The sequence below is a fragment of the Patagioenas fasciata genome, chromosome 3 (assembly GCF_037038585.1).
Source record: "Patagioenas fasciata isolate bPatFas1 chromosome 3, bPatFas1.hap1, whole genome shotgun sequence".
Lineage (NCBI taxonomy): Eukaryota > Metazoa > Chordata > Aves > Columbiformes > Columbidae > Patagioenas > Patagioenas fasciata.
The window spans coordinates 20081610-20152077 of record NC_092522.1 but is presented as its reverse complement, the minus strand read 5'-3'; the positions used below and the strand labels follow the sequence as shown (position 1 = coordinate 20152077).

General features: G+C 43.8%; 1 protein-coding gene across 1 annotated transcript; it reads left to right on the top strand.

The window, feature by feature from the left end:
- The first annotated feature begins 41688 nt into the window (after positions 1–41688).
- LOC136099673 (TOG array regulator of axonemal microtubules protein 2-like) lies at positions 41689–68676 on the top strand. The gene is made up of 17 exons (XM_071807264.1): positions 41689–41728; positions 42160–42395; positions 43918–44078; positions 45344–45390; positions 47236–47426; positions 48376–48514; positions 49451–49606; positions 51711–51852; positions 53470–53575; positions 55351–55586; positions 56760–56918; positions 57977–58094; positions 59024–59307; positions 60662–61031; positions 62223–62439; positions 65927–66013; positions 68264–68676. The coding sequence occupies exons 1-17, from the start codon at positions 41689–41691 to the stop codon at positions 68509–68511; spliced, it is 2937 nt and encodes a 978-aa protein (XP_071663365.1). The 3' UTR covers positions 68512–68676.
- Positions 68677–70468: the final 1792 nt, after the last annotated feature.

The window sequence follows — 70468 nt, the reverse complement described above, 5'->3', positions numbered from 1 at the left end:
CCTAACCAGATGCAAGACTCTACACTTTCCCTTGTTATATTTCATTAAATTTTTCCCCGCCCAACTCTCCAGCCTGTCCAGGTCTCTCTGGATGGCAGCACAGCCTTCTGGCATGTCAGCCACTCCTCCCAGCTTCGTCTCATCAGCAAACTTGCTGACAGTGCACTGTATTCCCTCGTCCAAATCACTGATGAACATATTGAATAATATAGGCCCCAGTACTGAACCTTGAGGCACTCCACTAGATACAGGTCTCCAACTAGACTCCACCCCATTGACCACAACTCTCTGGCTTCTTCCCTTCAGCCAGTTCGCAGTCCATCTCACTACCCGATCATCCAGACCGCACTCCCTGCATTTAGCTATAAGAATGCTGTGGGAGACTGTGTCAAATGCTTTACTGAAGTCAAGGTAGATCACATCCACCGCTCTGCCATCATCCATCCATCTTGTTATGTCCTCATAAAAGGCGATGAGGTTGATTAAGCATGACTTCCCCTTGGTGAAGCCATGCTGACTGCCCCTAGTGACTCTCTTATCCCTTATATTCCTTGAAATGGCACCAAGGATAAGTCGTTCCATCACTTTCCCAGGGATGGAGGTGAGGCTGACCGGCCTATAGTTACCTGGGTCCTCCTTCTTGCCCTTTTTGAAGACAGGAGTGACATTTGCTTTCCTTCAGTCCTCAGGCACCTCTCCCGTTTCCCAAGACTTGGGAAAGATGATGGAGAGTGGTCCAGCAATGCCCTCAGCCAGCTCCCTCAGCACCCGCGGGTGTGTCCCATCTGGACCCATGGATTTATGGATGTCCAGATTACTTAATTGGTCCCTAACCCAGCCCTCATCAACTGAGGCAAACTCCTCCATTGTCTCGTCTTTCTCTGGGGCCTTAGTGATACGGGGCTCCTCAGGACAGCCTCCGGCAAAGTAGACAGAGACAAAGAAGGCATTCAGTAACTCTGCCTTCTCTATATCTTCTGTCACTAGGGCACCCACCTCGTTCATCAGTGGGCCTACATTGCCTCTGGTGTTAGTTTCATCTGCCACATATCGGAATAAGCTCTTCCTGTTGTCCTTGATCCCTTTCGCAAGGTTTAATTCTAAGGAGGCCTTAGCTTTCCTAGTTGCCTCCCTACACACTCTGACAACAGCCTTATATTCTTATATTCCCAAGTGGCCAGCCCCTCCTTCATGATCTGTAAACTCTCCTCTTCCACTTGAGCTTACCCAGCAGTTCCCTGTTTAACCACACAGATCTCCTGGCTCCCTTCCTTGACTTCCTACGTGTCAGGATGCTCTGATCTTGTGCCCAGTAAAAAGAGTCCCTGAACACTAACCAGCTATCTTGGGCCCCTTTACCTTCAAGCAGCCTTGCCCATGGGATTTCCCCTAGCAATTGCTTGAAAAGGCCAAAGTTTGCCCTGCTGAAGTCCAGGGTTGCAATTCTGCTTGCTATCCTGTTCCTGCCACATTAGATCCTGAACTCCACCATCTCATGGTCGCTGCAGCCAAGGCGGCCCTCAACCTTTACTGCTTCAACAAGACCCTCCTTGTTAGTGAAGATGAGGCCCAGCAATGCACCTCTCCTAGTTGGCTCCTCCACTATTTGCATCAGAAAGTTATTGTCAAGGCACTGGAGGAACCTCCTAGACTGTGGCTGGCTGGCTGAGCAGTCCTTCCAGCAAACATCAGGGAAGTTAAAATCCTCCACCACAACCAGGGCCTGTGACTGTGAGGCTGCTTTCAGCTGCCTGTAGGAGGCCTCATCAACTTCCTCACCCAGATCTCGTGGCCTATAACAGATGCCCACAACAGTATCAGCCCTGCCAGCCTGCCCCTTAATTCTCACCCATAGACTCTCAACTCAGCCCTCATCCATGCCTGGACAATACTCAATACATTGTAGTTGCTCTCTCACATAAATAGCAACTCCACCACCATGCCTGGCTGGCCTGTCTTTCCTGAAGAGGACACAGCCATCCATGACCACATTCCAGTTGTGTGCTGTCCCACCATGTCTCTGTAATTGCCACTAGGTCATAATCTCCTGCCTGAACACAGGTTTCTAACTCCTCCTGCTTATTCCCCATGCTGCCTGCATTGGTGTACAGGCATTTCAGAGAGCGAGCTGAGCACTCCAATTTCTCCTCACAGGTATGGGAGGCCTCCCAGCCTTCATGAACTCTAGAGTGATGCCCTACTGATGCAAGCCCAGCTACAACCCCATACCCCTTCAAGTCTAGTTTTAAGCTCTCCAAATGAGCCCTGCTAATTCCTGCCCCAGGATCCTTTTGCCCCTGGGAGATAAACCTTTCTCACGTATCACTCTCTGGACTGGTGTCTTGTAAAAACAGTCGTTATCGAAGTACCCAAAGGCCTGCCTGTAGCACCAGTCCTGTAGTCGATTGTTTAGGGACTGGATTTTTCTATTCCATCCCATATCTTCATCCAAAATTGCAAGGAGAGAAGAGAAAATCACTTGAGCCCCAGACTCTTTTACTATCCATCCCAAGGCCTTGAAATCTTTTTTCATTCCTGTCAGACTGTGGGATGCAGTTTCCTTCCCACCTGTCTGGAAGATCAGCAGTGGGTAGTAGTCCGTTGGGTGCACCAGGTTGGGGAACGTCCTGGTGATGTCCCTGATCTGAGCTCCAGGTAGACTGCACACTTCCCTATGATGAGGGTCAACTCTGCAAACTGGGCCCTCTGTCCCTCTCAGAAGCAAATTGCCTACTACAATTACCTTTCTTTCTTTCTTATTTGAGGCAGTCTTGAGGCGTGGGGTCAACTGCCTCTTTCTGTGTGACCTTGTAGGTGGGCCTTGCACCACATTCTCACCTACCTCCTCTTCAAGATCCAGGGCCTCAAACCTATTACAGAGGGGCACCTGGGGAAGCAAAGCAGGTGGGAGGGGGTTGCCCACAGCCCCAAACTGGAACTAGCTTCCAGCCCTCGTCATCGTTTCTGTCCCCTACCTCTGCTCGACAGCGGCAGGGCAGGGGTTGTCTCAGGTCTTCTCCCTCTGCCCGAAAGGGCAAGGAGTTCATCACCTTTTGGGGGGTATCCCCCTGGAGCCTCTCTGAGTAGCACACCTACGCATGTGGACTGTAGCGTGACAGCTTCATGCACCCCGGGTTGCAGCCACAACATGCGTTGACTCCTGCTTGGTGCCACCTGCACACCCTGGCAGGCCCGGGTGGCAAAGTCCTGTCCCCTCAGCTGGGCTGGCCAGCCAGACCCAGTCCCATGCCAAGTGGCCACAGGGTGTTTGGCCATGCGGAGGCAGATGTCACCAGTCTGGGAGCCTGGGCTGTACCTGCTCAGCTTGTACTGAGGTCGGTATGAAAGAAGAAGATTAGGAAAGGCACAGGAGTGTAAGGATGAAAATCAGCCTTGGCACTAACTTTTCCAGTGCATCTCCACATTTTTGCACTAATTACTTTCATCGTACATGCAAGCTGATTGACCCAGGACTGGTTAGCTGTGATATAGATGACAGGAGTCTGAACTTTCCTGTGCCCCCTGACATTCCATACTGCAGTAAAAGACGTGTAAGACACAGGGGCTCAGGAACTACAACCTGAGATTGCCAGGGTAGCAGTTTAGCGTCAACGGAAAGAGTCCTGGAATGTGAAGTTCACTTTTTGGCGTGATTACACTGACTTCATTTCACCGAGCACACTGGCATTTCAAAAAATATTATCTCTCAAAGGTGTTCACTGGATTAGGAAAAGAGCAAATTATTGTTAATTATGTCATCCTGAAAACATAATCAGACTTAAATTTCTGTATCTTCTATTTAATCAAAGTGTACAAACAGCAATAGAAGTGTCCTTCTCATTAAACTGAGAAGCCTCTCCGCATTTCAGAGCCACTAGTATTTAAGTATACATTGAAACGTTTAATGATATGAAACTGTAACATGTAATAGGCAAAAGAAAACTTAAAATTCTTAATGCAGTATGTTTCCTAGTTGCATATCACCTGAACATAAGATGTGTCAATCTACTGATCTCACTAGTTCTGTGATCTGCCTCCAGCACACAGTTGCTACACAATGCTTGGGAAAGAGATAAAACCCAGCAGTGCTGTAACACATTAAACAATTGTTACAGCATCATAAAGTGAAAAGAGGTCAGTCTTTTCTGACCCCTGCAAGATATTAAATTTGCTGCATTTATTCTCTTCCAAGGTACTGGACAAACTCAGACTCAATGATCTCACAGAAAGAAAGAAAATCCCTTTTGAATATTGGTTTGCTAAGGATAATAAAGTTGAAATACAAACCACCTAATCTGCAATGTGTAGCTTCAGACCTGACCCAACTTTTCTGAAAGTTCACAGGAATTTTTACTCCAAACAGCATCGATTTGAGGCCCATCATGAGCGTATAACATTTAGGAAAACACAGTTGGGGATACAAAACAGAGCTTTAACTGAAATGAAGAGACAAAATTCAGAGATCAGGGTTCCATTTGCAGACAAGAGAATCATAAAAATGTTGGTTGGAAGTCATCTAGTCCAACAGATACTAAGATGATGTGCACCGTGCCCTTTCCGCAGACAGGAATGGGGTTGATGAGTTCCCCAGGTCCTCACTTTCTTGCCTTTCCAAAAATCTGGCATAACACTTGTTATTTTCAGTCGTGAATTTTCTGGCCTCCTTTCCAATTACCATAAGTTGTCATAGACATCATAGACAGCCCCACAAGCACATCAGCCTGCTTTTTCAGGACGCTTGGGTCCATACAGATCTATGGGTTTGAATACATGCACCTCCTGTAAGGTAGTCCCTGACTTGTTGCTTCTCTGATGTTGGCCTCACTTCTCATTTCCAAGCTGTAATCACATGCACATAGGTCTCAGACCAGGCTTTGTACTCGGGTTAAAAAAAAATCCATCACTTTCACCTTTTCCTTTTACCAGTGGACAAATACTTCCACTGAACTTGCTTGTACTACTAGAGTACCTTCTTGTTGGCTTTCACGTTTGCTACTCTTTCATCTCCAGCTGGGCTTTGATATGATTTTGGATTAATTACTTAGGTCAATGTTTTCAAAAATGACCATTATTTTGGCTTCATAATTTCACTTGAAGGCAAGAACTGACACAAGATTAGGGTATCACTCAACTTAGGGGATCTATGTAAGGAATCTAAGCCCTCAAAACAGTCAACAGACAGTGAGGTTGGAAGTCGGGGAAATGGTGTGAAAATGCCCAATGGCATTGCTAGCTGGCCAATCAAAAATTCAGACAGACTTAGCAGATATAAATGTGTGGTTTATAGCACCTCCTGACTATTATTTCTGTGAAAGGAAATAACACCTATCTAGGGTCTCACTAGGGTGTCATTTCAAAACTACATGTGACCACTCAAATATTTCCAAAAGACTTTGCAGCCAAATGTTTATAATTTGGGTGCTACAACACCGCATATTCTTCAACAAGGTCCTAATGTTCTTCAAGGCTGAGGAAATTAAGATCAAAAGCCTTGCTCAGGATCATGGAGCAGGTCAACAGCCAAGCCAGACACAGAACTTCGTTCTCTTCCCAGCTCAGTCAATGACACTGGACTGCATTGCAGTGTACAATTGTATGCAAAACAGAGAGTACAACATATTATTGCAGAAGGACAAATTGCTAAGAAAGCAAACAGAGAAATTCTTGCACACTAAGGACACAGTGTAAACTGAGACCACATACTCTGTATCTCTTCATAGAGACACAGTCAGAAAAAAGAAGGCAATTAGGACCCTGGAGCAATGTAAATCTGTGATATACCATGTACACATGTAATATTACAAACAATATCAGGACTAAGGAGGCGTCAGATCCTAGTCAGTCAGACAGAGGATGCTAACAAGCATCAAGAGGTACTTGAATTTTATTCAGTGCATTAAATGGATCTCAGGAGGGGTCTATGAGTCAGATTCTCTTTCAGGGGAATCTCACATGAGAATCTGAAAGCTGTCAGCACCAGCACCACAACAAAAATTGTATGGTACAGAGAGAGTAACACATGTATGGAGAGCTCAAACAGAGTGATGTCAATCAAGCAGCAACTGAGGAGAGAGGTGACAGCAGTGCATACAGAAATGCTCTAGTGAGTCATGTCAGGAGAAAGGGAGCAGATTAAGCTGTTAACTCATTGCACAGACATTCACTCACTCCTCATAGAACCAACACACAGCTGTAACAGTTGTCACAACTCAAAGCCTCCTCCCAGAGTAATGACAATTATTCATACTTCCAAACATTACATCTGGGAGACAACTAATACTAACAAACAAGCTGTCTTTTGTAATACATGGCATTAAAACTACCTAGTCAGAGAAGGACTACATCTTTATAACAGTACCTAATATTAAAAATAATAAAAAGGATTTGTTAAGAAGACACTCTGTTGGGAATTATCTGGCTAAAGGTGTTTTCGTCTCAAATTGAAAATGTATAAGAACAAAATTTTTGATAGAAATATACCAATCTGAATTGTACTTCCATCTCTAAGCGGAATTTCTGTTAGCAGAAAGAGGGATCAATACTCACCTCACTGCAAACACCATTCAAATGGGCAAATCCCAGTTATAAGCCAGACAGAACCGTATCTCAAGGCTGATACTCACTGGGAAGCAAGTAGTCTGGGCTGTGGGTCTACGGTGTGTGCAAGGAAATATGCCAGGCTGCTCTGCAGGACAGGAGAGAAAGGCCTGACAAGGAAACACACACCTAGCACTTGAAAAGATGTTGTCTTCATTACAACATAAAACAATTAAAGGTAAAAAATTAATTAATGACAAACAAAAACTTTCCTAAGATATTCTTTTATGAACCTAATTCTTTCAAAGCCTAAAGCAGTTTTTAGCTATAGAAAATACTGGGCTAAGAAAGCAGGATAAAATCTATGATGTAGAAAAGCAGATAATCCAGCATCAACTTAATGCGAAGTTTTTCAAAAAGCCTGTTCCACTCCTGGAAACACAATATTAGACTGAGAAAGATCTGATCTAGTCTGTGTTCCCAATAACTCACAAAGCCAAATCTCAGCTTCCACATTTGGTCCAATTCCCATGCTTGGCCCACTCTCCAAGTCCACATGGGAAAAGAGGGCAAGCCACATTGCCCATCAACACAATCCTACCACCTGTGTGCTTGGATCCATCACAGGATACTGGCAGCCTGCAGAACATAATGCAGAAGGCTAAATGCCCTCCAAAATTGCTATATGCATTTCTGTTTGAATGCCATGTGTGAGATCTCTATACTACACACCAGAAATTAGAAACGAAACAGTAGAAAGGAAGGATACCTAATTTAGCAGGTTGCAAGTGGACACATCTCCACTGATTCAGTCAGGAACAATGAATGAATGAATGAATTTCCAAAGACCACTTGAGATTTGAAGAAACTGTGTGTAACACAAGGACATGAAAGTTTTCAATACCAGCACTCTGTGCTGTGAAGATTCAACTTCCGTTGAAGAATCATGCTGAACTTGAAAGCTGATAATGATGAGTGAAAAAGAGCTAAAGAATAAAAAGAGAGCTCCACAGACTTCAAAACGTCATTCTTTATAACTGTATGCCTGCACCACTGGTATTACTTGTCTTCCCAGAGAAGGGCTTTCCTGCCACTTGTCCTACTTGAGGAAACCTGGATTGATTTGGCACTTATATCAACAGCTTCTGAGAGAGATGAATGTCAATAGTTGTTATAATGAGTAGAGATTCAGGTTAATCTTACAGTCTTTACAGCAGCAGAGACTCTGCATAGAATGTTTAGGATTGGTCTCATAATTTTAATTACTGAGTTGTATTTGTTATTTTGACGAGGGAAACAAAGAGTCCCTGTGCAAGGAGAAAGAGGAGTACAAAAGGGAACAACAGGGACACAGGGTTAGCTAGTGGTCCCAAGTCTGACCTAACCCTCCCTATGCTATAAAATTATCACCTGAAGTCTACCATCTTTTCAGGCAAGGCAACAGCAAAGGCTATGAGCTGTGCTAGGAAGAGAACACGCCAGCAGGTCAAGACAGTGTATTCAGCTACTAGGAAAATATTCTATCCATGTCACCATACTGACTAGTGCTGGCAATCTGTATTTACACTTGGCAAGAGTCCAGCACTACCACTTGTTTGTTGAAGGGATTACACTTGCTATATCAAGATAAATGGATAATAATAATACTAAAATATGAAATTGTCACAAGATTATCTTCCAGCCTCCTCCAGTCTGTCTGAAGGCACAAAACCGCTCCAGCCTCTGTGGTGGTGGTGGTGCAGAGTGCTATACTCTCTCTAAGAATCAAACATTTTGGAATCTCTATAAATTTCACGCTTTGTACAATATTCAGAATTAGGGCAGGTTCTCTTCATGCAAATGAATATCTCTGTTCCTATTTCCCAATGAACTCTGGAAGATATTTTAAGACATCATACCTGCTCTGGGCAACAGTTTACCCTGATCAGTGAAGTGAGCCCACCTATTGTTCTGTTTTATCAGACTAAAGCTATAAAATCTCTCATTACAAAATTTCCTTTTAGCACGTAAAGAGCTGAAGGTTGGGATCCTGATTACAGCTGTTTGATGACAAAGCAGCACTCACAGAGAACAAAAAAAAAAAAAAGAGAAATATAAATAATGTGATGAAAAAAAGTTCTTCAAGGGTCAGAGCAAGCGTTCAGCAGGACAACGGCTCAGAAACGAAGAAGTCTGACAGTGCCACACACAACTGCGACACAGGACTGCTGGGCTCTGAATACAGAGCTGTGAACAGTCCCTTAGCTTTGCTGTTCTCCTAACCAGCTATCTCTAAGTCAGCAGAAAAGATGTCATAAAAATCCTTATTATTTGATAAAGTCCTTCAGATTTTTACCTGAAAGTTATTGCTGAAGTGCAAAGCATTAAATTACATATGGCTAATTCATGTCATATATTAGAGTACCTTATTTATTGCTCTGGCACAGGGGTGTCAAATTCATTTTCACTGGGGGCCACATCACCATCACAGTTGCCTTCAAAGGGCTGAATGTAATTTGGATTAGGATTCAGCCTGTGGGCCTTGTGTTTGCCACTCAGTTACGTGCATTTTTCTCCTTTATCACTGACACTGTCTCATAACACAAAAGACATACTGGTTTTTGTCCTTGAAACACAAACATGTATTTGCATCCCATCTATCATTAAATTTCCTTCCTTCTGCATAAATCTTTCTCTTACTGGACATTTTGGGATTCAAATTGTACCACCAAAGATGGTACGGGGAATCACAGGATCACAGAATGTTAGGGATTGGAAGGGACCTTGAAAGATCATCCAGTCCAATCCCCCCACCAGAGCAGGAACATCCAGATGAGGTTACACAGGAAGGTGTCCAGGCAGGTCTTGAATGTCTCCAGAGAAGGAGACTCCACAACCCCCCTGGGCAGCCTGTTCCAGTGTTCTGAGATCCTCACTGAGAAGAAGTTTCTTCTCAAATTGAAGTGGAACTTTGTATGTTCTAGTTTGCACCCATTGTCCCTTGTCCTATCATGGGTTGTCTCTGAGAAGAGCCTGGCTCCATCCTCCTGACACTCACCCTTTACGCATTTATCAACATTAATGAGGTCACCCCTCAGTCTCCTCCAAGCTAAAGAGACCCAGCTCCCTCAGCCTTTCCTCATAAGGGAGATGCTCCACTCCCTTCAGCATCTTTGTTGCCCCGTGCTGGACTCTCTCCAGCAGTTCCCTATGCTTCCTGAACTGAGGGGCCCAGAACTGGACACAATATTCCAAATGTGGTCTCACCAGGGCAAAGTAGAGGGGGAGAAGAACCTCTCTCCAGACTTATCTGCCACACAGTAGATACAAAACCAGATAGATGTAAAAATACTTCATAGATGCAGTAATCGATTCCACCTATTTCAAAGCACATTAGGAAAGCAAAACACATCTAAAACAGAGCTGCACTCCTGGCTGATGATTTCAGACTCGACTGAAAGACTACTAAACTCTATGGACAGATTCATAATCAAGAGGGCTTGAAATGGACACATGAAAGACCTGATGTTAATTCACTGAAGACACACAGCATAAGATACCTGTTTTCCTATACATTAGAAACCTCATGTTCCACTTAAGTGATGCCATGCACACTTGAGGACACTCTTCCCATTGCCAGTTGCCTGAAATGTTTTACACACATTGCTGAATTCAGCCTTACAGCATCCACACTTGACAGGTTATAATATACAGAAGAAAGCAACAAGTGTGTTTTCAGCACCTATTTGATCTTTTAAAATCAGTTTGCTTTTATTCAGATTGTACCTGTTTCCTGCGAATATCACTATAAACACATTTACTACTACAAATGGTCATGGATGAGAAATTGTGAAAGAAACAGCAAAGTATTCATAAAAAAGCCCTCTTTGATCTCTCTGTTTTGGAGAAAAATGAATACCACAGGAAGAAAACTAATTTCCAAATACTAGAAATATTGAAATAAATAAAGGAGGAAACCCAAAAACCTTTCCTAGGTTAAGCTGTTTCATTTCTAATCAGCTGGACACTGATAAGCACCTGTGTATTATGCTGTACTTACTATATAGACTGGCAGCTGCGTTACCTCTACAAAAGTAAATAACTTCATTTCATCACAGTATGTCTTTAGTGCAGTGCTAATTAAGATGTCTCCCTTCACACCTGAGCTCCAAGATTAACCTACTTTGGATGGGAAACCTCATGGCAAATCAACACTTGAGTTACTGTCGCTCTCACCCTCGTTTCTCCAGAACTTTTGGGGCTCGTACCTTCTTGACAACACATGGGACTGCAAGTAAATTGAGTGGCTCAGATCCTCTGCCAGACAAATGTGAAGAGGAAAAATATTCACTGTAATGTTGAATATAGAGACAGGATACTGGGGGTGCCACTATGGCTTGCTATCTCAATGTAAAAAAAAGGAAAATTAACTACTTTCATTTAATTTGAGAGTGTTTCAGTGGTTTGCTAGAATCATTTCTGGCTAGCAATACAGTACTTAGCAAACCTCTTTCGAGAAGAGCATTTTGAGAATACACTACTAAAGCAACACTATAATATCAGTAAGATGTTAATGATCTTGTTAACATAAGTTTAATGCAAATATGAATGAAGGAATGGTGTTGCTGATATGGATCAGACATCCTACTGTCTTGATGCAACATCATTAAGACACAAACACGAGCAGTAGGTAAGACAGAAAAGGCAAGCTTTGTGCAGCACTTCTTTGGAGCCTCCTCCAAGGCAACTATGTCCAGCATCCCATCCTGCCAGACCACAAGGAAGGTGAGCAGGGTGAGACAGTGGAGTGTTGCCAGAATGCAGCAATTATAACAGCAGAATGAAACCCATGTGAACCCCATCTCTTGATTTCTGCTAATGTCAGCCTAGGTCTTCTGTAAGTTCAGAGTGATTTGCCAGTCAAAGTGTTGAGATGTTACTTTGACCCCATCTAATCTTAGGTCAGCCTGAGAGTCTGCCAAACTGAAGAACCTTAAGATAAAACACTCTTTCTTCCTCCTGCCTTTTATATAAGCTAATGCAGAAACTGGAAATAGGACCCAGTTCTCCCTTCACTCAGTTTTCTGATCCTTAATGGAGCAAACATAGAACTAGGAACTTTGGCAGCAAGCAACCTTTGGAACAACTGTTGTCTCTAAGACTTTTCAATTTATACACCCCGAAACTAACACACTACAAAAAATAATTTCTCTCTCACTTTCACACATATTTGAAGCCAAATTCCAAAGTGCAAGTACATAACAATAATTTCATTCAGAAATCAGAAGCTGGAAACTGAGGTGTGTGGTCAGAGCCAGCTAAACTCAGCTCAGAGAAGAGCTGGAGGGTGTTTCTTGGGAGCATAAAGGGAACAAAGTGGTGGACCACTTGGCTCTCCAGTCAGGGGAGGACAGTAGGTAAAGATGAAGAGACGACACTTCTTCCTCTAGGAAGGAGACTAGAGAAAGAAGGAGAAAAGTCATCATTTCAACAACACAAAAATAGCTTTCTGCTATCAGCATGTTCATACAGAAACTCTCAATGCTAATTGAAACTTCTTCTCCAAATGGTTGTGAAGACAACTGTGATCACCTGTGTAAGGTCATGAAATTAGTGTAAGAAAGGAATTAAAATAACCAGCTTTTCACACACAGATCCCTCCTGGATGGAGAGAGGGGAGTGGATGAAACGAAGCATTTAATTAATTCAAAATTTTTAGGCATGGTGGGAAAAATGCAGTTTGCACTTAGAGCACAGATACTGTTATTTGGTATTATTCAACTTCTACGACATGAGGTCTGTAGATCCAGTGTGGGAGACCACCTCTTACCAGATATATCCAGCAAGTCTCATTGGCACACAGGGATACCCTCTTCCATTTAAGCACAGTGTAAGTAAAGAGATTAATATATTCAGCCACTATTAGTGTAACCCAAACTACATGCCTAAGTCTGTCAAGTATCCTATAACAAACTGGCTCATCATTCTGTGAAAGTATTAACTTAAATTTATAGGATAGAACTAATATATCCAGATCCATAAAATCTTAATTATGCTTACAGAAGAAATACTAACTGTATCTTTCATTGCTTTCCCTGTAACAGACAAAATTCTCCTTTGAAACAATAGTTGAATATGCAATAATAATTTGTAATGTGAAATATTGTTAATGTGTTTCCTCTGAGGGTCCCTTTTCTAGGACATAGCAGAAGATACTTTTATTGCTCAAGTTTTCATTACAGAAGTGGCATAGTACATATATCTTTGGTCTCCCATATACCTTACCACAGAGTGTGACAAGCTACTGACGAGGCTTTTTTCCTGATTCCCTCCCCCTACCCCCCCTTTTTTTCACTATCATAACTGCACTGATATTTAGATAGATTTACTTTGGAGCAAATAAATTGGAAGCTGTTTCCATTTCTCATTCTCATTCTGATTAATGAGCTGGAGGAACACTCTCTCCCTTCCTTCTCCTTCTGTCAATGAAAACATAAAGAGCTTATACCTCTTCTACAACATTAAAAAATAACTCTAGAATTGCATTGCCTAGCAAATGGATGGGACTCACATAATACTGATGGCTTTTGCAAAAGGGAATAAGGATCGGCAAAGCCACCCTCCAGCAGTCATTCCAGGATGAAGGTTGTAGGATGATACAGTACAGATTATTGAAACAGAGTCAAAACCAAACAAATAAAACCAGGAATATCACATACAGAAAGAAGCAAATATCAAACATAGCTCAGTAAGTACTGGGAGTAGCCCAGAAGCAAGACTAAAGTGGCTTTTGGCCTACACAAGCTGTGGAAAAAAAAAAAAATTATGGTGTTTGATGTCTCCAGTTTTCAGGAACACAAGGCTTTCCAATCAACAGGATAACTAAAACCACTGGCCTCACTGCCAACTTTTCTTCCTGACAAAGACAACCTGTGGATTTTCAATCTGCATAACTATTCTCAACAGAACAGGGAACTGCATAAAAAGACAGTCAATAAAGGCTATGTCTTTGTCCCCAAGAACATCTTGAACTTTCCAAGAGGATGTTTAAAATACTTTTCTGAGCTAAAATGGCATCAAAATCCATTCTACACTTAAATGTTAGGAAAAAAACCACAAACTCCAACCACTGTCACTAGAGCTGCCACAGACCAGGAACAGAAAACAAGATACTTCCTGATGCAGTAACCTGCAAAAGTTATTTCCAGGGCTTCCTGTGCCAGTACTGAACAGCTCCATTACAATGAATGTTGTCTGTAACACAAACTCTATGATCAGCCAGTAGATAATAACTGAGCACGACCACGGGATAAATTATTACAGAAGGCTACAAGCAAAAGTCATTAAGAAACAGTCAATACTGGGAAAAAGCAGTCACATCAGTCCTAGAAACAAAACAAGTTGGTAAAAGGCAACAAATACCAGATTTGAAATTTAGCAATTTGACAAACCATTTATTTTTCACTCAATAATTAATAAATTTTTCCTATACCAGAGTGATTTTTATCCACAAAGTAACTTAAGTCTGAGAAAACACGGGACCCTTCGGCTTTGCTATTACACTTCATTAAGTTCAAAACACCTAAACACTGTGTAAAGCAGCAGCACAGTTGCATTTTTAAAGCAAAATAGGAATGTTCATTCATCAGCATGTTTTGCTTTGCTTTACATAGCTGACTTGCGTTATTTCTCTCAGAGTCAGTTCATCATTCAGTTGCACTCCCTTATGATGCCATAGTACTGGATGGCACAGTCATACACTGACACTCAAATGGTGTCGATATTCCTTGTATAAAGAGTTTTCCCATCAGCACTCATGATGATGGTTCTCATATCATGCAACTTCCATGGCATGCCACGTTGTGGCTGGAGGAGACACGCTTTCCCATTAGAGGGATAAAGAACGAACCCTGTGAAAAAGGACATAAAAACTTGGTTGTGCGTGAACTAAGGGAGAATCTGCAAGAAGGGCCAGAAGGAGAATATAGGTAATTACAGGCCAGTCAGTCTGATCCCTGTGCCAGGCAAGGTCACGGAGCAGATCCTCCTGAGTGTCATCATGTAGCACATACGAGACAAACAAGTGACCAAGCCCAATCAACAGGGGTTTATGAAAGGCAAGTCCTGCTTGACCAACCTGATCTTCTTCTCTGACAAGGCGACCCACATAGTGGATGACGGAAAGGCTGTGCATGGTGTGTACTTAGACTTCAGTTAAAGCCTTTTACACTGTATCCCACAGTGTTCTCCTGGAGAAGCTGGCAGCTCATGACCTGGATGGCTGCACTCTCCGATGGATCAGGAACTGGCTGGATGGCCGTGCCCAAAGAGTTGTGGTGAACAGAGCCAAATCCAGCTGGTGGCCGGTCACGAGTGGTGTTCCCCAGGGCTCAGGGTGGGACGGGGTAGGACAGGGTGGGCCTTACTGGAGGGAGATTTTTGGTTTGTTATATTTAGTTGGGTTTTTTTCTGTAAATATATATATTTATGTTTTTTCCGACCTGAGCTCTCTGTCTTTTTCTTGTATTTGCTGGATTGTGGTTGCCGCTTGCTCTGGGTTCCCAGGACTGGAGGCAGCTGGGGGTGCTGGCACGGCCACCTGGGGGGCAGGGGGTCCCTGTGCACAGATCGGGTCCCACTTGCAGAGGTCAGGGCACTGGGCACCAGTGGGGTTCATGGGCTGCTGGAGAGTCATGTCCCCAACAGTAAAGCCACCACCAGCAACAACTGAGCTCTGATGTGACCAAGCCCTGCATTGATGCTACCAAAGTACATAGAGAAGGACCCATGGGCAACGTGTCTGTTGGAGGTCACACAGTGGTCACGAAATGATTGAGTTTTGTATTCTTGGAGAAGTTAAAAGAGCGGTCAGCAGAACTGCTACTTTGGACTTGTGAAGGGCAGACTTTGACCCTTTCAGAAGCCTGGCTGGCAGAGTCCCTTGAGAGGCAGACCCGAAGGACAAAGGATTCCAGGAAGGATGGTCCCTCCTCAAGAACGTCATCTTTGAGGCGCAGGAGCAGGCTGTCCCCATGTGCCGAAAGGCGAGCTTGTGAGTAAAACGACCCGCCTGGCCGAATACAGAGCTGCGGCTGGAAGTCGGGAATAAAAGGAGAATTTATAACCTCTGGAAGGAGAGGCAGGCCGCTCACGAGGAATACTAGAATGCTGCAAAGTTATGCAGGGAGAAAATCAGAAGGGTCGAAGCCCAACTAGAGCTGAGCCTGGCCACCGCTCCGAAAGGCAACACAAAATGTTTCTAGAAATATATCAGCAACAAAAGGAGGGCTAAGGAGAATTTCCATCCCCTGATGCATGTTGGGGGAAACATAGTGACAGAAGATGAGGGAAAGGCTGAGGTACTTAAATGCCTTCTTTGCCTCAGTCTTTAACAGTCAGAAGAGTTGTGCTTCAGGTACCCAGCCCCCTGAGCTGGAAGAAAGGGATGGGGAGCAGAATGAAGCTCCAATCATTCAAGGGGAAATGGTTAGCAACCTGACACACCACTTAAACACCCACAAGTCTATGGTGTCAGATGGGATACATCCAAGGGTGCTGAGGGAGCTGATCAAGGTGATCACCACGCCACTTTCCATTATCTCTCAGCAATCCCTGTGTGATGCCCAACTACAAGAAGGGCTGGAAGGAGGATCCGGGGAATTACGGGCCAGTCAGTCTGACCCCTGTGCCAGGCAAGGTCACGGAGCAGATCCTCCTGAGTGCCATCACACGGCACATACAAGGCAAACAAGCCATCAGGCCCAGCCAACACGGGTTTATGAAAGGCAGGTCTTGCTTGACCAACCTGATCACCTTCTATGACAAGGTGACCCGCCTCGTAGACCAGGGAAAGCCTGTGGATGGTGGGTACTTAGACTTTGACACCGTATCCCACAGCATTCTCCTGGAGAAGCTGGCAGCTCATGGCCTGGGTGGGTGCACTCTCCAATGGATGAAGAACTGGCTGGATGGCCGGGCCCAAAGAGTTGCAGTGAACAGAGCCAAATCCAGTTGGTGGCCAGTCACGAGTGGTGTTCCCCAGGGCTCAGTATTGGGGACAGTTCTGTTTAATCTCTTTATCAGTGATCCGGATGAGGGGATTGAGTGTACCCTCAATAAGTTTGCAGATGACACCAAATTGGGTGGGAGTGTTGGTCTGCTGCAGGGTAGGAAGGCCATACAGAGGGATCTGGACTGGCTGGATCGTTGGGCTGAGGCCACTTGTATGAGGTACAACAAGGCCAAGTGCTGGGTCCTGCCCTTGGATCACAACAACCCCAGGCAGCGCTACAGGCTCGGGGAAGAGTGGCTGGAAAGCTGCCTGATCAATAAGGATCGGGGGTGTTGATTGACAGCAGCTGAACATGAGCCAGCAGTGTGCCCAGGTGGCCAAAAAGGCCTACAGCATCCTGGCTTGTATCAGGAATAGTGCAGTCAGCAGGAGTAGAGAAGTTATTGTCCCCCTGTTCTCAGCACTGCTGTGGCCCCACCTTTAACCCTGTGTTCAGTTTTGGGCCCCTCACTACAGGAAAGACATTGAGGTGCTGCAGAACATTCAGAGAAGGGCAACAAAGCTGGTGAGGGGTCTGGAGCACAAGTGTGATGAGGAGCGGCTGAGGGAACTGGGGCTGTTCAGCCTGGAGAAAAGGAGGCTGAGGGGAGACCTTATCGCTGTCTGCAACTGCCTGAAAGGAGGTTGTAGCATGGAGGGGGTTGGGCTCTTCTCCCAGGTAACAAGCGATAGGATGAGAAGAAATGGCCTCAAGTTGTCCCAAGGGAGGTTTAGATTGGATATTAGGAAAAATTTCTCTACAGAAAGGGTTGTGAAGCACTGGAACAGGCTGCCCTGGAAAGTGGTTGAGTCACCATCCTGGGTGTGTTTAAAAGATTAGTAGATGAGGTTCTTAGGGACGTGGTTTAGTGCCAGACTTAGGTTATGGTTGGAATCAAGGATCTTAAGGGTGTCTTCACATCAAAATGATTCTATAAAGAAAACATCCACTGTAATCCTGGACAGATAGCTAAGAACTATTCAAGGTCAGTTCACAAAACCAATATTTCATCTAGGTCACTCTAAGGGAAAATACTTTTCCCATGATAAGTTCTGATTTCATGGAATATTCAATTTCTGGATAAAAGAAATTGTGTGATTGTTCTGAATTACTTCTGGCTTTTCAACTGGACACAACATGATTCACTCCCATTTTGTCCCCTCTGATACATCTCCGAGTCTCCATTATATATTAGGTGTTCTCATCTTTGCAAATGGCAGTTTCCTTCCTATGTGGAGTCCACCTTCAAAAGAAAGAGAGTGCTCGTTTTACTGATTTGCAACATCTCACCCAGAACATAGGTAAAGCAGAACATGTTCTGTGTTCTGGAGCTAGAATGTAGCCTTTCCATTGTGGTTAAGCCTGTGGCTCTCTCAGAAACGTAAACCTAATAAGACAAAAAGTCCCACCAACCACACAACACCAAAAGGCATACTATTCAAGTTGACTGCAGAGTCAAATAACTACAAAAAAAAAGCCATCGAGATTTTGCAATTCTAATTTCTCTGCTCTTGAAGCTTTTTACTTTCAGGTAATTAAAATGAGGCATCAAATGCACAGGAAATTGGGATTGGGTACTGACTAATTTGAGAAAGAAATGTTCACAATTCAGTTAGATGGACACGATTCAGACATCCGTGTCTTAGGAGTAGGTAGTATGAACACAATAAGGGGAGCTGGGAGGGAAATGGGGAAGAGAACATGGAAGGAGTACATGCATTGCCTGTTACCTGCAGGGTAGAAATGCATCTGCCATGTGCTGCTCATGATGAGGACTAAGGAGCAGATGCAGAGGTAGGATTTTCCTAGTCTACAAACAATCCATTGCGCTTTTTTTCTCTTAACTTTGCCTCTACAAGTGTTTCTGCATTGCAATAAATGCAGAATCTAGATTTTTGTGTGTATGCTGAAATTTAGTGGATTAATACCTGCTCCTCAAACAGTGCCAGAGGTGAGGGAAACATCAGATTTATTTCTCCCCATTAAAACCTGCACTCTTCTACTAAAAATAATGCTGTAAATGCAATGCCACTCAGCCACACTCTGTTGAATATCAGCCTCACTAATGTTCTGCTAGAACATCTCTTTAACATTTGATTGTGCCCATCTGCGTAGTACCACCTACTTCAGCAGGGTCTTAATGTTCTTGAGAGTCCTTCAGATCACTTGATGAAAGTGCTTGCTTCATTTGCATGGCCCTTTCTGTGAAATTCACCTCCATGAGGCCAGTTTTCAAGCCTCTCACAACCTGATGTTCATGTCCTCTTGGCAGACATTTTTCCCCAGAAGTGGCAGCTGAATAGCCCAAGAGAAGGTGGGCAGCACTCACCCTGGGCTGCAGTGGGCAGCACCAGAACTGGGCACACAGAATAAGCTGCTCTGTGCCTCCCCCAGCCTTCAGACCAGAAAGGTGAAGAGAGATATGCTCAAGTCAAAGGCAAGCACGACAGGTGCAAGAGACAGGGAGTGAAGATGAAAGGAGAAATAGAAAGAGACCTGTTGAGGTGCTGGAAAGCCTGTTTAGAAGAAAAGTCTGGAAGACAAAACTAGAAGGGAAGAGTATGTTGAGACAGAGGGAGCAGGGAACAAGTGAGCCCTTGGAATAACCAAGAAGAGATAAAAGAGCTGATGGAAAGACAGAAATTCTGTTGTCCAGGACAATACCACTCTCCCTGTTTTCAAATTATTATGGAAAGAAGTCAGTAAAATTAGATAGTATTTTTTTTCCTTTTGTAATAGAGTACTGGTGGCAAGAAATAAGTGAAAAGAAAGCAAGACATTCTTGAATAAAACATTCAAAAATTGATGGTGGTCTGATTGTTGATAACCATAGAAGTTGATGGTATCTCCCCTTGTTTGAGAGGAGCTGTTTTACTAGACACTGTCAGCTGCAACTGCCTTGATACTGGCAATCAAAATCCCCTATCTAAAATAGAAGTAGTAAGAGCAGAGTCAATTCCCTTTCAAATAGTCCAGATATGTGCCCCAGCCTTCACCTGGAGAAATTGCTGAAAGGAATGAAAGCAGCCCACATTTCCAGACAACTAACTGGCTTTAAAAAACAAAAAAAAAAAAAAGGAAATCAGCTTGTGTCAGATGTTATCTAGAGACCTCTTAGAAATGAGCCTCTGAATAGCTCATCTGGCATGAAATAATAACAAATTGCAATCATCATGGGTTTGATATGGGTCTGAATTGTCAAAAGCATTAGCCCGCACTTCCCACATCATGGCCTCCTGAAAGCCAGGCATTTAGAAAGGAAAGGAGCGAGGATGCAAAAACCAGTTACTAGAATTGAGAACACCGTCTCCATTCAAACTAAGACAATATCCAGATGGATGACCTCAGGTTTTTATTTTCTGGTGTGGTAGTACATTTAACTGGACACTTCTAGGATGTTTAGCATCCTAAAAATAATCAGATCATACATTGCACTTAATGTACTGATAGCAAGATTCTAACTAAAGTCATCTTAACATCTCTGAGCAAGCACATTGCACAGGGTAAGTTTCTTCTACATTTTGTATTTTTCTACTGCTGAAGAAAATCAGATTGACTTCTTTATTAAAAAGTATTTCAATGTAAATATTTTGATAAAATCTTCCCGAGTGTCATTTTATCCTGTTATAAAGGCATCATAATAACTGGCCAGTGATCTGAATATGAGAAACAGCTGAGTTTGTCTCGTTTACTCTACTGCTTGTATTCCTTGCTAGATGAAGTGGAGTCATAAACACTTCATTGTCTCGTGAAAGATTTAGACTTGCGCCGATCTTCTGCAGTCCTGTCCTTAGGTAAAGTTCATCAAGGATGGCAGACAGTGCTGCTGATTCAAGTCCCAGATTAGAATAGCTTTGTTTTGTCAAAAGGAACTTGATTATGCATCTTTATGGACTCAATCCATCAGCATGAACACCAAGCCAGGGATGATCAGGAAAAGCTCCAGCTACATTCAGTAAACAAACTTTGCTGCTGCTATTTCCAACAGAAAATCATATTTAGTCAGCCTGATAGAAGAGGCAACAAATATCATAAGGTTACGGACTGACGTATAAAGAGCTGGCAACTGTACTCAGTGACTCAGAGAACTCAGTGTCCATAAAGAAAAACAGATGAACACAATCCTTGCAAAAGAGGTAGGGAAAAGGCAAGTATTTCCAAATGCGATGGGGAGGACTGTTCATTCCTGTATACAAGATACCAAAATGCTACTGTGCAAGCCATGAATGTTCATGGCTTCGCAACACTGATTCATTTTAAGAACAAGCATTATCCAGCAGTGTGTGGAAAAGCCTTCTGCCACAGTGCATTGGTCAAGAAATAAGCTGTATAAAGCCTTGTTCAAAGCAGATCTGACAACCCTGTCTGAAATCTGTACCTTTGGTGTTGACCCAAACCCATGTTTCTGCCAGACTAGCCTCTGACATTAATGGCTTGACATCGTCAGTACAAAAGAGCCCTTGAGACAGTACTTTGTTGTAGGAATATAATTGCTACTGTACCAGATGTGTGCCATAGAAAACTGTAAAATTGCAAAGCAAAACAAGGTAGCTATTTGACAGAAAAATGACAGAAAAATGCTTTCAAGTATTAGCAATACTAGTTAACAAATACTGTACATGGGTTTTAAAGGACAATCTCTGCAAAGTGCTTCATACTGGTGTCCACACTCCAGTCCTCACTGTATTCCTGTGGAAAGCCTGTTCAGCACTTTCCTCAATCACAGAAAAGAACCCCAAGCCTCCTCCTCTGCCACTACAGCAAGTATCAGAATCTAAATAGTTTCTTAGACTTCATTTCCTTCAGTTTTCAAGTTTGGAATTTATTGAGAATTAACTTGCAAATTCTTCTTCAATAAATCTTTGATTTCTTTTTAATACGCAGAAGTAAATTGTAAGTTAGTGTTACGTTTATCAGAGTTGTCTTTCTTCTTTCTTGAGTGGAAAACAGCTAACTGACCAGCACTTGAGAACAACGGGCACCATATTTTGTGAGGCAGCAATACAGACGGTGCTCTTGAAAGTGCAGGTGCAAAGTTGCCCTATGGGACTCGAACCTTGTGGTGCAAGTCACAAGATAATTTAAGAGCAAGACCTGAGACCCTGGCTTAGGAGGCAGGATCAACGGCATTAGCACTGCACTAACACTCTTAGCAGCTGTATGGGTTAAGGACATGATCTTTAAGTCTTGCAAGGTTATCAGCAGCTAGTTAATAATTTCTCTCTGAATTTGAAGGGAGGAATACTACCTTGTAAATCTTCTGTAATACTTACTATCACAAGGTAGATCTGCCTTGAATAAGAAGATTCTTAATCATCAGCAGAGAAAGCCCCGAGGAAATTGCGCACAACGACAAAACCACACTCCAAGGTGGGGCAGCCACACAGGAGGCTGCACAGAACTCAGAAGGAGGTTTTTAAGGTCATAAATAAGTAGGATATACAAAAAGTGATTATACCTCAGGCTAGCTATAAAACTTTGCCAACAGCAGAACAACAGAGAGCTTAGCAATAGGGCAGCAGAAAAATAGCTAGAAACAAGGCTGGCAATATTAATTAGATGTGTTGCCTAGTCTCTGGAAACAAATGTTGGAAGCATTTTGGTGGTGGGAAAGCATACTTCGAAGCTACGCAGCAAAGGATCCTAAAGAGACTGCTTGTAATTCTGTGTAGCAGAAGGGATACCTAAACAAAGAAAAGAAAGATAACAAAATGAAGTGTGTGTATGTGCTTGGGAAGAGGAGGCCGGGTCTTGAGTGTATATGTACCAGACTGCTGCTTGTTCAGGTTTTAAGAAAATGAAATTCATTCTGGCATGTCTGCACTGATAGGAAGAGCAACATGGGCCAGCATCAACATGGGGCTGTACAGATTGCTTTGGGCTGACTTTTAAAAATCGAAGTAGAAGCCTCAGGTAGAGAGGAAAACAAGAAATGTTTAAAACAAGGTCTGAAGAAGGGGAAGGGAAAAACAGCCCAGAGTTTGGAAAGTGAGAATAGCATAACAACCAGAAAAGAGGAACCTGCAAATAATTCTGAAGGGTACAATGTATAAAAGTTTAAGATGACAGATTTTTGTGCCCATGATTTGGACAGTATAAAATCAGTTTGCTTAGAGTGCTCTGAAGAAATTCTTTCAGCCACACAAGAAATAATCTCTATTAAGGAATCTTTGGTGTCAAAACAACAAATAAGCAAACCAGCCACTTTCAAGGGTGCCCCAACTCTGTTACTGTGGTCAGTTTGGCATCATTTCTACAGGACCCGATGTGGCAGCCGCTGGGGTTTCATGCACAGAAGCAGCTCCCAGAGCCCAAGGAGGTCACCAACAGATGCTGCCATTATTTGGGATGCCACAAGGATCCCATTGCTGATGCACAAGAGGCATCCAGCTCACCACCTCAGCCCTTCTCTACTACAGCATTACATGAAAGCAGCAGAAAAGGCTGCCCCACTAGGTATCTGAAAAACTGAACTCTTACGCTGAAAAGTTTATTTTTCTGCTACGGTTTTGTTCTCTACACATTAAGTAATTTGTTTCTGTACTAAGCCAATGTGGAGAGTCTCTGGCTGTGTGCTGTGAACAAGCCAGGGCTTGATGCGGCTGTGCTACACGGAAGGATTTCCCTGAGACACCAGAGACAAAAGGAAAGTAAACAGAAGCTGCTCTGCCCTCGACCCAGGCTGCAGGAGGGGCGTTGCCGCTGCGCATGAACAGTCTGTGAACAGTGCCCTGCAGCCAATCACCATAGTGGGGGGGGATGAGTGACTGTGAGTGTAACCAATTGTAGCCTGCACTTGCCGCATGGCCTTTTGGTATAGAGTATATAAGGCTTGGAAAAACGTGGTCTCGGGGACATTGATATTCAGTGTTGTTTAAGAGTTCATTAAAGAGTACGGATGGTAAATTCACATTGAATTAGACTCCTTACTCTCGCCCGGCCCGCCCGTTCGATCAAAGAGCTTATGCCGGCGTCTGGATTCGTCGAATTTGCTACCACTACATTTGGTAGCAGAGGATGGTTCGTTAGCAAAGCATAACGCTCCGGATCTACATATGGTAGCAGAAGGATGGATCGTTAGCAAAGCATAACGCTCCGGATCGAAATTACTGCGGTAAGCAGCGTTCATAAAAAACGGAGCCAAGCCGGGGTGTGGGATAGTGTGCTTAGTCCGATATCAAAAGACGGGCACCTGTCGAGCTGGTCACTCGCATCCTACGTTAAGACCGCGCTGATAAGATAATGGATATTGAAACAGCCGCGGCACTGCTGACGACTATTCTCTCTAAGAGAGGTATTGAATCGTCACAGGAAAAGCTAATCACATTGATTTTTTTAGCTCAGAAGTGGGGACACTTTGGAGAAGTTCCACTTTTGTTTTCCCCAACGGAATGGAGATCAGTGGGGGACACTATGTGGGACAAAACTATCAGAGGGGAAGAAGAGAAAGAAATTAAAGCTGTGAGAGAATTGTGGAAAACCGTATTAGAATCATTAGAAGTTATGAAATTGGAACAACGTGCCGCCCTAAGAGCCGCGGAGGCGCTTGTCCCAGAACAAACCTGGACTGATAAAACTTGTCCAAAAGAAAAGAGGTGCCTGTGGGCTACTCTGTGGGGTCTGCCTGCCGTTCGGGGTGGTCGCGGGGTCCTGGCTCAGCCAATACTTTCACAATCCGATCTGCAACGCGGATTAGAAACTTCGCGGCTCGTAAACAAAGGACCGGAAGTTTCCCCCTCCGAGTCTCTGGGGCAATGTGCCAAGAAGGCGGAAGTGCAACTAGTCGACTGTCCGGATGTGGGAGGCCCTGAGTGCCGCCCTCCTCCTACCGCTCCGCCTCTGCCCTGCCCCGAGCCGGACGCCCCCCCTCCCTCCGAGAAAAGCGTGGAGGCCGGGCCGGCGCCGCCGCCGGGGCCGGGGCCGCCTCAGACTTTGCCTCCGCAAGCACCCGCGGAAGTTTTTTGTGAGCCTCCTCCTACATCATTGGGCTCACCCCAAGCAGTAGAGCAGTTACTGCAAGTCATTACCAACAAGCTTGAACAACTTAACTTAAGAGTGTCAAATGTAGAGAAAAATAAGGAACAAATTGAGTTTCAAAAACCAGCTTGCCCTTCACAAACAATGCAATCAAAGGTGCCTATAGATTCTACTGACCAGCCGCAGCCCCGACGTGGCAGATGGTCAGGGGTCATCAAAGATGCCATCCTAGAAGGTGATTGGTCTCCAGCAAAATTAGCCCTACCGGTAATTCAAAATATGAACACTCAGACAGCGGTATGGGAACCACATGATTGGAAAATTTTGCAGCAAGCAAAACAAATAATCACAAACTATGGTGTACGTTCAGCAGCTACCAGACACAAAGAACATCTCCGAACCTGTATCACAATCAGCGACCCAACTGTGAACCAGGCTTCTTTCACCTCAACAAGCCAAGCACCGCAGGAAGCCTCGGAGTTGATGTGGAGACAGCAGTAGATATAACATTGACCAATACTGCAATTCATAGAATACCAACTAATGCTAAAGGACCTTTATTTAGACAAGATAGTCACATTGGAGGCCTATTGATTGGCCGTTCTTCTGCTAGTATCAAAGGTCTTCTAGTAATACCAGGTATAATTGATGCAGATTTCACAGGAACTGTTCAAATTCTGGCCTACACTCTGCATCCACCAATTTTTATTCCTTCTGGGAGTAGAATAGCTCAGGTAGTAGCACTGGAAAACTGCCTACCAATGCTTCCAGGAGTTCCTCCAGCATCCTCAACACAAAGGCATGATAAAGGATTTGGATTGACCGGTCCTGCAGTTTGCTTCACCTCATCAATGACTCAGCGTCCCATGTTACGTGTGCAACTATTTCAGTCTGATTCTACTGTTGTTGTAGAGGTAAATGCAATGCTTGATACTGGAGCTGATGTCTCCATCATTAGTCAATTCAAATGGCCACGAAATTGGAAACTTCAAAAATCAATCTCTTCCACTGTTGCTGGAGTAGGGGGTCGAACTACTCCAAATATAAGTGTTGATCCCATTTCCATCAGTTTCCCTGAAGGTCAGTGTGTTACCCTTAGGGTGTATGTAATGGAATTGCCAAGCAGCCTTGAGGCGCTTATTGGCCGTGACGTCTTGGGGCAACTTGGTGCCGTGTTAACTACTTCACCTTTTCCTTAGTGGTCACTGGAAAGCAGTTGCCCAACCCTCCATTGACCTGGTTAACAGATAGCCCAGTTTGGGTTGACCAGTGGCCATTAACAGAAGAGCGACTGCAAAAGGCACGTGAATTAGTAGAAGAGCAATTAGTTGCAGGCCATATCAAGCCTTCTACTAGTCCATGGAATACCCCAATTTTTGTAATACCAAAAAAGAGTGGAAAGTGGCGATTATTACATGACTTGCGAAAGGTAAATGATCAAATGCAAGCCATGGGTGCTTTACAACCTGGATTACCATCACCTGTAATGTTACCAGAAAATTGGCATATTCTAATTATAGATTTAAAGGATTGTTTCTTTACCATTCCTTTACATGAGCAAGATACACAGCGTTTTGCATTTACACTGCCTTCAGTAAACAAAGCGGAACCAGCTAAAAGGTATGAGTGGGTAGTGCTACCGCAAGGTATGAAAAATTCTCCTACACTGTGCCAAATGTATGTTGCATGGGCACTTCAACCTATTCGTGCATCATGGAAACAAACAATTATTTATCATTATATGGATGATATTCTGTTCTGTCAACAAGCTGAGTTCACAGAAAGTTCCATAGTCCAAATTACGATCAAACTCAAAGAAAAGGGGTTGGTTATAGCTCCAGAGAAAGTTCAAAAGTCTGCACCTTGGAAATACCTTGGTTGGTCCATTTGTGATGCACAGATTCGTCCACAAAAAATTGAATTACATACTGATTTACAAACATTAAATGATGTCCAAAAATTGTTAGGGGACATACAATGGATTAGAAATTGCGTAGGCATTACTAACAATGATATAGCACCTCTTACTTCACTTCTAAAAGGAGGTGATCCAGCTAAGAAAATAAGCTTAGAGTCCGTGCATCTCAAATGTCTTTCTGATATTACACAAAAAGTACAGACAAATTGGTCTAGCCGAAGACTTTCTGATCGACCAATTTCCCTCCTTATTAGCAATCTAGAACATCCGTGTGCAATCATCTGCCAGTGGCAAAACAAAAACGGGGAATTCCCCATAGATGTTGCTACAGATTCTTCCTTTTGTGCCACTGTCAGATTGAAAACAGAAAATGATTTGCGATTATTAGAGTGGATTTTTCTCAGTGTCCAACCAAAATTCAGTATTCAAACGAGACCAGAAGCAATTGGAGAATTGATTCAAAAAGGAAGATCTCGAATATTAGAAATTAGCGGTCAGGAACCAGATGACATCAGTATTCCGATAAATGGAGCCGATTTAGAATGGTGGCTGAGACATTCGATGCCTATACAGAATGCATTATTAGGATTTATAGGCAAGGTACATTCACGACAACCAAAAGGTAAACTATGGCAATTCCTTAGAACAAATCAGTGGTTAGAGAGAAGCAAAGTAAAAGCAAAACCTGTTGAAGGCCTTACAGTATATACAGATGCAGGAAAACGAAGACACCAGGCAGCATGTGTCTGGCAAGAGAATAGTCAATGGAAACACCATTTAACTGAAGGTTCAAAAGAGGATTCATTGCAGACTTTAGAGCTCACAGCAGTAATATGGGCCTTAAATAATTGGCTGAAATCTGCTTTAAATGTTGTCACAGATTCTTTGTATGTAGCAGGTGTAATACCCAGAATGGAAAATGCTCTGTTAAGACAATTGAATAATCCTCGATTAGGAAAATTGTTTGTACAATTGAGAGCTATTTTAAATCAAAGAAAAGAACCCTGTTGTGTGATTCACATCCGCAGTCATCAATGGAATCTTGGTCTAGGTGAAGGAAATCAAATTGCAGATAGTTTAGTAAGTTCAGTACAGCACATGCCTCCAACAGATAAATTCCAACAAGCGAGACAAAGTCATGAGAGCTTTCATCAGAATGCCAGAGGTCTCCAAAGACAATTTGATTTAACTTTAAATGAAGCAAGAAGTATTGTACAGGCATGTCCTCAGTGTGGAAGCCAGATGTTAGGTATAGGAATCGGTGTCAATCCTCGAGGTTTAAAAGCCTTAGAAGTATGGCAAATGGATGTGACACATGTGCCAGAATTTGGAAAACTTAAATATGTGCATGTCACAATTGATACTTTTTCAAAAATGATATGGGCTACTGCTTTACCAGGAGAAAAAGCACTACATGTATGTAAACATCGCACAGCTTGTTTTGCTGTAATGGGTGTCCCAGAAAAGATTAAGACAGACAATGGCCCTGCCTATGTTAGCCAGAAAGTTAGAACTCTTCTAATGAAATGGGGAGTGAAACACGTTACAGGTATACCTCATTCCCCAACAGGCCAAGGAATCATCGAGAGAGCACATCAAATGATTAAAGGGTATTTGAGCAAACAGAAGCAGGAAGAGTTAGATTGTCAACAGCGTTTAGCAAAGGTGTTGTTTACCTTGAATTATTTATGTTTAACTGGAGACCATGAGGAGCCTCCTGTGATCATTCATCATTATCAGATCAGACTAGGAAGGAAAAACACTTTACCGGAATTCATGGTGAGATATCGTGATCCCACCACTGGATTGTGGAAAGGACCAGTACCTGTTATTTTTAATGGTAGAGGGTATATGTGTCTCTCCACAGATCAAGGTCCATTGTGGGTTCCAAGCCGAGCAGTAAAGCCGGAGTTGAAACAAACTCAACCAAGTCAACTCCCTGCAGCAGAACCCTCGGAGGTCACAGAGTGAGGTGTAACCTTTGCATTGATTTAGCTGTGACATGTATGCGTACTATAGTTATATAAGTAGATCTTTAAACACCACTACCTCTTGAGTAAGTTTATCAACACCCAGCACATCGTTTGTTATAAGTTGAGTATCTTTAAACCAAAGTTCTTGGAATTTGTTTAATCAATCCATTGCGATATTTAAATGGCAATGGAATACCTCAGGTTTATTGCAAAGTGCACTGTTTATGTTGATTGTTATTGTTATTTATATGTTATGTATAAGTTGTTTTTTATCACATATCAAAGAAGGATTAGAACACACAGCTAATCAATCCTGGCTTGTCCAAAAAGAAAAAAAAAAAGGAGGAATTGTGGAGAGTCTCTGGCTGTGTGCTGTGAACAAGCCAGGGCTTGATGCGGCTGTGCTACACGGAAGGATTTCCCTGAGACACCAGAGACAAAAGGAAAGTAAACAGAAGCTGCTCTGCCCTCGACCCAGGCTGCAGGAGGGGCGTTGCCGCTGCACATGAACAGTCTGTGAACAGTGCCCTGCAGCCAATCACCATAGTGGGGGGGGATGAGTGACTGTGAGTGTAACCAATTGTAGCCTGCACTTGCCGCATGGCCTTTTGGTATAGAGTATATAAGGCTTGGAAAAACGTGGTCTCGGGGACATTGATATTCAGTGTTGTTTAAGAGTTCATTGAAGAGTATGGATGGTAAATTCACATTGAATTAGACTCCTTACTCTCGCCCGGCCCGCCCGTTCGATCAAAGAGCTTATGCCGGCGTCTGGATTCGTCGAATTTACTACCACTACACACCACTATTTTATGGTAACGCCTCTAGCTGACTGCTGCGCCAGCTCTGTTAGATGATGCACACATGTTTAGGAAGAGACAATTCCCTCCCTTAAAGGGTTTATTGCCTTAAAAGAAAACACGGAGAAAGGTGAACAAGCAGCATTTCTGCTATGCTTGCTTTGCAGACAGAGGCTGGAGCAGATTAAGTCTTACCTGAAGCCTGCAACACGGCTGAGGCAGAATTTTTCTTGCGTCTGCTAAGGTCTAAAGCAGTGCAGGAGTCTGAGGGCAGTCCTCTGCCTCTTGTTTGTAGCAAAAGCAAGAAGTCTTTCGGGAGAATTCTCCTGTTTCATGCAGGAGATGGCAGATTTGGAGACCCATTTGCTGCAGTCAGTTCATTTTCTGCCATTCTACAATATATATAGGGTTGTTATTTTCTCATATATGTGATTACTCAGCCTTGGAGAAGCTGAGAGAATGGTGTGGTTTAAGGTGACTCATTGTAAGGCGGAATCCTTTACTCCTACAGTGCTGGTAACAACAGGGTGGCTTGGCAGTGACTAGAAGATAGTTCCCTTTGGCTTTGCTGCTGCTTTTACCAAGTGATGTGACAGTCACCTCCTCAAATCGCAACAGGGTGTGTGTGCTGCCTGTGCTAGTTGGAGAAGGATTGTTAACTCCTGCAGATGGTTTTCTGTGGGTTTTTTTCTCCTGTAGTAGCTGAATTATTGTGCATTTTTACAGCTAATTATCCTTCCCTACTTATCTGTTGGCTTACAGGTTGGGTACACTGGCTTGAGACTCGCTGCTTACTGTCTGAATTCCTTTTCTCATAACACTCATGGGGACACTTTCCATACAAATAATTGTAAAGACAGGTTGAGCTGCTGCTCCTCATGGTTAACAGAGAACCTCAGGTGTGCCCTTGTACTTCTGCACAAAATTTCCTTCTCTTTTTGTATACATGGGGTTTTTAAATACAGCCAGAAGCAACCTTGTTGTGGACGATATCCAAACTCAACATGGACATTATGAAAATATTATAATTTTTACATTTGAAAGTATCTTCTGAGTGAGCATAACTACAGCAAAGCTAAATTTCTGTTCTGCATTGCCTATTGCACAATTATCCACAGCAGAGGGGATAGGCATAAAATATTTGTAATGGGGGTGGTGGAGAATTGCTGTTTGGCAGCTTTTAGTGGAGACTGCAGTGAATGTGGCCATGACACATTGGAGAGGGCCAGGCTGAAGGAATAATTTCTCCGCTTTTCCTAATCTTGCCTGAATACAATGCTTTCTGTAGGGCTGGTATGGACTTAACACGATCTGAGAGGGGCTTCAAACTCACACTGCCCAGCTGAGCCATTTGCCATGCAGAGATGTCATCAAATCCTGCAGCAAGGGGGCTGGAAACATCCCCCTCCCTTTTATCAGTTTCCAGCAGCTGCAGACTTTGCTGTTTGCTCGCACGCTGTGCAAAGCTTTAGGGATGATTCTCACGCAGTGGTTGTAGGTAGGCAGGGAGGGACCAGGAGCACAATGTGGTTCAGAGCGTGTCCCTGCCTGAAGCTCTGGGTGCTGCTGAGGTCCCTTGGGTGCTTTTGGCTGCAGCACTCAGGGACCTGCCTGCCAGCCCTGCAGGCAAAACATATTCCTTGCATCTCACGCTCAAGATTTCTTCAGAGAAGGGGTTGCTATGCAGCCTTGTTTATTCCTGGTATGTGACACTGTTTGCTTGCTGAGCTTGTACACCTGGAAGGGGGAGCCTGCTGTCCTCCTGGAGAAGGGGTCCAGCTTGACAAATGGCCATCCCTGCTTCCAGTTTTGGAAACACAGGGTCTGGAGCAGAAGAAATCCTCGTTCCCTTGTGGGTGGCAATCCGCAGCAGGGCTTTACAGCTCCTGAGGGCATTGCAAGCTTAACAACGTGGAGCAAGATTTCCAAAGTGAAGGACATGTGTGTTTGTGAAGGAGGTTGGTGGACAGCCCTGTCTCCTGTGCTATTGGTTTCTCAGCAAGGTGGTGCTCCAGGGGGGCTGGCAGTAGCCAGGCAGAGGGGTTGCTTTTACTCTGCTCTGGTAGAGGTTGCTTGGTGCAAGCATCTTTCCCAGAAAGCAATAAACTCTGGGAAAAAGAGTTGATGATTTTTTCTTTATTCCTTCTCTTTTCAACAAATTATTTCAAAAATTCTTGAAACTGTTGCTGTGTGACAGAGAGTTTGGGTGTCAGTTAAAAGAGACACAGTCCTGGGAAGTGTGGAAGGAGAGCGATGCTTGGGGTGGCAGATGGAAGGAGGGGAGAGGACAGGTGGGAGCTGCAGTGCAGATGCGGTGGTTTGTTGACAGGGAAGCTCCTCTTCATAAGAAGAGCAACAGCCTGGCCTCTGCCACGCAATGGGGAGCAGAGCAGGAGCTTCCACCTGGGCTCAGGTGCTGCTCCAGGGCTCCCTTTGCTGGTATGTGTGGGCAAATGGGCAGGTCTCCGCTCAGCTCCTGCTCCAACTCCCCTTGCTCTGACTGGGGCCAAAAAGCAAAAACTGCACTGTTTGTCCTTCCTGGCTCATACTTTTATTTTCCAGGTAGAATTGAGGAAAGTTAAAATCAAATCAACTTTCTGACTCAGCCCCTGCTAAAGATTAGGTCACTGTTTATGGCTTCTGGGGTGCTGGTTCATCTGTGCAGGATGGTAATCGAGTCTGCTCTTGCCAATGGTTTAAACTGCTGTGTTTCACGAAGTTTAACCTTGGTGATTTGCTTCAAAGGATGTGGGGGAAAAGTGGAATCTTTTTACTCCAAGCAAAGAGAGAAGTGAACCTTAGTGAGCTTACAGGCTCTCTGATACGTAAATGCCTAGTCCCAAAGCAATATCACTCTGATCAACAAACTTGCCTCCAGGTTAGCTTCTGTTTTCAAAGCTCTTTATTACTTAAAGTATAAATCTCTGAAAATTTGATCTGGGAAAGATGTAGGAGGAGGATGAGGAGGGAAGATCCAGAGTATGACACATCTCAAATTGCTTCTGGGGTGCAGAGATGTCAGCCTGCCACAGCAGCAGAGGGACGACAAACCAAACTCTCTGAAGGATTGAGATATAGGGACCCTGCTCATTATCAAAGTGTTTGCTGGTTACTTTCTCCCTCTGCTTCTCTCTTTCTTTCTCCAGAGACAATGCCTTTGCTTCACTTTTTTTTTCATTCTATTTCTTCTTGGTAATACACCTAACAATTAGCTAGCTGGGGCTCTGCTGCAGAGACCACTGCTATAATGACAACAGTAACTGCTCATATTAGCGTAATATCCATCATCCCAGGGCCTTTGAGAGCTTTGCAAAGCTTCCAGGCATCATTTGCTATTTTCTGTTGGAGGATATGTAAGAAACTAAAGCTGACTTTTTAAAAATCTGTGTCCTGCAGAGGTCACATTTATAAGCTCCTAACAGTTTTCTGGCCCTAAGATTTATGTTTCTGAGCCTTCTTTTTCTCTGCAGGCCAGTGAATGAATCGTCAGCAGAGCAAGCCCTGCCTCTGCATTCTTCCACTTGTCATGCCGTTCCTTGGCTTCGCTCACTTTCGGACATTGGAAGTGATGGCAGTTGGGAAACATGGTGTTTTCTCCCAGGTTAGTAAACCCAACCATTGCAAGTTTCGTCAGCCAACTCTACAGCGTTGCATGTCCAGCAATGGCAGCTCCTTTTTATCCTCTTCCCTGTAAGTTCTGCGGTTTGTTGCAGAGACAGGCTATTACTCCTTGGCCTCTTAGTGGCCTCGGGCTCATGCAAGGTAGATGCTGCCAGCTGGCAGGTATTGGAAAATAAACATTTGTCCACCTTGACTGAAGGTCCTGCTTTGGGTCCCCTGGTCACCGTGGTGTGGGGCTCTGAGCAGCAGATCAGATGCAAGAAAGCCCCTGTGTTTAGCAGGCATCAACCCGTGGACACTTGGGCACTCCAGGGATTTAAATGCCTGTGGAGTTAGGTGATGCCTTGTAGGTCAGAAGAATGGAGATTTTAACTATTTCAGTGATACCTGAATGGTGGACTTAGGACCTGAACAAGACAGAGGTGCTTGAATACTGTAACAGTGGGAACTGTTGTATTTCAAGGTTCATACGGCACTAAGAACAGTACTGGGACTTCAGTGGAATAGATGTAAAAGCAATAAAACGGACAATTAAGCTGGTCTTGTTACAGGATATGGTCTTGTTTTAGTATGTCAGCCCTGCACCTCATGCTCCCAATGCTTGTTACTCATAATGAAAAATTTCAATACAGACCTCAGATCCCATGCTGCAACTGAACGAAATTGCTTCAGATCATTGAGAATTTCCCTGCCTGATGATTACACAGGAACAGGACAGAGCCCTGTCATGGTTCAACCGTGATAGCCACTCACTCACCCCCTCCCTCTCCCCCCCAACAGAGGAGAGAATCAAAAGGGAAGAGAGAAACTTGGGTTGAGATAAACACAGTTTAATAAAATAACAAAATAGTAACACACTACTAGTAAATGTGTGTATATATATATATATACATATAATAGAAATAAAAGATACTCAAGGCAATTCCTCAGGAAGACACCAAGCAGCCACTCCTAGGAAACAGCACCTGTTCACAGAGAGAGAAGAAAGAGGAACAAAGGCAGAAAAGCTCAGAGGTCTCTGCAAAATGGCAAAAAGCTGAACTAAACATCCTGCACCAAAAACTCCCCCGGCTCCGAAAAAAAAAAAAAAAGAGAGTACGAAAAAACCCAACGTGTGCAAGAGAAAGCACCAGAGAGAAAGAGCAGAAGAGCCCGCAACCCGGAAGATCCTGACTTTTCTTAAATATGTGGCAGGATGCTAGTGCGATGGAATACTCTTATTGATCGGTGTGGATGTCAGTCAAGCTCTGCCCCATCTCTGCCCCCTTCCTCACTGCCTCACACCTGTGGGCAGAGCTCAGAGTGTCCTTGGCTCTCAGCCCAGAGCAATTAAAAACATTAACTCTGTCCTGGGGTGTTATCTCTTGCTCTCAAACTAAGTCCAAATAATGAACATGCTAGTTATAAAAAAAGAACGGTTTCTAAATGCATGAAGAAAATTTACCCATTTTCAGTCAAACCAGCAGGGCCCTTAGAATGCTCACTTGCAGTTATCTTGGATTTATGCAGCTGTTTGTGGAAACCTGCTGTAGTTAGCATGCTTGGCATTGTTCCGTGCTTGTATGAAAGATGTGTGGAACACTATTCAGGGCCCTACCAGGAGAAAACTACTGTCCAGGGAATGTATTTTAGTAGCCCTGAGAGATGGCTTCACACAGGAGTACGAGGCAGGAGATCCCTTTCCCCGAGGCTACTGAGAGGAAGGCACTGATGAAGACGAGCCAAATATTTCTAAGGAAAATGCTTTTAGAAGAAACAGACGTGACCTGAGAAACAGCTGATCTAACATTTCAAGACATGGGCCACTGGTTGGACTTAATATGAGGATGCATCTAGTTCAAGGTGCTGATTGTGACTGCTTCTGTACCCAATCCTTGAGTGTTGGGCATCTAGGGCCTTCATCCACGGCAGAAATCCTATGTGCCATGAAGACCCGCTCTCAGAAGAGACGCAGCAGCTGATTGTTGCATGCTTTTTCTAGCACTAGCCCCTGCAGTGAGGACCTCTCTGCATGAGATGCTCTGCAAAACCCTGCATGGGCTCCGGATCTCACTTTTTGAAGGTTTTCTTCAAAATGTCTAGGTGAGGAGGGGAAATGTTTCGACGCTTTTGGTCGAGGTTGGGTTACACTCAAAGCAAAGGTGTGTCAGTGTACTTGGCTCTTTCTCGTCTCATTGTGTCATGCAGTCACAGGAGCCCACAGAGCAATCGATCACCCACCTTTGGGGAATGACCGCCCTAGGCCACATCTCCAACAGAGACCGTCGCAGTGCTCAGTGGGAGCAAACTTGTGTACAGTACTCAAATAACCGTGGTGTCCAGCACAACAGCTCATTAGAGCTGGCATGAGGGATTGCTCAAGTGCTTTTTGAAGGAGCTAATGAGGTTTGGCATTCAGATCAGCTTATTCCTAACTCTTGATTTGCTGCCCTGGGTAAGCTGCTGCTTGTGGTAACTCTTGTTTCATGGTTGAGCAGGCCCGCTCTGCTGAGAGGCAGCCATTAAAGGAATTTTCAATAGGGGCATTAAACTTTTAAGATCTTCTGAATGAAAGCTGAGGGCAGAACTTATAAAAAAAGCATCATGTGGGTGATGCTTTTAACATTACATCTTTGGTGTGTGCCAATTGGTTAATATTGCTAACAAATTAAGCAAAATTAGTAACAATTGTTAGTAAATATTTGAGAAAGCAGTTTGCTGGTTCAGAAATTCCTCAAAACAGTAAGTTCAACGGTAAGTGAAAGGAGATTTTGAATGTGTAATCCTACTTGCACCATCATGCAGAGGAAAGATACAGGAGCACTTCCTGAGAGCTGTGCCTCTAACCTAAGCAGCTTTGACACGAAGAACATAGAAAAAGGGTGAGAGATACAATTAGTAGCCCAGGGATCTGACTCGCAATTCTCCCACAGGTCTGGGGAAGCTGCCCAGTGCCACCGGGCGATGGCTGTTTACTCCATGTAAAAACTTCATGTTAAAGATGCATTAGGGCCCTGTAAGCTGAAATCCACTGAAACCCCAAACAACTGTCATCACTCCAAGTCAATTTTATCCTAACAACAACTCTCTGGCTGGTGAGATATTTGATTCAACTGCCACAGTGGCTCCAATCCTGATGGACTCTGCAGGGTTGTTGGTATCAGCATGTCTCACGTAATGCTACTGTATGTTTACTGCTCTAGGAAGCTACCAGAGAAACAGCTTGTTAGGTGGGAAAGAAAGTAATGGTAGCATTAAATAATCTCTGTTTGAATTTACTGGTTACTAATGATCCAAAGAAGCTGAAAATCCCAGAGGATGCATTTCCTTTCGATTAACCCAGCAGAAGGATGACAGGGAGCACATTTACTGTTGACTGTAACATCACAGGGCCTGGAGCTGTTCAAATGCAGTTGTATTCCATTTTTTCCTCTCCAGAAAGCCATTTTCAAACACTTTTTCGCTTTGTAGGGAACCTCTGCCACCGTTCTCCTCTGTACAGAGAATGGCACCAGCTTGTTTTCCGATCTCCTATCAGTAGTGGCAGAAGATGAGTCCTGCACACCCAACACTTCCCCCAGGCTGCAGACAAATTGCTCTGCCTAATGATAATTCCGGTTACAGTGGTTTCAGTGCAAGGGAGAAAGGGGTTGCCCTGCATAGCTGTACATTTTGGGTTTTCCATATCATGTACCTGGTCTGAATTAGGAACTATGCCCTGAATTTAGGCAATTAACCCTGTGGAGGCCACAGAGGTGTTGTAAGTAATGCCTTTCTTAGTTGCACTTACAGTGTGTTAGCATTTAGGTAGGACAGCCTGGCAGAGGAACAGACCTGAGGCATGGAGAGCCTGGCTTTGTGGTGCAGGGTAAATCAGTGGCAGAGGCAGCCTTCTCCCCTAGCTACAGAATACACTCATCCTGGTACTTACAACTTTATCTTGGGCATTTGAAATACCTTCAGAAATGTGGCATCCTCAGCTTCTTTTATGAGGTGATCTTAATCAGCCAAAATTGCCACTGGCATGTTTCTTAGGTATTTATCCTATGCAGTGAGATGAAAGAAAATATACCTTAATCCCTGCTTTATGCCCTAGTCCAACTCACAATTATAACTCCATTGCTTGTTTTAAAGTACGCAGTCCAAATAGACCTACATCTCTATTTTTAAAGGTATTTCATCCCTGCCTTCCATTTAAAATAATGGGAATTAGCCTCTAAAAACCCTCTAAGCACCTTCATTCCTTGACCTTAAGCTGTCTCTGTGAATTTATCAACACTAACAAAATAAGGGTGAAAGCCAGAACTGGCCTGACTGTGTCAGTTGACTCCAGCCTTTCTGAAATCACTTGCTTTATTCCAGATGAACACTTTGACAGCTTTTGAGCAGAGTTAAATCTCTTGAGTAGGAGGTGGAGGAGTACAAGGCCTTGCTGCAATATGAACAATTTCTGTTGAAATTTGCTTGAGGATAGCATTTTATCTGACTATAAGTTTGACTGATAGGAGGGTACCTAAAGTCTCTGTACAGGCATTCTTCGTTATTTGTTTGAAGCTTACAGAATACATTAATAGGAACCTGCCTTTGCTTCTTCCATCTAGTGCAGAGGCATTTTTCCTTCTGTAATAATTTAACTGAACTGTTCTGTGATTGATCCTTCTGGCTGCACTTAGCTAGCATGTGATAGTTGTTCTGTTTGCAGACCTTTAGAGGCACCTATGAGTGGATTTTCAAAAGCAGCTCACATTGGCATCCTTCTATACTCACTGACGTTTGTAGGAATTTTACTGCTGGTTTATCATCCTGACCTCTTATCCTAAGGTACACTCAGCAAAATCCCCTCTTACCTCTCATTTAGGCCATAAGAAACGGGTTAATCCATTTAAGGAAGCAAAAGCCCTGTATGGTGACTGAAGTACCTATCAGAAGGTGAAAAGAAATCTCTAGAGTTTCGAAGTGAAAGCAACCAAACTGTTAAGGAAACGGACTGCAGAGACTGAGGCTGAAAAATGTCACATTTTTCTGTAGCACTAACCTGAAGGGCTAAGCATAAACTTCCTTTACTCTCATATACCCTGTGCACTATAACACTGCCTACAACTCCTCGAGCCCCTTGGGATGTGTGCTTGCTGATGTGAGAATGGCAGGTAGTTTCTGGATAGCTAGCAGCCCTGACTATGGGTTGTGCTGTAGCCTCAGGCTTGCTGAGGTGCTGCAAGCATGATAGATACCTCAGCAACGCTATAAATGTAGGCAATTCAGCTACAACAGCAGTTGTTTCAGCTGCTTTTCTTCTTCCTTTCCCAAGGAGTGGCAGATTTGGAAGTATTTGGCTTGTGGTTTGAGTTGTGGCTCAGAATTACTCATGGATGTGTCAGAAAATCTTACCTACCCCTTTCTGCAGAAAAGGAGTCTTGCAGACTGGTGGAAAGTGCTACAGATATGAGTTACACACCAGTCTCCACTATCATCAGCCTTGTAAACCCCCTAAAATCCAAGTACATTTGTATTAAAAAAGAGCAAACTATTCTATCCCCCATTTTTCCAGTTGTTCTTGGGGTAAGTCCAGCATGACATTACAGCTCTTTGTACCAAATGTGTGAAACGATGCTCCTGCTGCAGTGGCAGCAGCACTGAGGTCAGTGGGAACAACCCTGAGACACTGTGCTGGGCCCAACAGCACTGGGCCTGGTGAGAGACTTGCCTCTGCTGCCGTGCCCATACAGCCATGGGGAGAGCAGCTGCTGGGGTAGAGTTACGTTACAGTAGTCTTTGTCCAGCGTTTGTACTTTATGGCTATGATTTTGACAGAACGTGGAAAATGTAGCTTGAATATATCTTAATGTTGTTTTGTATGCAGGAACCCTGTAGGCAAGGCAATGCCAGGAATCGGTGGCTGTCACTTGCCCTAGCAGTGTTATTTTTCCATGCAGGTTCCTGATGCTGCAGGGGAACCCATCAGCAGCTGTATCAGGCCCACCGACCAGCAGCACATCAAGTAGAGTTTCATCTGCAAAGAATCCATTGCTCCCCCCCACCATGGCCACACAAGATGATTTCACAGCAGGTAAAGGGCTGCAGCAGACTGGAGACTCCTTCAGTTGGGCTTGTTGCAATCCTGTTTCTGCAGCTTTTGCCTGGAGGATGTTTGCCTGCAGCGGCAGTGCCAGTGCCCAGGAATGCTGCTCAGCTCAGGGAGGAAGAGCGTGTTACAAAAGCTGCATTCAAAGTGCTGATCATGAGACCCTGGAGATGCTGGCAACTGCAGCAGCTATTCTTCATGCTGTACAAGTGAGAGGCCAGCCTTAGAGGCTGGGGAATGGGGAAGACATTGAACAGGACATGAGGCAGGGAAACATGCTGTGTATAATCTTGAATTTTCAGGAACAGCCAATATCAGAAATTTTGGGGGGCAGGCTATGTTTTTGTTGCTTTTGGGTGTCTCTGCAGTAAAGAAAGCAGGGAGTAAAGCCCTGTAATGGTGAAGCAGAACAAAGGAGAAGATTTGGATGGACAGTTTGTGTCCTGCAGATACAATAATCAAATACGCCAATGGGGACATCTAATGCAGAGTGCAAACCTTCTTTTAGTTATGATACCTAGTGATTAATTGTTTGTGTCCTAGTATTTTCTTTGTTGTGAAGAGAAATCTAAAACTAAACCAAATCAAAACTCAATCCAAAATGGAGTGGGAATTACAGGAACGAAGGACTTTCAAACTATTATAACTTCAGAAAGTATCTACTTATTAGACATTGCCAAACTCTAGAGACCATTGTGGGTTGTCTACACTTTGAAAGGAGAGGAAAGAAATCCTGCAGTCATGGATGGACAACTAGCAAATCATATGCAAATATGTAGAATGTTGAGCTGTCACAATGCTGGAATGCAAGTGCACCAACCAACGGAATCATTTGAGGTTACTGTCGTGGGTGACTGCCACAGTTTGCCACGGTGCAGTGTTTACCTCACTTAGAGTGCAGCTTAAGAGAGCGACAAAAGGTACTCTGCTACCTACTGCGTGAAGGAGATATCAAGGAGAATTGGGTGAGAGTTGTTTAGAGTGATTCATATGGGGGCAGGAAATGTGAAAGGGTAGAGGGAGGCCCTCCCGTTGAGTCATGAGGTTCAGAAAGGATCCCCTTGCTTTCTAAACTCCTTCTTGCAGAGGAGTCTAGGTGTGGCTAGATCCAAACTTAGCCCCAGACTAGGTCAACAGTTTATGTCTAAGAGACACAAAGGGTAAAGGAAAACAGGCCAGGGATTATAGGTGTTTATGGCGAAAGGATTATATGGGCACATGCAATTCTTTATATTGCTTGCCTAGGATTTAAAAGTTTCACCGTTCTGCATCTCAACCTGCTTATGTCCCCTCATGCAATTATTCAGTCCAATAGCATTATTTGAATCTGAGGTCTTCTTGCTTCTCATTGGATTCTTTCATCGTCTTCAGACAGGCCTTTGTTTTGTTTAATTGCAGACATGTTTATAGTCCATAGCCACTTTGTGCTGGCCTTGAAGGCATTATTTGGTTGAAATGAATCCTGTTTCGCTCAGCAAAGTACAAAACCGGCCTTGTCTTACGTGTCCATGATTGTCTGTATCTGCTTTTGTTTTCATTAAGTAGATACAAGTTCAGTGAATATGAGCAGAACTTTACAACATACAGTTTAAGATTTCAGCAAATTTAGCTTACTAAGTAAAGTGAGACAGACAGTATCTTAAAAATTACACAACCTTATAATCTAGTGATTAATTCTATTTCAAATGCATTTACTTGAGCTAAATGATTAGTATAAAACTTAAATTTGTGCTTATCCAGTGATCAGTGAATAGTAAAAGATCATTGCCCTACAGCCACGCTTGTCTAGCAGAGACAGCTCACTGTAGGCTCACCCAGGCTGTCATATTTATGGAATAAAGTGGTTGGCTTGAAGTCAAATTGCATACAGTGGGAAAGGTCTGCATGAGACTCCTTGCACCCACAACTTATCATTGTTCACTCTGCCATTCTATTTTCTTGTGGGTTTCCTAAAATAAGTTCTTGGCCTGGCTAAAGCTCAGGCCTTTGTCTCCTTTGGAGCCTGTACCATATTGCTGCTGGTGTGGCTGGGTGTAGGTTGAGAGCACACATCACAGTGACCATTCCAGAGGCCAGGACTAGTGTGTTAATCTTCTGTGAAAAAAAGTGTCTGGTGGTTTTTTTTTGTCTCCATATCAAATGTTGTGAATTTGAGTCTTTTGTACTGTTCTTATTTTAAAGCTAAATACCACACCTCAATTGCTGTCTACTACGGGAGCGTTCCCAAATTCAAACCCAGATACAAGGCTCTGCGAGGCAGAAGCATTGATTCAAACCTGCGGTTTTGTGGCAGCAGTTGGACTACTGAAGAAGGAGGTGAGGATGGAAGGGGGTTGAATGTGCAATGGTCGCCTCAGCCAAATGAAAAAAAATAAAAAATCAGGGAGAAAGGGTCCGTGGAGGTCAGTCCTCATGTGCTGGCTCTGCATCAGAGTAGGTGGCTGACAGAGAGCTGCAGATGATCCTGTCCTCCTTCAGTGGTGCATATGGCATCACATCTCGCTATCATTAGTTCATTACGCTTTCTCCTTCATCAACAGTAGCCAAATCACTACCACTGCCAGCCAGGACAGGGATTGTGGCCCAACTGCCATAAATCAGGCATCCTCTCCCGGATGACTGGGCCAGTGAGGCTGATGTGCATGACTTCAGCATTGGGCAAGGAGGTGACCACCCCCACCTTTCTCACCAAGCCTCGACCCAGGACCCCCAAGAGAGGGAGGCAAGCAGCGCTGACCCGGGTACCATCCAGATCAAAGACAAGCTGAAGATGAGGAGGATGTCTGACGGTCTGTCAGCCTCATACAGTGGTAAGGCGGGAACCTGCCTGCTCTCCTGTGGGAAGAAGGGTCTTTTCCCAGCCTAGAAAGCTAGTGCACATTCCCAGGGAACAGTTGTGCCCCCTGCAATAACCTTCCCTGTTGCTGTAGGGGTGTACAACTGTGAGGCAGGGAGAGGAGCAGGAGAGTGAATGTGCAGGTGAATAATTCTGGATATGCACAGGTCCATGGGCTCTCTGTTATTCGACAGGAGCTCAGAGGACCAGGATGCTCCTCTGGTGGCTCTGTGGGAGTGCCTAAGTGTTGTCCACTGGCCTGCTTCAAGTGGCTGCCAGCATGAGCATGTTTCCCTGTGCAGCTATTTAGAAGTTTCCAATAAATCTGTCCAATGAAATATCTAGCTTCAGGTGCTTTATGTTTGCAGTGCTGCTTCTATTATGCTTTGTGTCTCTGCTTTGCAGGCCTGACTGACTGTGATGACCCTGAGGGGGTTACCCTGAAGCCAGTAGTTTCCGGATCACCTTCCCCGAAGCTCCTGGAAACCTCCAAGACTATGTCTCCCAACCAGAACAGACCTATTTCCTCAGAGACCTGCATGTTAAGCGATGGAGAGCAGGAGCATGAGGAAAATGACACAGACTATGATGCCAGTGATGAGGATAACACGGAGCTGATGTCAGAGAGTGAAGGATGTAAAGTAAGGAAACCAAGCCAAATCATGTGTAGTGGGTCTTCAGTTTATTTCCAGTAGGCAGAGCTCTGAGATCTTCTTTTTCTGCAGTGTGAGCCCAGGGAAACAGCTGAGCCAAGAAAGTGCTCAGCTGGACATTGTGCTTCAGGCTGTTTCTGCAACATGCATGCTGTAGACTTGATGTCCTCAGTCTGTATCAATAGGAGAATAGTTTCTGTGCTCTCTAGTGGCTCCTGCTGTGTTTTCTGACTGAGAACACACCAGCAATGAATCAGAGCAACTAAATGTGTCTCACGTGGTCAAGCATGTTCTTCTACAGTTAGTAAAATCCACGTTTCTGTATACATGGTATAATAGTTACTGTTGCAGACACACCAGTGTCTTTGTGGCTTTTTATATCAGCTCTGTCTGGTTTAGACAGAAACAGATGTTTGCTGGTTTTTGCTCTAGGTTCTCTCAGTTTTTGAGTTATACAGCCACGTCCTTCTACAGGGTTATCTCTAATAATGTTTTTAGAGTTCAGTGGCTTCCGTGCAGCTTCATTATCTCCCATGGTTCTGCCCAGGGATAGGTGAAGGGAACTGCCAACTCTGGCCATGGGTAATGGAGTCCAGACTCCATCCACTTTTTCAGGATGGATAGAAGCTGCAGTTGTTTTGGGTTTGCTGTGGTGGTAAGGAGAAGGCAGATGAAAAACAATTTTTGTAAACTGGATAACCAATAAAAGGCTAATGTATTTGATTTCAGCCTTGCAGATACAGGGCCGACTGTATCCCTGACATTCGCTCTGTTGGTTTCACTGGAATTTGAACAGGTCTTGATTTGGCTCTTTATCTGTGACAAGAATGATGGGATACTAAGGAAGGGTGCATGTCTGCCTCCACTCCCTCCATCCCCTTCCTAGCCATGGCAGGGAGAGCCTGAAGTAATTTCAGCAGGCAGAGACACAGAGCTGCAGGGTGGGAGCTCTGCTGAACTTCAGAAAATGATGGTGAGCCTGAAATTAACTGTGTGGGAGCTGGAGAGCACCAAGTATCCAGAGAGCACAGTAGAATCTGGGCCAAAGGGCTAGTAGGGGAAAGGCAGAAAGCAGAAAAAAAAAGATGGGCTTGAGCAAAGCAGGTTTTGTCAGCCTGCAGAATGACTACGTGGGGACTTGGCTGGAGTTCAACAATGCCTGGTAGGTGCTTTAGGGACGAGAGGCTAGTGATCTAAGCCCATTCCCTTACCATCAGAAAGGCTTATAGAAGCAATGGCATGCAGAACATCCTTACGTCGAGCAGATGGATACCAGGTGGGAAAGCAGCCACTGCTAGAGAGGTGAGTGAGAGGAGAGAGCTGGCAACAGCATGGGGACATTGTCTCTCCCTCATCACTTCCCTTTACATCGCCCATCCTAGGTCAAGTTGCTCCACCAGTTTGACTTTTTTTTTCCTGGTATGTCCTAGCTAAGAGCATGGCTAAACTACTTCTGGCATCAACGGGGAACGCTGGATGCTCCAGCTGAGCACTGTTCTACTATTTCCAGGCTTCCCTGCTGCATTCGTATTGCAGTGGTGACAATGGGAACAAGCCACGGGGAATGGCTTTGCTTTCCCCGATCCCCGAGTCAGCAACATCTTCTGATGGGACTCCTGACAGTGCTGCAGGCTCTCAGAATGCGGATTTCGAAGAGGCCCCAGAGATGAGGTAAGCCAAAGTGTGCGCTTCTCCAATATGTTTTTCATCTCACACTTCTCATCTTGTGAGATTGTTTTCCACGGTCAGTTCTTCAATATATTTATGCAAACTTCTGTACTTTCACCACTTTCTGTATCTCTGGTGACCAGCACTGTGTCAAAGCCAACATCTAAGATTGGCTCTAAGCAACTCAACCAACTCTCACCAACTCTAAGATCAACTCAAAGCCACCTCTAAGATCTTGGGTAGTGGGGCACAGGAGGAGGCAGGACTTAAGAGGAACTTAAAAGCAAGTCCTCTGCTGAACTCTGATACTGATTCACTCTGTAATCTTTGTGGCACCCTTTGGGAACTGTATTGCATGGATCTGAATACAGCATCTGGTTTTGTGTGTGATCTTTGCCAATACCTGTACCTGCAAAGTTATGTTAGGGCAAATATTGACTATTGTAGAGCTGTCTGTAAATTCAGATGCTGCTTCTGTAAACATCAATTATAACTTCTCTGTGTCTGGGCCTTCACTGTAAAATGGAAGCCCAGATAAATCTCTGTTTATAGATGTCTAATTCTATAGATGCCTAATATTTGCATATGGTTTTAAGATCAAAGGGTGGAAAGTACTAGAGAACAGTTATGGGGCTGTAACTGATGGAAAGATGTTTGCTTCGATATGCGTGAGGAAATCTAGCTGTCAGCTTTATCCTAGTTATAACAATAAATAAGGAGTCATAGAAATATAGTTCCAATTCAAAAGCTTCAGCATAGCTTTTACAGTGCAATCTGAGTATACTTACCTACCAGCTGAGTTGGAAAAACCCTTCTTCTAAAAAGAACAGGGAGGTGTAAGATTATTCTCAGGAGACAGCAGTGGTATTTCCACGTGTAACAAGATACTGCCATCAGTTTAAGGCATGGCCAAGCAATGTTAGGCTTCTACAGCACTATAAAGGTAGCTGCACTCAATACAGACTTATGGCTGGCTTAACATCTCTTGCTGATTCAGAAAGGATGCATGAACAGTGAGAGCCACTCAACTCCGAAAGCAGAGACAGCAGAATTGGATAGTTAAGGCCCAAATTGAAATCCTGTGTTTCAGCTGGAGCTTGACCAGTTCTGTGTGACTCCAGCAGCTGAAAATTTAGTGACAATTAATCACCTTTGTGTATTGTTGGTTTTATGGGTTGCATTTTCTCCTTCATCAGATGGATCTTGCTAAGGAAGTTTGCCTCTCCTTCTGTATCCTCATATATTATTTTGTCCTCAATTTTCTTAAGGTCAAGATCAGGCAGCAGAAGTGAAGAGAAGACATTTAAATCTCAAGGTGGGTACAGGGCATGGTTGCCCTAAAAAGAACATAGGTGACTCATGGATGGCAATGTGAAAATTCAGCTGAAAACTGTCCTGTAACTTTTTTCATTCTTTGATGCACTCAGATGGCTCCTCAGAGACCAGCCACTGGGAAATGTGCTCTGTTGATCCAGTGAAAATGACTCCAGCATGGAGTTATGAATGGCAGGAGCTAGAAGAGTACCTTGGGGCCCTGCAAATGCACAGGAGGAAAAGAAAATGTTCCCCTAACTCATGCTTATACCTTTTAACCCCCAGCATGCTCTCTAATGTCACAAAGATTAGAGAAAAATGAGGCATTTTGCATGAAATGAGAAATGTGCCCACTCATTCCTCCAACACTTGAAGGAGAAAACCTTATCTTGAGCAGCTTCTGAACTGAACCCTTTCAGATCTGAAGTAGATTAATCAGCAGAGCCTATTTTTGCATTGGAAGAAATAGTGAAACCTTGTATGATAGCAAGTCCTTGTGAATTTTCCTTTTACAAAGAGACTTAAGGATCCAGCCTACGCAGGACCTGAGCTCTCTGTCCTTTTAAGTACAAGCCTAAATTCAATGCTGAGTAATGAGGTTTCCTTGTTGCAACTCATTTACCCCAAGTCACATATCCTGGGTTTACGATTACAAATCTCTTCCCCCACTCTATGTGCATATGTCAGTATTGCACACTGAGGCTGGGTAGGAGATGCTTACTGACTTTCCTCTGCTCCCTGCCTTGCGTTGTCACTAGCAATTAGAGTTCTGCAAGACAAAATCTGGTGTCTGGTGCATCTGTGTCAGCCAGTACTTCTAACCTGAAAACCTCAATGACACCGTTGCTGCCCCTTTGCCGTCTGTGGGTTTGTAGCAATAGGAGAGATGGGAATTTGAGAAACAATTGTGCTGATGCAGAAGAAGCAATAAGATCCACTGGTCCCTCAGCTCAGTATTAGTCCTGACAAATAATGGGCATTCCCAATAGGAATGATTCCTTTATTGCTGATATGCAGCTAGGATGCTGGGTGCAACTAGGGAGAACTATTGCTGAGCAAGTAATGTGACATTTTTGATGGATACATTATAGACTAGAAATGAGATATATCATTAAACCATCTTTCTCTCTCTTTTGTTATTGACCTGACCATTCTGCAGGGAAAAAATTCCTGATTTAAGAAAGTTATTCCTTTTTTACTGCTTGGCTATCACATGATTTTATCATCTGTGAAGCCATGTAAGGAATGATTAGTTCTCCGAGTTTTAATAGCTCTTTTTGGAGAGTATTTCAGAATGAGCTGTACTGTGCTATTCCCATTAAGAAAATCAGCCTTTGGTGAGTCTGCCCAGAAAGTGGGCTGACCTACTGCAATTTAGAATGAAACCCCTTGGGGAAAATGAATTCTGGCTTCAAGAGCACAATTCTGCTTTTGGTAACACTCTAGCAATCCTAAGCTTTTCTTTTAATGCCCTCTAAAATATTCCAGCAAAGAGGAGGAAATGTTAATTCTTACCTCTACAAAGACTATTAAATATAGCTATTAAAACCCAGTAGTTCTTTAGTAACTGGGGAAAAGAGGATGTTTACTAAAATCGAAATGGATAGGAACAGAGACAAACCCTTTTGGCAAGAGCAATCTCCATCTCTCTGTTCTTCTCTATCAAACACAGCTGCTCACCAGAATCCAAGGGCTGAGGCCTTTATCGCACAGTAGGTTTGAGTCTGGTGGCCAACAAAGCAATGTCATTTCTGCTGCCAGTGCAATATGGTAGTACGCCATCTGTTTGGAAAGGTGCTATCTTCCTTACTGTTATCATACACGATCTATATCCTTGTCTTATCAGAGGTCCAGACTTTGGAACCCATTTTGCCTCCTATCAAGCATCGCGTTGCTCGTGATGTGAAGTCTGCCAGACGTTTGCGTGAACCTGTGGTCCCATTGCCAAGCCTTCCACTCAGACAGGCCAAGGAGACAAACCATCGTGAGAGGCCTCGCCTTCTGAGTGTCGATGACTTCAAGATCAGCAATGAAAAGGTAATGGCTAAGGACAGGGGTGAGCAGGCTTCCTTTTCAATGACTGTTCAGTGCTTAGCACAAAATGTCACTGAAAATCATAATCTTCCCCTCTTGTGGAGCAGATTCTATTTGGAATACATTTGACAACTACAGAGCAATTACTTGAGTATTTTCCCTGGTGCAGAAGTCACTGGTTGAGAGGCGGTGCTAAGGTTAGGCAAAAAGCATTCTTTATGTGCGGAGGCCGATTTAGAGCAGATCTGAATGGCAGGGCAAGTTACACATCAGTGAACATGTGCACAGTGCATGCTTGGAAGCACAGAAGCAAAGATTATAATGTTGAATGCAAGGAAGGCTGCAGAATAAAATAGAAGACCTTGCTTTTCCTTAGTTACCTTTCTTGCTGTATCTCACAGCCATCTCATTCACAGTTTTTCTATTCAATAAGACCAATGTTCCTCCAACTTGTTTTCACATGACTCCTTTTTTGGACTCTGGGTTCTCAGAGAGCAGCTGAGTCATTCAGAAGCAAGGAAGTGAGAAGCAACTGCAATTACTGGCCATGACTGTTAAGAAACAGCAAATTACCTCTCATTGCTGGTTATTGCAGATGGGTTTTGTTCCCCTGCCATAGCCTGTAGGAACTGAACCACCTGCTCACAGTAAGGTGAGCTCTTAATCTGTCTTGGAGCGCTGCTATGACTCTCTTGGTTCAAGCAGGTCTTCTTGACATAGATTGAGAAACAGCATCTTGGGCCAGTAGAAGGTTATGGCAATGGAGTGTTACATATCACTAGCTGTAATTGTCTGCCAAGGTGAGGGAAGGAGGAATTCTTCTGAAACTATTGAGATGTATATGGAGCTGCAGTAAAGAAGATGACACGCTACCACTGTGTTCCTGATGAGGTGTTGTGTGTGGTTTGTGCATCTTTTTTCATGTGCTATGATTTATTTCCATTGCAACTAGATCCGCGTTGTCTTGTGCAAGTCAGCTTACAATAAAATGAGAGAGAGGAAGATTGTGCTTAGGGAGAGGGAGGAAGAGACAGAAAAGCCCTTGCAGCTCCCTGCACTGAACACTGACCCCAGGGATGCAGCCAACAAAAGTAAGTGGTTGCAATAGTTGTGAGCCTTTTTGTTTGCTTGCTTGCTACTTACATAGTGTTGCAAATGTCTATGAAATTGGACTGGAAGGCTGTTAAACTTGCATCTGAGTGGAAGCTTACACAGGACTTATTTCCACTTTTCAAAGAAAAATACAGAGGCATGATGTGTCTTGCTCCCGGCCCATACTGAGTCAGTCACAGTAAATCACTTTCCCCACTTCTCCTATGAAGTCTTTCAGACTGGATAATTCTGTCTTGCAAACTACACTGGGGATTCAGACTCTCTAATTGAGAGTAGCCTCCAGGAAAGGTGAATGGGTGAGTCCAAAAGAAGGCTTTTCAACCAAGGTGCCCCTGGAAGAAACAAAATCAAACTGTATCTAATTAAAACACAAAATATCTTGCTCACATGATAGGACAGATTATCCTGCTCACCCCACTCCTTGCTGAGGAGCTCACACTATAGAGCTGTGCTGGAGCCCTTAGCCAGAGCTTGCGTTTCACCCACATGAGCAAGCAGCATTGCTGACTTAATTGCAGCTGACAGACTCTGATTGTACAGCTGCACGCACTACCTTGAGCACAGCAGCAGCAAACTTAAGTGTCAGCACTCAGCCCAAGGGCATCAGACAAGGTTCTCTGCTCTTTTTCTTGCTATTATTTTGTGAAGTACTAGTGAGGAGTGCTGAGGTGGGAACCTCTAGAATGTAACTTCCCTATCCAGCCTCTGAAACAAGAAAGCAAAAGAAAAGCAGCACTGAGTTTTCCTCATTTCTTATGGAAAGCATCACCACATTGTGTGATCATTGTCTGGGATAACAAAGAGATGTTACCCAGCTCCAGCAAGACTTCTAGCCCTTTCCAAGCCCCCTGTTGAGGGATAGTCCACCCTGTTCAGATGTTTCCTCTTAACAAGATCCTTTTTGGTCTCTGCAGGCTTTGGCCCACCACCTGTCAATGGGACAGCTCCCAGCATGCGCAATACAGGCAAAGAGAGCACTGGTACTGCTTTGAGGAAGCGGTTCAACAGGCCCGCACTGCCCAGCATGCCTGTCATCAACAAGAACAGCAGCGTCCCACGCAACTCCTCAGGTGAGCCTGCTCCCCTGCAGCCCCCACACCAGTACGTAGCACAAGGAGCACAAACTGCCTCACTCCTCAACCACAGGTAAGATCTCAGGTCCAAAGCCTGTTCAGAGGACTGAGAGCAAACCTCCTTTGGATCCATTCCAGCTCAGTGATACTGGAGCAGTTGGTGCTTACAGATCCACTGGGAAGTTGAGCTGCATGAAGTAGGGGTAAAGCCTTAAGCTATAGCTTTTGCCAGTACTGATAGTCCAAAACATAACACTGGTGCTGGGAAGCAGCTGTAACTGCAGGACTGAGCTCCAGTACTGTCTGGCAGGGTGTGCTCACCATGCACATATGTGTACCACCATGGTCAGTTAGCCTGTGCTGCTGTCTGGCTCTGCAGCCAGTTTTTCTACTATCGCAGCAAGGGCTGCCTCTTCATGGAAATTAGAGAAGTGATACATTCATTCTATTGCATCTAGAAGTGCTTAACGACTTGTAGCATCTCTCATCCCACTGCCTGCAATGCAAACTGGGAACAAGCAGTGCCTGTATTTCCGACTGTATTTTGGTCAGCCCACCCAAATACAGTGGCTCTCTGTAGCAGAAGACGTACATGAGAGGTTACTGGTGCTCCCAGGCTGCTCACTCCCTGCAGCAAATATGCAGCAGATAGTGAGCATACTGATTCTCAGCTCTCCTTTGTGGGTGGCCTACCTTGTGTTATGATCCTGAGCACCAAGAGTTAGGAAAAAGGGAACTAAGAATGATATTTTGAATGCTCCTTCCTAGTGATGCTACTCCAGTTTTCAAAACTGATCAGAACTAGCCTGACATGGCTCTCCGTTCACCTCGAATATAGTTGTGTATATGCACATACTTGTGCATATGTACATATGTCACTGATGTCAGTGATAGTAGTATTGGTAACATCCAAATTAGTACCCATCTGAATATTTTTGATTTTACAGTTCCTCCATACTTCATAGAACACGTAAGGTAGCATAAAAACACTACAGAGTCCATAGTAGTGCCTAGATTCTATGTAATATTTATACTCAGTACTTTTAGACAGCTCAGATGTTTACGTCTACACTTTAGGAAATGAGCTTTTGCAGGCAATGCATGAAGTTTTTGACCTACAATGCTTTTGATGATAAATAGGTTTCATAACAAATGCATTTGTCATCTGAATGTTCTTATACCTGGTATATTTATCATCAAGAAACTGTATTTGCCAACAATTTGCATCTATATTTACATATTTTTATTCTCAGTTCACATTTGGAAGGCTTTTTTTTTGTCACAACTATCAAGACTAGATAGAAATTGCCTTTTTCCACAAGAGAAAGCTTAGGCATTGCATAGTTTGCAAACAAATACATTTGATGACAAATAAATTTCACCTCAGCATCTTCAAAATACAGCCAATGGGTACCTCTGAAATAGTAAATATTCCTCATGCTCGGAAAATAGTGAAATCCATAAACTACTACTTTCCCAATGGTATGCTAAAATGTATGTGCACTTAGCTGCCTGCTGTCCAGAATAGTTGAGATAAATGGGAACAGAGGTGCTGTCAGGCTCAGCAGGTCAGGTATCACTATTCCCTGGCACTTGCTCCTTGTGGATTTGACCAAGCCCAGCAGGACTTGGTTGTTCAGGCTTGGTGCTCGCTGGGGACAGCTGGAGATGTTTCCTCAGAAAGTTACAGGGTCCCTCTGTCCTCACTGCCTCAGGTCACAGCAGGTGATACAGGGAGGTATGTGCACATCTCAGGAGCTTACTCCTGGGGTAGCAAGTCCTGCTGAGCAGCACTGGCTCCTGGTGAGTGTAAGCCCTGCAGCACTATCAATCTGCAAGCTGGCTGTGGTACCCATCCAGATGTGGGAGCTGGCTCAGTGTGTGCAATTTTCAGGTTCACACAAGGAGCTGATGCCCAACTGGGGATGAATGTGAGATGGTTGGGTGCTGGAAAAATGAACCAGACAGCAGGGAAGCCACTGAATCAATGCCAGTTTGCGCGCATATGTAATCTTGGCTGGGGACTGGGTTGCCATCTGCTCGGTGGCAGGGTGCCTCACCCTGGGGTACGCAATGCTGATGTCTGACACTCTCCTTACAGTGAACTCACTGTCGCCCATTGCTCTGGACTCCTCCAAGGGGAGAGATGAGCCAGAGTGCGGGGACGCCCGGGAAGCCAAACCCTACCCTAATGCACAGCAGGTGCTGCTCAATGCTCTCACATGGCTCAGCAGCGATGACTGGTAAGAAAGCCCCCTGTTCAGTCTTTCTCCCTCTCAGTGTAAAGGTAAGTTAGAACCTTTTTTCTAGTGCCTCTGAGCCCAGACATCCCAGATGTCCCAAGGGAACTACTGAAACCACTCCAAAGTAATCACAATATAAAGATGTGAGAGCAGCCTTTTATTTGCCTTGGTCCATAGCAGTCTTAGAGCCACAGCAGGTCCCTGCTGTTTCCTAGGTTGGTTTTTTGCTCCACGTAGCTGCAAATGAAACCTTCAGGGAAGAGAGAAAGTTGACAACAAGATGATTTGCTGGCTGAAGCCAGAAGCAGGATGGAAGTGGTCTTGAGTTTACAGATTTGGGTGCCTCAGGTCACTGGCCCGGGTGGGACTGAGTAAGGATTTATCTCTGGTCCTCCCGCAGCTAAGTTCCAGAAGCACCTATGGGGAGTTCCTATTTCTGAGAAATGGACTGAGATGTGGTACGGAGTTTCTCAGCCTGTCATTTCCCCTGAAAGCCTTGTGGCAGAAGACAAGTAAAAAGAAAAAAAAAAATCCTTCAGGAATCTTGCACTTTTAGAATGAAACTTTTTCTTCTTCACTGCTTAATATGGGCCAAAGATGTTTTTGTTGATAATCACAGTGTGTCCTGAAATTGAACACAGACAGGAGGAGACTCAGCAAATTTCAGGTGATATTGGTTTTCCCTTTGATTTCTGAGTCAGCATATGTGCACTAAGGCTCCATTCACACTGGGATAACCATGAAAAGTCTTCCATGATGTACCTCCTTGTGCAATATCACTTTGTTTTGCCCCTCTCTCCTTTCTCTTTCCCACTCCTGTTTGATGCCCTGTGAGGTGCAGGGAGCTGCTGCAGGGTCTGGGTTACACTCAGGGACCCCAGTGGGGGTGGATGCCCAGCCCTGCCCTGCCGCCCTGGTGAACCAGTGACTGTAACATGTCTTCATGTAGCTCAGGTCCTTCACTAAGAAAATGCTGAAAGAGGTGGGTTTTTACTACTTTTAAATAACATGTTGCTGTTGTAGGTGTTATTTTAAGTAGGGATTTTCTGGAAAATCCAGCTTTTTGTCTATTCTTGCCCAGGTATGGAGTATTTTATGACATGCTGTCTTTTTTGGGGGAGGGGAGGGCGAGGCTGTGGGGAACAAGACTAAATTGTAGAGTGCAAACTCAAGCTATGGAGTGGCAGTGAAGGCTCTCCCTCCTGCATTGCCCTATGGGGATGGCGAAGAGGGAAAACGCCCCAGTAACAGCCAGACGGGACTGTTTCTCAGACACAGGGTACAGGGAGGATGCAAGAAACAGAAACATGGCACAGTCTTCCAGCTTCTAGGAAGCAGTGACATAGAGACTTTGTGTGCCAGTGATTTCAGGAAGGGTGTCTTGTTTAACAGCTGCAAATTAACCCAGCCATTCTGAAACCATCTATTTGCCTTTTGCATTTATGTGTGCTTTTGAACACGACCGCATCCTGTAGCAACGAGTCCACAATTTAATTAAGTGCTGTATAAGAAGCACCTCCCTGTGCTTGTTTGAGCTGACAACCTGGTAATTTTAGAGGGTGCTGCCAAGTTCTTGGGTGGTGAGAAAAGTCGATCTTTTTGGTAATTGCCTTTCAGGGAGGAGAAAGTGAAGGGACTCACCAGCATCAGACGCCTGGCTGTCTCCCACTCAGAAGTCCTTCTTTCTAAACTTCATGATGTTTCCTTGGTAGTTATCAAAGAGGTAAGAATGTTATGTTCGATTGTGTCCTATGCACCTCGTACATGAGAGCATAGAGTTGATACGTGCTTCTTCATTTACGTGGGTGTCTGCCTTCATCACTATTTTATTCACTGTTTTTCTAAGGGCTATGTCACCTATCTATATGATCTGTCTGCACAATATAGCTGTATTTACAGGCATGCAGGGCTTCTGTGTCTCTTCTCTTTGAGGTAGGTGTCATTCTCATGCAATATACAAATACAGAAACTGCAGGTGATTTGCCACAGCCCAAGTCTCTGCCAAGCTGTAATTAAACACTGCAGCTTTTGCCTCCCAGCTTCCTCCCACTTCTTCCTCCTCCTCAGCAACCTGGGTGAGTGACTGCAGGTATTTATTTTCCTGTGTTTCCTGATGATGTTTTTTCCTCCTTCCTTTCTGCTTGCTTTTTGGCAATTTGCCCTTTCCACTAAACTGCTGACTCTGTGTGCCTGTGGAATTTTGCACAGCAGCAACTGGGTGCTTAGACCAGCCTGGCTGTGGGGTGAGCAAGGCAGTCACACACAGCTTCACTGTCTCATCTCTCAGTGAACACAGAGGTCTCACCCTAAGCTAATTAATAACATCTGTGGCTGTATTTCCAACTTGGCACTTAGCAGCCAGTTCAGGCCACAGACTTGTACTCTTACTGCATGATTGCCAAATATATTAAATTTTCCTTTGCTTGCAGAAGACAGTAGGACAGCTTATTTCCATGAAAGCAACTCCTCCTCTCCAATATTTAATGACATTGGAAGCTTGAATGTTCCTTGTGTTGTTGGACTCTTTAAACCCTTCTGTTTAGATATGCAGGACTCAGATTCTACCCCTGTGAGATCTGGCTTAGGGCAAGAAGCCCTTTCAGCTTAGCTCATCTGATTTTTATATCACTTTTATATTTCTGAGGAAATTTCCTCCTCTCTCTTCTACGATCATGCACAGAGACATCTTTCAGCTTTTGTTTCACTCCAGTCCCAGATTTTGCTTTCACAAGCACTTCTAGCACTTATATGGTTTTCTTTTATTAAGAGGCACAACTAATTCTGGCAGAAAGAAATACTGGTCTGTCCTTCAAAGTATTTTTCAAATGAAGCACGTGACTCTCAGTTATTTCTTCCTTACCCTTATGGGAGAGACTTTTGGAAGCAAGGGTCACCCAAGAACAGCCCTGAATGCTGCAAAACCCCATGGGTTGCAGCTGTAATTATATGTGACCTCCAAAATGCTTGAGTACCTTGAGTTCAACAGCTGGGGTTCTCCTGACCAGGCAGAGCAGTAGATGGACTTCAAGTCCATGCTGCATATTAGCCTGATTGTACACTTGAGCCTGCATTTTCAGTTTCCTCGTTGAGTGCTCAAACTGCCAGTGCTGCGATTTTGGACAGGAAGAAAGTACTACTTTTCCTCTGTCTTGTCTTTATGAATTGTACCTTTATAGTTTAAAAACAGCCATTGCCTTTATTTTTTTTTAAGGTCTAAAATCAAAGCAGTGCACATTATGGGTTGAGTAGCACACTTAGTTCTAGATTAAACAATATTTTTAGGCCTTCAGTCTCATTAAAATTGTATAAGTGGGCCTGAGAGAGAAGAAGTTGGCGTCAGAGTAAGTGTGTTCCTGTACTTGTGGTCCTCTGCTCTTACTGTGCTCTTATATTCCATCTGGACACAGTGAGAAGTCATGTTGTTTCATGGGACTTTCACCTGGAGAATTGATTTTCTCTACAGGGTGGTTCTTACATTTCCCCTCATGACTTCCCCAGGTGAACAATCTCCGCTCAAAGGTGTGTTGCTGTGCAATCAACACTCTTGGAGATCTCTTCAGGACCATGAAGAAGGACATGGACCACAAGGTGGATGAGATTGCTCGGGTCTTGCTGCAGAAGATGGGGGACTCCAACGACTTCATTCAGACAGCAGCCAATGAAGCCCTGGGGCTCATGGCGGGGAGTGTGACTCCTGCACGAGCAATGACTGCTCTCATGGCCAGTGGAGTCCAGTACGTCATTCTTTTCTTAGTGCTATCCTTCACCTTGAATTGTGTCGGTAGAGGGAAGGGATGGGAGGCAGAAGGGAATTGATGGGAGGGAAGGGTCCTGTCTCCTGCATCTTCTGTGAACTCGGTGATTAGATTCTCTGATCATAAACCTCTCTCCCTTCCTCTTGCGTCTACTTCTGCCCTCCTGCAGCCTATTTGTTCCCACAATATGTCAATGCTGGTGAGATGTGGTGAATGATGGGGAAGCAAAAGTTCCTGCAATGCGTGGTGGTATAGTCTTGTGGCTTTGCAGGAAGAGGGACAATAGCTATTCTAGCAGTGAGTGCCTTTTGATATTTCACAACGCTAACCACAGAGGCACCGAGAAAAGCCATGCATCATCATTATGCCATTAACTTGAGAAATAAGGAGGCTAATTGCTAACACATGGAGCACACTGGGGAGAACGTGCTGGGTGCGGCTCAGCAGGCACAGCTCCTACTAAGTGGGCTCTGTCTGACCGTCATGTCCTTAGATCTCTACTTTCTATTCAAATTGATGTTGCAAGTCAGCCTTGAGATAGTGAGCAGCTTTATAGGTGCCTTCACAGGCTGACTCCCATAGGATAACTGAAGCAAATGCTGCCTTAAATCATAGAATCACAGAGTACCAGATTGGAAGGGACCACCTGGACCATCTGGTCCAACCTTACTTGGCAGAAGTGCAGTCTAGACAATGTGGCTCAGCACCCTGTCCAGCTGAAACTCACTTCCCTGGGGAGATTATTCCAATGACTGATTGTTCTCATTGTGAAAAATTTCCCTCTGCAGATTTGGAGATAAACAGGTGGAATAAGCCCCAGGACTGCTACAGTTCTGTTTGTGTAGTGGAGCCCTCTGATGAGTCAGTAAAAATTGTCTTTCATTTCCCTCTTTCCTAGACTAAATTTCAGGAAAGAAATTAAGTATCAAATAGTCCAGGGAGGTAGAATTCCTTCCTCTTACTTGCAGGTAGCCTCTCTGTACAATGCCAATTTTGTGTTTATCTGAGGACAAATCACCTACAGGTGGCTAAAATGGCAGTGAGAACTTGTGTGTCCTTTCCCTAGCAATGACAGGGACCATGCTGTGACCGAGGCCTGTGCTTCTGGCCCTCTTTTTCCCCCTACCCCAGTCTTTGTTGCCTTGTTTGCAGACACCGCAATGTCCTGGTGCGCAAGACTGCAGCCGAACACCTACTGACTGCGATGGAGCGAACTGGAGCCAATAAACTCCTCTCGGGCATAGTTACCAGTACTGAGGTGCTGGTGCACACGCTGGTGAATCTTGCTCTGGACTGTCATCAGGACACAAGGTGATGATCTTCATTTCACCTCCTAAAATTTGAAAACTGTTTGATGCCTGGCTATAAATTATAAAACCACAAAAGAGTGGAAGGTAAAATTTAAAAAGTTACTTCACAGTGTGGATAACGTCTGGGGAGATGACTGTACTGAGTAAGATGAGGTTGTCCAGCAAGAGAGGCCATTGACAAATTCCTGTGACTTGAATGATTCTTTATTCAGATCAGCTGAGCTCAGATTAGGCAGTCAAATAATTCTGTTTCACCTTACGTGTGCAATGTAAAGCTGAAGCATTGGCCACTGTTCGTCACTGAATGGTCCCAAACATCTATTTCTGGGAAGGTTAAGACTGTCCTAGAAAAAATCCAGCTGTTTTCAAGTGATATATTCAATCATTCTAAATCCCTTCTGCAGATTTAATTGCCTATTGTAGTCACAAATTTTTCTTCCCAATCATTGTATAATGTTGTTGGCTGTGGCTGAATGACGTCCAAATTTCCTCTTCACAGTAGCTGAAGTTTCATAGTAGCAAAACCAAAACAACTAACCAAAAACCAAACCAAACCATTAGTCTGATTATTAATTATATTCCCATTAATAGATGTGAAGAACACATGATCAATTAGCTGCCCATGTGCATACATGTCGTATAGAATAATAAATAGTAAGCATGAGGTCATCTGTCCTAGATTCTCTGTCAGTTAAGGGGAAGTAAATTATTGTGCAATGGCAGCAAGACACTGCAAATAAGCCATGACATCCAAGCAGGAGGTGGTCTTCACTTGTCCCATGGGATCTTCCACTTCCACAGAAGCATACCCTCAGTTTCAGAGTGAAATTGTATTTTCCTGTTACCCTATGTTCTCCTCTTGTGTTCAGCTGGTAGCATTGTGCAGTTGCAGTAAGAGGAGGTAAATCTCTTTGCTGAAGAGGTAATACCTCCTCATGCAGGTATTACACATGATGAGTTTAAAATATCAGTTTATTAACGCTTTTCCTTCGTTTATTCACAAGGCCAGGGAGAAAAGACAGTAGTAGTCTGTATTAATTTCTCTTTTTCCTATGTTAGATATTATGGACGGAAGATGCTGAATTTATTGATGAGTCATCCAAAATTTGATAGTTATTTGAAAAAGTCTGCCCCCTCACGGGACTTGGAAGCTGTTATGGCAATGATTAAGCGGAAGGTAAGTGCTTGGCAGGAGAAATGTCTTCTTTATGCTAGTACTGAGATTGCTAATATGAGATTAAACATATATAATCTTTCTTTACCTCATTCTTCTTCTGCTGAATCATTTTGCTCCTGGGAATGAGCTGTTGATCCTTAGCCTGTTTATCTTCAGACAGTGAATGAACTAGTATAGTTAGAAAGAAAGTGGGTGTATTTTGAATATCAGCCACAAACAGGAAAGGAAAGTAGGAGAAAATGGTTCTACCATCAAGCATTAAAAAAACCCAATGCTACTCCCCACACCCCCCAATAAAGCAAGGAAGGGAGAATAGTGCTTCTGAAGGTAATAGAGTCTTTGCAACAGATGAAGTATTAGTGCCAAAAAAATTTCCAAATATACAAAAGATGCACAAGGCAATCATAATTAGTACGCATATTGTGTGTATTCTGGGAACACTGCCCTGCTGTTATGCTCTCTGAAGCCGGAGGAAGCTTCATGAATTCAGCATCCCATGGAAAATCATCCCTATTTTTTTTCATTCCTTTTCATTTACATTCTAGACAGGCATGTGCCTTTGTCGGGGATAGGGAGAATGAGCGTAAACCAAATTAACTCCCAACACAATGGGCCACCCTCCAGAAAGTCCAAATGTTTCCCACCAGTTTGTTTCCTTAACAGTTTGCATTATTCTTGTGCACAAGACTAATGAATTCTGGATTTTGTATTGCTGCCCATTATGGTAGCACCTATAACCTACCTTATGTTATTGAAAACAAATAGTAGACATCACTGGATCTCTGGCCCATCTCCCTCTCTAAGTTAGGAAATGTTTTCCTAAGCCTTTCTTGGTAGCAGTGATCCTTCCTGGTTATAATTTGTGTTTTAAACAAATAATTTCCTCTTTTATCTTCTATAGATTCATGTTTTTTTATATATTTGTGTAGGGGACAGAAGACCATGAATGTGAACCTCCTTCTGCCAAGGAGTCTGAGGAATCTCCTTCTGACAAGGAGTCTAAGGAACCTCCTTCTGCCAAGGAGTCTAAGGAACCTCCTTCTGCCAAGGAATCTAAGGAATCTCCTTCTGCCAAGGAGTCTAAGGAACCTCCTTCTGCCAAGGAGTCTAAGGAACCTCCTTCTGCCAAGGAGTCTAAGAAACCTCCTTCTGCCAAGGAGTCTAAGAAAAATGGCTTGATGATGCCCCAGGACAACTTGCCTTCTAATGAAGGGTACTGAGCACTTCTGTTATATCTGACAAAGCACATGACAAGCTTTGCATGTCTCTTCCTCAAACAAATCTTTCTGGTGGAGACAAGGGGTACCAGAGATTGTTTCCTTGCCCCACAAATATTTCGTGATCAAAAATGTCTACTTCTACATTAGGCTGAACACAAGTTCTCTGGAGGGTTTTCCACAAAAATTGAGAGAGAGGAAGAGACACCCACCAGTTTTAGTTCAGAAAATCCAGTGCGGTGGCGAGGACAGTGTTGTGGAGGCTGCGAGAGGGCCATTTCTCTGCTGTTTGGTTTGGGACAAGTAATTTCAATCAGGGTATTATTATCTCAGTGGAGTCTTTTTGAGATGGGTGATTTGATGAGAAGTCCCATTCTAGAACCAAGATGCCATTCCCAAAAATAGCACTTCCTATGCATTTTGTTTGGCCTGTCTGAGTCATTGCTTTCTGACTCAAAAACAGTACTGGTAGTTCTGGTCAAGAGACATATCAATGTGGACTCTGTAGCTATTCATGTCATTGAGACCCATTATTGGTTGGTTGATGGACAGCATATTTTTTTCCCTTGTGCCTCAGTCAGCATTCAAGATAGGAGTTTGGTCCTTGCTGTCTCCCCATGCTGGTGAGAGAGCTACCTGTACCTGCCCTTCTCTGATAACAGAGTGGATTTATTTAGCTCTGTTGTGCTCAGCAGTGGCAGGAAGATCACCGCACACCTCAGTAGTGGGGTTAGGAGCTTCTCGTGCTCATGGCAGAGAGAGGCTGATCCAAGAGAATTGTTCCCATTGGGTTTGTCAAGCTGTGGATCCAGCTGCTAAGGAAGCAATAATGTGAGCGCAGTAGCGGGATGGCTGGCTTCAGTTTTTGCCTCTGTTACTGATCCTCTGGATCCCTTCAGTTATGCCCCTTGATCTGTCTGGGTAGGATTCATCTGTTCAGATGCATCTGAGCTATTTATCCAGATTCCCATACCTGTTGTAGAGGCACTTCTCCAGGACAATTAATTTCCTTATAATACAGACACCTGCCATAAGATGAGGCATTTAGACTTTGTAGTGCCTACTTTTCCACACATAGGGAAGCTGGATGAGTACCTGGGAAGACACCTGAAGATAAATGAGATGCATCCCATCCTTGGTGCCTTGGTTTTCCTCAGTAAGCACTAGTGATAATGTTAAGTCCAGATTGTCTCCTGTAATGATTGTCATGAGATCAAAGCTGCTTTTCAGATAAAGATCTAGCTGAAATCACATCATTAGGAAGTCTTCTCAAGTTGCATTCCTCACAATTAACCAAAGGGAGATATTATCACCAAAAGGTCTAACTTTGTTTTTATTTTCCATTTTAAGGTCTGTCTCTTATGTACCCATGCCACCCTCTCAGACAGTCCGTCAGACAGTCCGTCAGACAGCCCGCCAGACAGCCTGCCAGACAACCCGCCAGACAGCCTGCCAGACAGCCCGCCAGACAGTCCGTCAGACAGTCCGTCAGACAGTCCGTCAGACAGTCCGTCAGACAGTCCGTCAGACAGTCCGTCAGACAGTCCGTCAGACAGCCCGTCAGACAGCCCGTCGCCCATCACAGGAAGAGACTGAACAGCGCCAGGAGCTTTGCAAGCTCCTGACAGCTAAGGACTTTCAGACAAGAATGGAGGGAGTGCTGCTCCTCCTTGACCACTGCAAAAACAACCCCCAGCTCATCTCCACTAACATTTCCCAGGTAGGTAGGGCATCTCCATCGCTCCTTTCCTGTTAGGTCCCTTCCCAAGCCTGTACCAGTAAAGTTAAAACAGTGCGTCTTATGTTACCTACTAGCTGTCTGGGACAGGCTGGTCTCTTCTCACCCCAAATAATTTCATTCAACTCCAGGCATCAGGGCAAGCAATTTCAGTCCAACTGTATTTCTCTGGTAGGTGTCTCTTGGTGCTGTTCATGAGACAGAATTTCCTGTTGCTGTAGCTTTTGCTGTATCTTACTACCAGTTAGGTTAAAACAAAGGAAATACAGCCACTGAAAGGCTGGAAATTATTCCCTAGAAGAGAAATCAGTTGGGGTGGAGGAGAAGTATCAGGATGCATTGATTAAAAAAACCAAAAATTAAAGGATACTCCTGTAAACTTTCTCTTCTATTGCAGACACAACTCTGCCTATTTACTTCTATCCTCATCCCTTTCCTGATTGGGACCATTCTCACCCTTCCTGTGGGCCCTTTTTTCCCTTTGGAAAGAGGAAGACAATGGCTAGAGACAGATCTCTTCCTTTTCCTCCCAGCAGCTGTTTTTTTTCCCCTTTTCCAGCAAATGGTGCCTGATAATGTGGCTGTCTAGGGACTGAACCTGCTCTAATGAGAACTACACAACACATTAAACTTCAGAAGTCTACCTGTTAGCTAGACAAATGGTCTGGGTACTGAAGAGTTCATCAGAGCCCTGCACTCCTCCAGATGCAGGTTCTGAGACAGATAAAAACAAAACTTGGATCACATCCAGCCACAGTTTTGGCAAAATCAATACTGCCCTCAGTACTTGAGGCAACTTTATGGAAAAATGGGTATCATAAATACCTGTTTTCATACCTCTGCACCAAAGATATTGCATTATTAAAATGGGATTAATTTAATGATTTGTAGCGATGATTTATGTAAATAATAATGTAAATAATATAGAGAGAAACACCATATGAACTATCCTGTCTGCACTCAAACCTCTTAATAAAATATGAAGATCTTTCCAACCACCATTAGGTGCAACCACTACAGTGAGTAGCCCATAAGAAAACAGTGAAATTGTGCTAGTAAGTGCTGACCTAACAGAAAACATTATATTTTACATTTCTGGGTGCTTGTTTCTACATCTCTCCTTGAAACAAGAACATTTTAATCCAGATTTCCTGTCCTTTGTTTTCTTAACAGATTTTTGACGCTTTTGTCCTGAGACTTCAGGATTGCAACAAGAAAGTGAACCAGCAGGCGCTGGAGGCACTGGCTTTGATGACACCCATACTTGGAGATGCCTTATACCCAGTCCTGACCTCTCTGATAGCAGCAGTCACTGAGAACCTGAACTCAAAGCACTTGGGGATTTATGCTGCAGCTGTGAAGGTGCTGGAAGCATGCATTGATCACCTAGGTAAGGCTGACCTCTGACACTGACTCTCCCCAGCTGCGGCTCCTCCATCTCAGAGCCAAGTGAGTGCTAAGTCTGTGGATGGCTGTTGTTGTCTGTGGGAACATCCAGCTGCTGCAAGATGTGTATGAAGTCCTGCCTGCATTCTTTTTATTCCAATCGGTTGTATCATGTTGGGATGTGTAGCTGAATGGACACTGCTTATCACCTGGGTCATAGATCTGATTATTACAGAGATGACATTCTAGGGATTATTTTAAGTTTCCACTATAAGAGCATGAGGGAAGTGACTAGCATCTGTCATGACTGTTTTTCCTGGGAAACTGCATGCATTTTGTTTTTATTGAATTGGATTTCTAATATGTGCACTCTGTTAAGTTTACAACCACTAAAACAAGATGAAAGGAATGTGCTTTTTCCTTGAAACACATAGGGGGAAGTGTGGTGGAGGCTCTTTGCTCTTGCTGGGCTTCTTTCCCACTTCTTTAGAATAAACAAGTATAAATCAAGATAAATCAAGCTGTAAATGATGGCTTATTCCAAACGTTGTTCTGCATGGGGCAAGATTGCTATAGCCAAGGTCTGCTGTAAATTCTCTTGCCACACAGACTTATGTCAGCTGTGAAAATGCAGCACTGGGTGAATATGCCTGAAAAATTCAGTGTTGAAGAGGCAGGTGTTAAAGTGAAATTAACAACTTCTCCACATCAGCTGCTTTGCAAACTCAGTGAATCTGCTGACCTGCTGCCTTTCTGTATTCCAAGTATTGGGTTGTTCCTAATCATGAAGCAGGAGAGGAGGGTGAGACCTTTACTGCTCTTGGCCCTTACTGATTTTTTTGTGGTGCGTGGGAGAAGGTGTGGGAAAAGTTGCAGAATCCTGCTAAGAGAGGATGTGGCAAATAGATCCCTTCAGGGTTTTGTATGAAGCTTTCCGTCATTCCCCTCTCACCAATTCTGAGAGGTCACTGTAAATTTTCCATGCTGGCAGATGCTAGAACAGGAGCAAGGTGCATCTGTCTCTTATCACAGTGGCTTTACTCAGAGACAGGTTCTCAAGCAAACAAGGTGGGATATATATTTTTTGTTCTGCTCATTTTTGTGGACATTTGTAAAAGTTCAAACAGGTAACTGAATCACAGATATTTCAAAATTCAAGACCCTAGGGCTTTACTGGGGGAAGGAAGGCTCTACTGGAAAAATGCATGAGCAAAACCATACCATATGCTATAAAGTGACAAAACCACCCCAGAACGCTAAAGGATTGTTCAATGCTCCTAGCAAAGAGTAAGAGAGCACAACCTCTTGCCCCATTGCTCCTATGAGTTTAATAGCTAAGAGCCCAGCTATTGCACCGAGGCTCTGTGTTGACATGCCTCATATTCTGAGCTTTAGGTGAGACTTCCTCATCTGCCACCTTTAATGATCCATGCAAAAATGCAAGCTGGTTAGAAAATTGTTTGATCACTTGATGTGAAACAAAAAAACCCCAAATGACATACAAACAAATAAAGAACATAAAACACCCCCCCCCCATCTGTTAGACCAAAATTCTACCTAAAACCAAACTAATTTGCTTCCCAATAGTGCCTGAATAGTTTGTTTACCTTAACCCTGGCATTGGTTTGGATGTCCCCAGCTGAAGACCACACACATTCATTAGCTGTGACCTGGGACCATAATCCCACTCAAGGGAGCCACCTTGTAGGTGGAGGTGAATCAGCAAATCAAGCTCAACTGCAATGGGACCAAGACATCTTGCTGTCTCCTCTGACATCTGTCCTGCCCTGTTCTCTGTCATGAAAGAAATGCCCTTCAGATGGCCACTGCCTGACACCAGGGCATGGAGTCAGACCAGCAGCCCCAGATGGTTCCCAGAGGAACCATCACTCTGAGAGAGGGGAGGGGGAATTTCCCTGTAGTTGTCAACATAGCAAAGAGGGGAACGCAGTGAAAATGAGAGTGCGGAGAAGCAGATTCCTCTGCTCAATACAGCAACTGCGGGGCTGCCTGTCCTGTGGCCAGCAGGTTTAGCTGATACGTAGTACAGGGAATTAAAGCTGGGTTAGTAAGAACCAGACTGCCTGTTGCCTTGTTTTCTCTAGTAGCTATTAAAAGCTCCTCTGTCTTTAGGTCTCTCAAGGCAGCAAAAGTAACTGCTGGGTGAATTTGTTATTTACTTGAGCTTTAATGTTTCAAAATGTACCGAGCATTTGAAACTCTCAAAGTGAAAGTTGAATACTGCTAACATACTTATCTTCCTACAAAAACAAGAAAACAAGCAGCTCCCCCTCACCCATCCCAAACCCAAGTGTTCCCCTGAAAATCTATGTAGATACCAATATTAATGACAAATTAACATTTTGTGCTTCCACAAGACCTCCAGATCTTTTTTCAAAGCAGCAGCTGTAAGGTAACTCCCTGGGGAGGAAGAGCAAATGTGAAACAGCATCTGACAATACTGCAAGAGGGTGGGACAAAAAGTGAAGTGTCTGTTTGAAAAGATGAATGAGAAGAGTGTAATTACCAAAGCAGAAGCTTAATTAGCGTAGCAGAACGGATTCATTACTGCACACTCACAAGGAGATTGTTAGGGACTACCTTTTTTATATCTCAGGCAAAACGGAGCACTTAATAGCACAGTACTACTTAAAACCCCTTTGGGATTTGACTCTGTAGTGGTTCACAAAGAAGCAGGTTGCTTACTCTACCTATTGGTGCCACTCCCGGTGACACTGCGAGGTATCGTAGTGCATCCCACAAACATTCTACCTCCAAGAAAAGCTTTGCTTGGCTTATCAAAGCAGTGAGACTGGAGGCTTGCAGACCAATTCAGGCAGCAGTTTATTAATTAAAACAAGACCTCAAATCCAAAACAGGCAGCACAGGAGACGTTAAAATATATATGGCAGTCAAGTATTGGGAAATCAGGTTGTTTTTCAGTCTCTCTACCGAGATCTGATTTCAGAGATAGTATAAGAGCACCTGAGAGTGGATGGTGTTGGCAATGAGCAGCAATTATCTCTTGTAAGAGTAACTTGGAGTGTTGTCCATAGATCCCAACAGGTAGTTTAAAGATTTAACACCAGCTTATCCTTAAAGTGTGAATGGATGCGTGGACTCTTGAGCCTTCTCATCCTTTTCCTTAGACAAGGGAGGAGGTCACTTCTGCAAAGCTCCAGGATGCAAAACATTTTCATTGCTTACAGGTGATTTAAATTTTGAGGGCCCTGATGTGGAAGCTTTAACACAGCTCATTGTACAGCAGTTAACTCTGGATTTACAAATGTGAAATGAGAACTTTTCTTTTTGAATTTAAAATCCTCCCAAGTAAGCTGAAGGAAAGAAGTAAAGGACTCAGAAACTGGCATAAATTTCCTTCATTTTACAAAATGCAGTTACCTCTGCCTTTTCCCCTCCTTCCCTTTTTAACTATTTTTTTTTTCTTATAACCTCGGAAGAGTGAGCAGAAATACATGTTTCTCTTTCAGATAACACATTGCTGCTGCAAATCTTTGCCCACCGAGCGCGTTACCTCAGCGGCAAAGCTCTGCTGGATGTCATTGAACGTCTCACAGGTATTGCCTTCTTCAACTAATCTCCACTTCTTGAAGTCTTCAGAGGGAATATTTAGAGGGAATACCTCAGAATAGACAGTGCAGTCGCTTATCAAACACCAGAAGGTCCTGAGCTTGTTCCTCCTGCAAAATACTTGTACTTGGTGTATTTGGCAGGGGTTTGCCTGGCCTCTGCAGAGGCTTGCAGTGTGTGAGAGAAGAACAGCGCTTGGGCTCCAGCGCTGAGCTCTCACTGAGGCATCTCAGGACCCGCCTCCAGGAAAGAGAAGGCCTAAAAATACCCTGGCTGACTTCTCTCTTTGAAGTACAGTACAGTAAAGGTCATGGAGGTCTCTAAGAGGTCCCTGTTCTACAGCGAACCAACATCCTTTAGAAAAAAAATTGTGGCAACTGGTATTTCTGAGGATCGGTTTGTTTTGTCATCATAGGATTCTTGTTGTCCTGTTGGAAACTTTTGAGGCGGAGTCCTGCAGAGCCTGGGGGGTCACAGTGTAGGTGAAAACTCAACACACATATTACAGGCAAGGACTTTGTGCAAGGCAGGATTTAGGGGCAGAAGGAGGCAGTTCAGCCCAACCCACTGAGGCTCCCTGCCTGTATTGCAGATATCATATGGACTCATTTCAGGATGTACAAACAGTCTACTGTATCAGCAGTGTGCAACACACTGGAAGTACAGCTGATAATTGATTTATAATAGTAGCTTGCTCTGTCCAGCAATAGCCAATGAATGGAAAAAATTATAATCTCAATATATACTAGAGAAGAGTATTTATAGCCTTGCTTTAATTAGGACTAAATCCACTTCTAGTTATGCCAGCATCTTTTAATCCAAGGTTTAATACACTTTGCTTCTTCATTATGAATCTCAAAAGGGCATGTTTAGCCATAACAAATATAAAAGGGCCTTTAAAGATAATTTGGGTAAAGTAAATCTCTGTAAACATAAAATTTACTTTTACAGGTATTTTAATCTCTTTTTCAAATACAGCATTTGAACATAAATTGGAACTACTTTAGAAAGCGCAGATGTTCTCTCTGGGATTCAGTGGGAACAGACAGCTCTTTTTGTTCTGAAGCTCCATAGTGACCACTGTGTTTAATAGCATTTAAACATAAATTAACTCCTATTTTAAAATAGGTACCCTTTTCCTGCTTACTAGAGTTGGTTTTAGGTACTGTCAGGAGCCGTTTAAATGTTGATGACTGATGCTAGATTAACAGCATAGAGGAAATGAAGGTCCTTCCACTACAAAATAATAAATAGTTACTGCATAACGTTTCTACTGAACAGAAGATAACAAAGCTCTCTTCAGACCATTTCAGATTTTGATCTCTCAGCAAAATCTGCCATGCAAGGAGCTTATTGATAGTAAATTTTTGTTTGTATTTAATAGAGCTCAGTTCAGAAAATGAGCTGAGAACAGACGTCAGAGAGAATGTGCAGAATGCGTTAAATATCAGGCGCCTGTGTAAGATTTTTCTCTGTTCCCCTATTTTAGGGAATGTTGTGAGGGCAATTGCCATTAAACTCGTGAGATGCTCAAATGCCATGGCAATGGGGTTTGGGTAATTATCTAAGACATTCTGAAGTTTGAAACAGCTGTTCATTAGAAGCCACTAAGTATGAGGGGAAAAAACCTCAGTTTGGACCCTTCTGTCACAGACCTCAGTTAGTCACTGATGTTTGTAAGAAAACTGTCAAGCAACACACATCTTTTCTGGGCTGAAGTTTTGAAGTGTGGTGTCATACTGCTGTTTGCTGTGTGCCACTAAGCAAAAGGAACAGCCACACGGGACTTCTGTCATTCTTTGTCAAAGGTCACAAAAAAAGTAATCATCCTTTTGTTAGAAATCTTTCAATTACCTCTCTGAGCTGCATTTCAAAATCTTCAGCAGCTGGTTTAGACAACTTCTTAACGGAAATAAACAGCGATTTGCCATTTTTGGCATTTGTAATGCAGAAGCAGATAGTGAAATTATTTACAAAATGTGTATTATTCACTTTGATAAGTCTATCATGGATACAAAGCCTCTGATTTGGAGAAATTAAGGTCCTCAGAGGTTGGTTATGCTGTTCAGTGGATGATCAGCCACTGTTGCCTGTTTCTGGACCATTGGGCCCTTTGTGCTTGTTGATATTAGCCAGAAAAGCCTTCCAAGAACCAAAACTTGTAGGTACTTGTAGGTACAAGGAACGTACTTGTTTACATTACGGCTGTTAATCTGTTTGTCTCTCTCACCTGGCAGTGCTTGTGGCCACTGTTTATCCCCGGAAACCTCAATTCGTCCACCGCTATGTCCTGCCTGCGCTCTGGTTCCTTTTGGGAAACAAGGCCCTGCCTGTCCGAAGCGGCAGTGTCAGGGCTGTGCTCACCAAGCTTGCAAAGAGCCTTGACGAAGTGATGGGCCCCAGCCTGAAGAAGTATGCCACCAACCAGCCTCAGTATGTGACAAGAAACCTCTGGGATCTTTTGAACCTGAATGTGAAGGCTTGATGTGCTCCAGGAAACAGAAGGAGGGGTGTGGAGTGGGACAGCTGGAGGCAAAGGTGGATGTGGTGGTGGCATTCGTTTTATTCCGTGTGTTTGAAGAAGAGGATTTACCTGATAGAGTTTATAGTTACACATTTACTTAATATATTTTGATGTTGGTTTAAAAAAAAAAAAAAAAAAAAAAACAAACAAACCTTAAAAAAACTTTAAAAAAAACTTAAAAATCTTAAAAAACTTAATAAAAAAAATTTAAGAATTCTTTAAAAATAAAAAATATTTTAAAAAAGAATTTTTCTAAAGTTTTATGTCTTGACCTCATGTTCCCTAAGAAGTTTGCACAGATACCAAAAAAATAAAACCTGTGTGTAAATGCAATTTGTAACTGTAAAAAGGAAAATACTATATTTATATACATAGAAATTAAGAGATGTGCACATACATATATTTTTACTTACAAAGTAAGAGATGGGCTTTGGAAGCATTAGAACTGTAGGAAGAGATGGTTTGATTTCAGAAGCATAGAATGAGAAGCCAGGACCTGCTTGCCCAGAAGGTACGCAGTGGGGTTATGGGAGGATGTGCAGCTCACTGTATATGCCAGTGTATGCAGCGGATGCCGAACTGCCGGGCAGCCCCTTTACAAGTCTCTGGTAGCTGCTGGTGCAATGGCCTGAGATGTCTAGGTCAGGCTCACAGCCCCAGTCCAATGACAGCAGAAACCTCACCAGATGCACTGAAATTTTCTTCCCGTTTCAGGGGATGCGTCCTGTCTGTGGTCCCCTGTGCACCACATGCAATGGACTGATGTGGTGAGGTGACGGGTGCCATCTGACTGCCACCCAGCACCCTGAGGTACCCCTGGGGAGGGGCAGGAGAGCGGTTTGTGGCAGGGGGCTGTGACACCTTGCACATGGGGTGCTGGCTGGGCAGTGAGTGGGCTGAGGGTGTCCTGGGCAAAGGTAAGCTGTGTGCAGGCATTGTGGGACAAGGTATATTTTTTTAAAACTATATAGATTTTCTAAATGTCTTTCCGTCTTTTGAGATGTGAAGAATTTGCCTTCTATGCAGACCAGTAAAGCACTTCTGAACCTGAGATTCAGGAAACAGTGAGGAGGAGATGTGCCAGTCCTTCACCATACACAGATTTGGAAGCACAAGAGGGAGGAGTGATGAGAGAAGAGTGGAAGGGCTGAAAGCAGCAGATGTTGGTGCATCTGTGTAGTCAGATATGAAAACAAAGCAGCCTTATCTGTGTTCACATAATCTTCCATATACTGGCAGGGTTTTGAAAGAAAGAAGAATAGAAGTTTTGGGGAGAAGAAAAAACAGGAAAATAACAGCATGAGACACACTGGGCCCATGGAAGTTTAAAAGCGCCTTGACAGGTTCTTGACAGATACAAGGACCTTGTAGGAAGCTGGGAGGTCAAAGAATAATCCAGGGAGATCTGACCATTCCAGGAATTTTATGGTCTTATGTTTATGTGCTGCATTGTTCGGTATGTCTGAAGCTATGCAGGACTCTAACTTGCCAGATAAAATGGTTGCACTGTGGCACCTCTTAAGGAATCTCTTTTTAGTACAGTATTAAAGTGGCAAAATTATTTAGTAGACTCTTCTAAAATGTTTTGTGCTGCTGTTTGTTTGTTTTTTTTTTTTTGAACTCCCAACTTTTGGTAGCAGGGAGTACTCAGGAACTCATCTCTATGAAGTCTTGGTATGCGATCTAAGCCAGGGACCTGGCTCTGAAACACCAGTGTTTCTGGAGATCCTGCAGCGGAAGCCACAGTCCTTGCAGATCTCATATATAAGTGGAACCTCTTGTGTTCTAGTTGGTACCCATTGCCCCTTGTTTAAATTGCAGATCTGGAACTATGTCACTTCCTTAAGCACCTGCAGTTTGCTACTGCCTGAGATCTATTTCAACAGGTTGCTTTTCTGCCTTTTTTGTTTTGTTTTGT

Excerpts from the sequence above, each read along its gene's own strand:
- LOC136099673 (XM_071807264.1), top strand. The coding sequence starts at position 41,689 with ATGAGGAGGATGTCTGACGGTCTGTCAGCCTCATACAGTG. Across the intron at positions 51,853-53,469 it reads TGGCTCAGCAGCGATGACTG|GGAGGAGAAAGTGAAGGGAC; the intron begins GTAAGAAAGCCC and ends ATTGCCTTTCAG. Across the intron at positions 61,032-62,222 it reads TCTCCACTAACATTTCCCAG|ATTTTTGACGCTTTTGTCCT; the intron begins GTAGGTAGGGCA and ends TTTTCTTAACAG.